General features: G+C 42.8%; 1 protein-coding gene across 2 annotated transcripts; it reads right to left on the bottom strand.

The window, feature by feature from the left end:
- Positions 1-36,182: 36,182 nt before the first annotated feature.
- SINHCAF (SIN3-HDAC complex associated factor) lies at positions 36,183-68,504 on the bottom strand. 2 transcript variants are annotated; one of them, XM_016199088.2, is made up of 6 exons: positions 68,357-68,504; positions 54,131-54,278; positions 52,562-52,661; positions 50,274-50,400; positions 42,084-42,234; positions 36,183-38,268 (listed from the first exon to the last, which is right to left on the bottom strand). In XM_016199088.2, exons 2-6 carry the CDS (start codon positions 54,256-54,258, stop codon positions 38,109-38,111), a joined length of 666 nt encoding a protein of 221 aa, XP_016054574.1. In that variant the 5' UTR covers positions 54,259-54,278; positions 68,357-68,504; the 3' UTR covers positions 36,183-38,108. The 2 variants fall into 2 exon arrangements, with proteins under 2 accessions (XP_016054574.1, XP_016054575.1); XM_016199089.2 differs by lacking the exon at positions 68,357-68,504 and adding an exon at positions 66,047-66,067.
- Between the last annotated feature and the right edge of the window lie 426 nt (positions 68,505-68,930).

Below are 68,930 nucleotides of genomic sequence, written 5' to 3'. Positions count from 1 at the left end.
GGAACTCCTATGGTTTAGATGTTGTATCTCCGGGGCTGATTTTGTAATTGTCTTATATTTGTTTTTCTATTTTCCTTCTCTTTGTCTTTTAGTTCTACTTTCTAAGAGATTTATTCACCTGTAATTTATAATTCTACCTTTTTAAAAATATATGTCTTTATTGATTTAAGAGAGAGGAAGGGAGAGGGAGAGACAGAAACATCAATGATGAGAGAGTCGTTGATCGGCTGCCTCCTGCACGCCCCCTACTGGGGATGAGCCTGCAACCTGGGCATGTGCCCTGATGAGGAATCGAACCTTGAGCTCCTGGATCCTAGGTCGATGTGCAACCACTGAGCAACGCTGGCCAGGCGCCTATTGATTTTTTTTTAAATGTCCAGCTATTGGTTTTCCATTTCTATCATGATTTTTATTTTCAACACACCTTTTTATCCTGTAAGCATGGCTTTTTAAAAACATCTCATTCTTTCTTTGTGACTGCAAGAGCTTTTTATCACTTTGAGGCCACGAATTACAGGTCTCCATTTTTCTGATTTCTCTGTTGCCTCAACTCCCTTCAAATTCTTTTTATCTCTCTTTTTGCATGCTGGAGACTTTCCTCAAGTGCCTGGCAATTCTTACTTATCCATTTATGTTTGAGTGAGGCACTAAAACCTACCTAGTAAGAAGCTCTATGTGTAGACCTCCCTGCATGGTGACTGGGCAGGGGCCCGGCCATTCCCTAGGAGATACCTCCCCACACACGTGTCAGCTTCTCTAGGTCTGTTTTCCTGGGGTGGTCATTTTCCCCAGGGAGAAATTCTGCTTCCAGTTCCTTGCCTTGGTGGGTGGAACCTGGTTGCCAGCATCCTGGGAGCCAAGTGAGGGAAAGAGGCTCAGAATCTCACTCCCCGAGACACCACTTTCCACTTAAGCCCCTGCTCTCTGCAGAGCTCCCTGCCCCCACGACGCCTGTACTCGGAGTCCCGCAGTCCAATACCCTCCCATTTTTTTCTGGAGCGGACTCTTGGTGGCAGTTGTGCAGAAAGGGACATAGGGCCTAACTTCTTCCTTTACAGAATTTCAACCCATCCTCCTGTTCTCAGCCCTGCCCGTCAGTCCCCCCTTTAGAGAAAACTGGCACCACAAGTCCTGAGATTTTCCAGCGCTCTGGAGCAAGGTTCTACCTCTTGGCTTCCTTCTCTGAAAGCAGCATGGTTTCGGCTTTCTCTCGTCCGCTAGATCAGTTAGCAAGCGCCCATCTGCTATTTGGCTTCCAAAATTTGATTGACATCTCCCAGCTGGCCTTCTGCTCCCTACTGGTGCCCCCGCCACGATCTCTCCCTCCTCAGAGGTGTACCATCTGGGCGGAGACTCCAGGCGCAGCCGAGGCAAGTGCAACGATGCAGCCTCCCGGGCTGAGCTTGGACGCCTCTGTGCATACGCCTGCACGTCTGTCCTCCATGCAGATCATGCTTTTCATGAAGTTCCCACACTCCTGGGAAAATAAAATTAAATTTAAAAGTTCCCACACTCCTAGGAAAAGATTAGACATTCTGTAGTTATGGCAACAAGTAACCACCAGAACCAGTTCTAAACTGGTTTAATGGATCCATGACAGCTTGCCTTGGTTTAATGAATCAGTGGCAACTCGCCTAAGTGAGCGCGCTTCTGAATATCAGCCAGAGACAGCCCCATGCTTTCGGAAGCCAGCCGGTCCCCACGCCGATCCCCATCATTCTCATCTGAACAACCAGGTTTCCACGGCTGGGCACCAACCCACTGCAGTCTCTGCTAGTCCACCAACCACTCCCTCAACTCCACACTCCTCACCCCTATAGAAAATCAGCTCCTTGCTTTTCGGGAGGAGACTGTGCCCCAGTAAGTATTAAATTCAGCTTTTTGTTAAATATTGAGCATCATTTCCTTTGACAGACCTCAGTGACTACCACCTGTCTGGCACATGGGAGAGACTCAGTGGGCAGATCGGGAAAGGTGCCAGGGCAACTGTGTTTGAAATAAAAGGCCCCGAGCTGTTTGCCCTAGTGAGCCCGGTGCCAAGGTGTAAAGCAGGTTCATCCAGCATTCACTCATCAATCCAAATTTACAGCTGCCCGAGATATGAGGGATATAAGCATCCACATGCAGAAACAAGTATGTTTCTCTGCCACTTTTGATTCAATATGGTTAACCATATGTAACCTAAACAATTAGTAGGTTTTGTTTGTTTTGTTTCACTTTATTACACTGTATTTTCAACCATGATTTCTTTTCTTCTTTTTTTTTTAATTTTCACCCGAGGATATTTTTTCCACTGCTTTTCAGAGAGAGAGCGGAAGGGAGAGAGAGAGACAAACACATGCATCGATTGGTTGCCTCCCACACTCACCCCGCCCAGGGCTGGGATCCGGCCTGCAACCGAGGTACATGCCCTTGACCGAAATCGAACCTGGGACCCTTCAGTCTGCAGGCTGATGCTCTAACCACTGAGCCAAACTGGCTTAACTATGTTTTCTTTATCCGAGATTTAAAAAGGAAGAGAGAACCTTCCCTCAACAGAGATCACATTTTCAGTAGCCAAACTGATTCTAACAGATATTATACAAAGAATACCCTGCATGGAACTGAATTTACTGCAGGTGTAAGCAATCCAAATGCCCATCAATGAAAACACACTTGGACATATTGTAGTATATACATATAGTGGAATATAATGTAGTCATATAAAGTAAGGGAGTCCTGACCCATACTGCAACTTGGATGAAACGTGAAAACATAATGCTAAGGAAAAAGCAGACACAGCCCGGCCGGGTGTGGCTCAGCGGTTGAGCGTCAGCCCAGGATCCAGGCGATCGGGGTTCGATTCCCTGTCAGGGCACATGCCTGGGTTGCGGGCGATCAATGACTCTCTCATCATTGATGTTTCTATTTCTCCCTCTCCTTTCCTCTCTCTGAAATCAATCAAATTTAAAAAAAAAAAAAAGCAGACACAAAAGGCCACATATTGAGTGAGTGATTCCTTTTACGTGATATACCCGGAACAGGCAAATCCACAGCTTTATTTTTCCCCAGGTGACTTTAGACACAGAGACAAAAGGCACAGAAGTGGTTGTCAGGGGATGAGAGGCGGGGGCAGTGATTACTTAATGGTGGGCGATTCTCTGAGGTATGAGTATTGAAGCTAGAGAGGAAGTGGTAGTTATACGACGCTGTGAATACACTAAATGCCACTGAACTGTATACTTTACAATGATTAATTCTGTTCTGTGTGAATTTCACCTCAATAAAAAAATAAATACATAAAACAATGCTAGATGTTGCCTTCTGCTTGGGAGATGAATTACTTTTTGCAAACTTATGAGCAGTTCTGATCTCATTTACTTATCTTAGCAACGAAACGGGTCCGGGTGCAATTTACAGCCACCCTTGTGGCATGATCGAGCATCTGCTTCAAATGGGGAAAGTGTTCTCTTTTAATGACCTCTCTTGGGGCAAACGTGATGGGCTGTGGTAACATTCGGTTGTAATTCTGGTACTTGAGTTACACAGAGGAATAGGCCCGATGGGCAGGCTTTTCTTTGGCAGTAATACTAAATAACAAAAAAGAATAATTTCCGCATAAAGAGAGATTTCTCTTACATTTTTGGCAAAATTTACTTTGTTCACATCTCATTTTGCATATCTCAACATGCATGATTTTGTCTTCTAGAAGACTAGACCACATGCATCTTGTTGAGTAAGATACGTCAGGGCTGATTTTTCCGGGCTCAGTGAGCTTTATTTTTCCCCAGGTGACTTTAGACACACAGCCACTGCCCTTCTGTCCCAAGCATAGCTCCTGTCTGGCACAGACACCCCCGAAGAAACACTGCCTAGACCTTTGAGGAGTGGAAGTTGGAGGTACTTGCAAGGGTTCCCTGGTGTGTCGGGCAGTTTTTGCTACATCCCAAGCCACCCCAAAGCTCAGTGGCTTAAAATAACACCCAGTTATCCAGCTCACCATCTGGGGACCAGCAATTTGGACTCAGTGGTCAGTTCATCTGTGGCCCTGTTCACGCATTGGTGGCCAGCTCCTGGATATGCGGTCAGTGAGCTGGAGTGCGGGGGTTTGGCTGGTCCTAAGTGGCCTCACTTGCACGTCTGGTAGGTAGCTGGCTCTTGGCTAGGGCACCTCGATTCTTCTCCAGATGGTCTCTCATCTTCCCCCAGGCAGCCCAGGCTTGTTCAGAACTCACACGGCAGCACTTCCATCACATCATTTTCATCAGAGACACTCGTAAGACCAGCCCGGATCCAAGGGGCAGGGCAATAGATACCCCTGCGGGAGATGCATGGTGACATTTTTGCATTCTGTTACACCTGAAGTCTCCATTCTGGCGACAGTCACTCACTGCTCCCCATTGTGTGACCCCATCCCTCCCACCCCCCACCACCCCCACCCCCCGTCCCCTCCCCCCCACCCCGGCTTTGCCAGCCTCCCAGCTTGAGGCCCCCTCGGTTCCTGGTTCTTTGTGGTTACACGCGTCCTTACGTCAGCCCATCGGTCATGTTCTGGGTCACTAGTCCCTCTCCCACCTCACTCCACGTGTGTTCAGTCCCAGAAAATCCTGTCTCTGATCCACTCAGAATTTTGGCTTTTTTCTTTTTCTTTCTTTCTTTTTGTTTTTTTGAGCACGGCTGTGTTCGCCTAGAGCTGGTGTAACCATATGATGTCTCATCTAAACGGGGGCCCCTGGGAATGAAACGGGGACCATGAACAGTTATGTTGTTAGAGCAGCATACACTGAGATGTCGCTGGTTAAAGCCCGGTGGTTAGAAGCACCGGCTCTTGGCTGCACCTTGCTTAGACTGGAATCCCAGCACTGACAGTTATTTGCATTACTAAGTAACAGCTTCCTCGCCTATTAAATGAAGATTATAATAGTACTTACTTTATTGGGGTTTTGTGAGTTAGAAGTTAGTTAATTTATATAAAATACTTAACTTTTATTATATTGTTTGTAACCTCTGCTGTGGGTGGAGGGACTGTCTTCTTCATTTAATGCATATTTTATGCACGTATAATAAAGTTATTTCAAAATCTTTGTATCAGTTTTAATGGCTATAATTTCACTGGTAAGGTTCTACAAATTACCTAAAAAGTCTTTTATTATTAAATATTTAGTTTTCAGTTTTCTCCTAATATAACTGATAAAACAACAAACTTTATTGTAGATAATTTTTTATAATAAATTATTTCCTTATATTAGTTCTAGAAGAAAAGAAGTTATACTAAAGAGTATGAGTATTTCAAAGATCTTGGCATATATTGCCAAATTGCTTTCCCGAAGAATTACATTAATTAACACATGCATGAGAAATATCAGGAAGTATTAACTTTAACACAACCTCACTTACATTGAGATTATCAGTAAAAAATAAAATCTGTAAATTTGTTGTATGTGTTCTAAACATACTCTAACAAACTTGTTTTCTGGATTCATAGGCTTCCCAATTTAAATGCAAAAAAAATAGAAGCAAGGTAAAGAATATTTTAAAAGATACTTGGATATGTTTGCTGATGGCTTGAGGGTGAGATGAAAGACAAAAATAAACAAATACCAAAAAAAATCTTAGACACCCTGGATTATTTAATGAACAAACATGTATGAAAACTTCAGTAGCCCTGGCCAGTTTGGCTCAGTGGTTAGAGCATGGGCCGAGGACTGAAGGGTCTGGGTTCGTTTCCAGCCAAGGGCACCTACCTTGGTTGTAGGCTGGATCTCAGCCCAGTTGGGGCATGTGCTGGAGGCAACCAGCTGATGTGTCCCTGTCACATCCTTGTTTCTCTCTCCCTTCAACTCTCTTTGAAAAGCAATGGAAAAAATATCCTCGGGAAAGGATTATAGAAAACAACCTCAATTGTCCATGATATCATTGTTTGTTATATAACAGTTAATGTTCATTATAATAACATTCACTGACCAAGAAAAATCCAGACTGTGATGAACAAAATTTGTGTTTGGGTTATGCCCATTAAAAAGTGAAGAGAGCCTGGCCGGGTGTGGCTCAGCGGTTGAGCATCGACCTAGGATCCAGGAGACGGGGATTCGATTCCCGGTCAGGGCACATGCCGGGGTTGCGGGCTGCAGCCGATCAATGACTCATCATTGATGTTTCTCTCTCTCTCCCTCTCCCCTCCTCTCTCTGAAATCAATAAAGACATATTAAAAAAGAAAAAATGAAGAGAGCCCTGGCCTGTTTGGCTCAGTGGTTAGAGCGTCAGCCTGGGATGGAAGGGTCACAGGTTTGATTCCTGGTCAAGGGTAGGTCAAGGGCATGTATCTGGGTTGCAGGTTTGATCCCCACCTGGATCAGGGAGCATGTGGGAGGCAACCAATCCATGTGTCTCTCTCACATGGATGCTTTTCTCTCCCTCTCTCTCTCTCTCTCTCTCTCTCTCTCCCTGGAGAAAATATCCTCAGATGAGAGTTAAGTAAATAAATTAGTGAAAAGAAAACCTTATCCTGAAAGGAGACATCTACTTCTGGGCTATATTTTATTTTAGGCCTGGAGTTGCTGGGAAGACCAGGTGGCTTTGCTGGGGAGCAGGTGAGCTCCTTACTGAGGAATGAAACGGACGACAGAAGCCCAGGGCCCCGGACAGGAGGGGACCGTGAAAGCCCAGAGCAGCTGCCGCTTCCCCACCCTGGTTATTGGTTGTTACCTTCTTGTTTTTCCGGAAAACAAAGGGGCCTCTCTCCACATTTCGTCTTCAGGGCGCGAGGCCGTGGGGGGCTGCGGAAGTCGGGGCTCCCAGAGGAAAGAGGTCCCAGCTCCGCAGCAGGGAGAGAACAGACGGGGCACCTGTGGGTCTGAAGGAAAGGTCAGGCTTCTCTCAACTTATCAGGCATCAAATCACCTGCAGAGCTTTTAAAAGGCAGATTATCTCCGGGATATAATGAGTAGGGCTGGGGGCTGGGGGCGTGGAGACTGAGAATCTGCATTTCTAACTAGCTGCCAGGTTGTGCTGAAGATGCGGACCAGGGACTGGGCTCGGACAGCCACTGCAGGACTGGTTCCTAGGCCCAACGACGGGCCAGAATCACCCGGGAAGTTAAACAAACAAACAAACAAACAAACCAGGTTCCTAGGCGCCTCCAGCCAGAACCTACCAATGAGACTCTTCAGAAGGGGAACCAAAGGTCTCTGTTGGTTGATTTGATAAACCCCCCCGAGATCTTGGCGTTCAGCGGGTGTGCTATCCACCGCCCCAGAGCACCCAGAAATGTGCTCAGCACTAGTCAGTGTTTTCGGCCTTAGCTGAGAGACTGACTTAGGCCCAGAGAGCGGTCATCAGCTAAAAGTGAATTCTTTGGTATGCTGATTTAATTGGCTAGGTGGCGATGATGCTCTTTGGAGAATATTTGTATTGGCCTCTTAGTCACATAAAAATGAGCACTTTTGTAAAAGAAGTTCTTACAATTCTAACAGACACATTTTTTAAAAGAGCTCAAGCACAGCCATGTCATCACCAGAATATTTCCATAGCAACAACATGATGACATTTTTTAATGGCCAAATGGAGCTATTGTGAGATTCTCTCAGATTTAGAAATAGTTGAGTTTTTTTAATCACAACATCCTAGCATTTGTGGACGAAAAGGGGCCACATACTCAAACCTGATAAGCTCAGGGGAGGCCTGCATGGCGGCCTTACAAACTCAGAGACCTAAAATAACCACAAAGGATGGTCTGAAATGAAAACTTTTAACTAAAAGCAGTTTAGGGCTATTGGTCATGTTCTGGGCCATTGGTCATCTTCCCTGACAAAGGTCAATTTTCACCTTAACTGAGCCTGTCTGTTTTCTCTTTGCATCTACAATAGCATACCTTTGCAATGTCAAAGTGATCTCCTTTCTCCGGGCCCCTGAAAGCTCAGGTACCACCAAAGCAGAGACCACAAATCCCCTCACTGTTACTCAGTTAATTGTTGACTGTTAACTATCCTGCACCCACCTATGTAAAAGACGTATATGTCTATCATTTTTCTTTTTAACCCAATCCCAGAGGCTTTCTCACTTTGCTTTCTCCCACCTCCCTAATCTGTCACCAGTGGATTCCATGTAACCCACTTACGTCTTCTCTTTTGATTGTAATGCATAAAATAAGGTGCACAACTGCCATTCTCTGGAGCATTTTCTCAATCCGTTTAGATTTTGCTTCCCAGCAATTGTCCACAGTTTGGCTCAGATAAACTCACAAAAATTCTCTACAGGTTTGAATGTTTCTTATTTTGACACAGTGTAACAAAACTGGTAGCTCAGATGCTAATCAAAATTGGTACTTGCCATAGGCTGGTTTTTACAACATATTTTTCTTGGTAATAGTCTAAATATTCAGCGGTATAATCATTATTCCTGTTGTTTATAAGTCTTTCATTAAATAAAAAGCAGGGCTGCCACTTCAATGATCTTCCCCAACCATAAACTGGAGATTGGATAATGTTGGTCTAAACTGTATTTTCATCTCTCCTTCATCCCTGTGATGGCCTCTCTTGGTTCTGGGTCAAACTTCTTGCTAATGAACTTCTAAATTCTGTCCAACCTATTTGGTTGATGAAGATCATCAAGTTTTGGCTTGTTTCAGATGGACACAATGTAGAAAAATTGGCTTTGAGTTTAACTCTGCATTGTGGTTGATTTGGAGAAGTCGGTGACTTTATAATTTGTAGGCTGAGTATTGAACTCATTTCTGAAATTAGATAATAGTGAGCTATTAGTGACCCAAATGGAAAAACACACCCCGTGTTCATTAATGATATGTAAAACGGAATTTTATCATTCTACGGGTGATGACAAAGAACACAAAAGCCATGTGAAAATTAACCTAATTGGAAATATTGTAAAATTATTTTCCACACCATACGTTACATTAAGGAGTCGCTTGGATTGCTAAGCAGATAATAGAAAAAGCCGAAGGAGCAGGCCCAGCTGGAATCTGTGTAAATGCTTTATAGATCGCTGATTTTCTAGTTCTGTCACAACACCTAATAGTGCTGCATTTAACAGGAAGGCAGTTCAAGTTGGAACAGATGACAGTTCAGTAGATGATTTCAGGGAAAACTACAGTTGTTTAAAAACATCTCAAAATGATACATCTTTTGTATTCAATGAGCTAAAAATACATTCCCCAGGGTCTAGTACTTTCCTCAGCACACAGTTGGCAGCCAGCATGTATTGGAGAAAGGGAGGGAGGGAAGAGAAGGGAGGAAGGACAGGAGGGAGGGAGGGAGGGAGGGAGGGAGGGAGGGAGGGAGGGAGGGAGGGAGGGAGGGAGGGAGGGAGGGAGGGAAATCTGGAGAAAAGCTTTAAATCTATTTCCTCTCATTTCCTTGGCACTGGAGGAGTCTGAGTGCTAGAGAGAAACAAACTGGAAATCAGATGTGATTCTTATTTTAGGATGAGCTCATTCACCCTTCCATCTCTTGGGTCAGTCCAACCCTCTCCCAAGAAGTCTCTACTGCAGCTCAGACACCTCCACTTTGGGCAGTGCCGCCGACTAGTCACTGCAGATGCTGGAATCGGACAGCCTGGGGTCAAATCTCTGTCCCACACTGACTTCAGCTGTGTGACCTCAGGCAACTCCCTTTACTTATAGGCACCTCATCTGTGAAACGGTGACAATAATGGCATATCTGTGTTAAGGTGTGTTGTAAGGGCTCAATTAATTAAAATGTGTAAAGCAGGTAGCAGGCAGCTTCTGACATAGCTCCCAATGATGCCCAACTCTTGCTGTTCAGCTCTCGTGGTCATTCCTTCCCCTTTGAATGTGGGCTGGACCTAAAGACTTGTTTCTGGAAACAAAGGAAATAGGGCCAAAGTGGTTGACTACAACCCCTGTGATTAGGTTACAAAAGATTGGCTTCTCTCTGGCCAGCACGCTCTCTGATAAAGTCGGCTCCTGTGGTTGTGAGGTTCTCCATGGGGAGGCCCAGTGGCAGGGAACTGAGACACCTCTGGCTAAGAGTTTGTGAGGAAATAAAGCCCCAGTCAATCAACCTGCAAGAAAATGAATTTTTCCAGCCCCAGAGTCGGCTGGGAGGGGGATCCCTCCCAACTGAGTCCTGAGACACCTGTCGCCCTGCAGGAGACCCAGAGCTAGAGGATCCCGCTAACCCACAACCAGATTCCTGATCTCAGACACTGTGAGAAAAGAAACATTGTTTTAAGCACCAAGGCGGAGGATAATTTGTTATGCAGCAGTGGCTAACTAATACAACCCTCAAGCACTCTACAAGTGTAAGCTAGTAACAGACATCTCAAATGTCCTGTCTCCCCCCAGCACTCCCATCTCAGCAAGCGGGGCTACCGTCCCTTCAAGCCGATCAAACCAAAAACCTACCCGCCAAAACCATCTTCATTCTAATCTTTTTCCTAACTCCCTCTCCCCTAAAGAAACCAACTTTTTAAATACCAGAGTCAGAGTATTTTAGGAATAGAAAGTTCAAGGGTCTTAAGACAAAAAATAAGCTTCTATTATTTCAAACAAGGGAGTAGGGAGATGAGGAAACCTGTGTGGCCAGAGCTACCAGCAAGGGAGAAGATGAAATAAAAGACAACTCAGAGGAAAGCAAGGGGCCCGGTCGCTGAGGGAACCAGAGGTGGAAGGAGCTCGGGTTCTTCTTCCGAGTGTCCCTGGAAGCAAATAGAGGGTCACAGGCAGAGCTGTGGCGTCGTCGCACCATGTGGTCCTGTTCTCAGGCCTAGTAAAGCCCTTTGGCGTCTGCGTGGAACAGCAATTATGAGAAGGCCGGAGAGAGGCGCAAAGAGAAACCCGGGAAATACTGCAGTGTCCCAGGTGAGGGCCGAGAAGACTCTAGGCAGGGCTGTGAAAGCGCTGGTGCAGCAAACAAACGGGCATAGCTTAGAGGGAGGGCCTGTGGAGCTCACGGGATAACCGAAGGAAGCAAGCAGAGCTGCGGAGGATGGCTCACAGGGGGTTAGCGTGTCCCACAGAGGAAGACCGGGGGGGGGGTCCCAAGGTTAGAAATCAAGATTCCTCTTTGGACTATGTAAGCCTGAGATGAAATTAGACATCCAGGCGGAAATGTCAAGATACACCCAAGTCCCGGGAAGAAGTTTTCCCTGGAGGTCGGGGGAAATCAACATAAAGAAAATACTTAGCACCTTAGAGGAGAAAAGCTCGTTTCCTTCTTCCCAGGTTCTCAGTGGCAGCCTCTGTAACAGAGGACGGGGGAACAGGAGTTTATGAGCAGGTGTGTTTCATACGAACGCGACACAGGAGAGTAACTAAGGGGGGTGGCCTGCAACTCTGACTCCCAGAGCATCCTCCCAGAGAACAAGGCATTTGTAGGCAAACGGCAGGACTAGGGAAAGTGGCTTTAGGCTGCCAAGAGCGTCAAACTGTGGAAAAGTAAAAATATAGGAGGAAACGGGTGGAGCGAGGTGTGTTTGCAGGTCCCTCTGCTGCTTCTCTGGGCTGGTAAGTCTAGGCCAATCGTCTCCAGTAAAGGGAGACATGCGCTGCCTTTAGGCAGAGAGAGGGGGTAGAGAGGGCTTTTCCTGCCTTTGCCAATTTTTAATTGCCTTTAATTCAAAATAATTCTTATGTCAAGGAGGCATGTTTTAGGGGGACATATTCTGGTTTCCTTCAGCATCCAAGAATTTTAAGAGATTATCTAGGGAGAGGCTGTACATGGGAAGGGAGCCCATCTCTGAACCCTGGGCTACCCCCAAAATGTAGGGGTCTAGCAGAAGGGCAGGGAGGGGCCCGCAAAGGAGGCCGAGAAGCAATGTCCAGAGAAACCAGATGAGTAACCCCCACCCCTGGAAATGAACTTGACAAAAACCTCCATGGGGGTAGGAGCAGCAGAGAACCCTGGAAATGACTGAAATTTAGCTTCACACTTGAGCCGAATGAGGGCTTAGAGCCAGGAATTTCCCCATTATAGAAAATGTTTTAAACTTTTACTTCTTCTATACATGTACCTTGAGTTTGGGAGTGAGATTCTGTAAGGCCGAGGACTGTGGCCAAGTGTAATGCAGGAGGACTGCGCCAGCTGTGGTGGCCACTCGGGGCCGGGGGGCTCACTCCAGATCCAGACTATCCGAAGAAGACCCTGGAGCCGGGGAGGGTGAGACATTTACTTTATCCAGCTGACAGCCAGGCTGACATACAGAGAAACAAACCGTCTCCGCCGTGGCAACCAGCCGGGCATACACACACGGGGGCACACTACATCCTGGGGGGGAAACCCACCTGAGGGAGGAACCAACTGCAAGAAGGGAAGCAACCCGCAAACCCGCAAAACCCACCTACTCCGGGTGGCGGCCAGCTGGGCATTCAAACCACAGACCCGCACGCTCGCACCTCTGAAGGTCCTGGGCCAGACTTACAGGAGCCAGGACAATAGTGGCTCTCAGCCAGCATGGGTGAGACGCCAGTCAGCTAACGGGGCATCTGCCACTCTGCTCTGTCACGTTTACATAACTGCGGCCTTCTGCCCTGAGAAGGTGGCGGGAGAGCCTGAGTGTTTTCACTTTCCCTACAAACGATTGATACTCACTAATAATAATAATTACATACAGGTTTATATTTACATAATTAACTAGATTATTTATGTGGGTTTATATAAATGCTACAAAATAATTAGTGCTCTGCAGGCAAAGACTAGGAAAGGGAACCGCAGGCTCCGCGGAGGTGCCTGCAGGCAGCCTCCACAAAGGGAAGGCAACTCGGAGTGGGCTCTGGTGGTCCTGAGGGCAGGGGAAATGGGCTGAAGGGTGAGAAGACAAGAGAGGGAGGCTGCTGAAGGACCACAGCCCGATCCGAAGCTTGAGAAACAGAAGGTACAGGAGCATGGCCCAAGCCCGCCTTGTGAGTTAATCATCATTTGAAAAGGTGAGGAAGCCCTGGTTCCGGAGCCCAGTCGGTTAGCGCGTCACCCAGATACGCCAAGGCCGCGGGTTTGATCCCTGGTCAGGGCGCGTGCAAGAATCAACCAGTGAATGCGTAAGTGGAACAGCGAGTCGATGTACCTCCCTCTCTCTCTCCACCTTTCTCTCTCTAAAATCAATAAATCTTAAAAAGAAAGAAAAAGTCAAAGATATGGGTAGACAGCAGCTTTTCTCACCTGAACCGCAGAACGCGTCCCCTGTGGGAGCGGCTGTGCCTGGGTTCCCACCAGGACAGTAAATCTGGAATCCAGAGAGGGTGGCGCTGCTCCGGACGCATGGGGGGGGCCTCGTTGACGAGCTGCAGAGGGCGCGGCCTTAATGGCTCTTGGAATCCTGGTTGAGAAAGGCCTCCGCAGGTGAAGGCATGTATCCGAAGGAAACGCAGTGACACTTGCAGAAACCAAGCGTGAGAGCCTGACAGAACAAAAGTGGAGATCTCACCCCGGGGACTCCCAGGCCCCACTGAGCCCACGGAGGGTGATTCTGCAGGTGGGGGGTTGGGGGGAGGCATTCCTCACCCTGTCTCCTGTCGGTCTGTGTGTCCGGCCAATGGGCTCTCAGCTGCTCGTTACAATAATTGCACGCACCTTGCTTATGGCAGTGAGGCAGCCACCCAGCCTCTATTCTGTCAGAGCCCCCCGTCCCCAGGACTCTCAGGGAGCCCCGTCTGGAACAGCATCTCCCACCAGCACCCTGGGCTTCAGCGCTCTGGACAGAAGCCAGCAGAGCATCTCTGTGTCACTGCCGCCTTCTCACCACGCCACAGCGATCACCAGGGTAAATGGAGCATCCTTTTGGGGGCCTCGCCCACTATTCCGTCTGGCACGCCCACTTCTCTGGACATTTCCATCCCTTCTTTCATCCTTGGCTAGGGCAGCGTTTCCAGTCCTACCTCATTCTAAGGTGAGCGGACGCCCCTTTCAAGCGTCTAAGAGGCAACCTACCAGCGTGTTGGCGTCATCTCCTGGGCTCCTTGCCACGGTGTAAATCCTGCACCATGAGAGAATGCTCTCACATAAACAGACTCTCCCTCTCCCAAGGTTATATTCTGTGCCCCCGATTCAGCACCCCCAGCATCCAGTCCCGTACATACACTCACAGTTCCTGATGGTACATGCCCACTGGATCCTACGACTTCTTCTTGGCCTCGTCTCTTTCTCCCTCAGCTGGCCCAGCACTTCTCTGGCTGGGTGATGTCGTGACTTGACCTAAGTTGTGGGTCTGATGGCCCAGAGAGGAGGGAGGAACGCATCTGAGCAGGACATGGGTTCACGTGCAAGACAGGCCCCTCTGCGCAGCTGCAGATAAACGAGAGGCACTGACCTTTACCAGGGAGCCGCGGGTCTCTTCCGCAGGCCCACGGGCCAAGGGAATCTGAGCATCCCAGACCTTTTAGTGCACGGACCCAGAGGTCCCCATCCAGAGTGTCAGAGTCTCACTTCTTTCAAATTACAGTCCTGACCTGGATGGATACAGAGGACCGGCTAGAGCTGATAGTCAACATTCTCTGGGACTCTGCTACTCTTATCATTTATAAATCTTCAGCTTTACTGTTCCCAGGCTCCAGGAGATGAATCTATTTATACACAGCCCAGGAAGCACTCCCGCTTCACATTTCCCATCATATTGGTGAGTAATCATCCTCAGCATTTTATTGCCTCTCTCCAAAGCATCCATGACCCCAAGCAGCAGCCAGCTAATTCCAAAATTCTTACATTTATTAATTTCTCCCCAAACTCTCAAGCCCTGAGATGCCGCACCTGCCGATGCAGCGCCTTCCATCAGTGTCCCATCTCAGTTTACCTCCTGCGGAAGTTTTGACAACAGGCACTGGAACAGCCCACTTGGGGCTATTAGTGTTCCCCCGTCACCCTGGCTGAACAGTCAGCCAGGATCAGCCACAAAATCCCATTTTAGAGATGGTTCCTGGGGCCACATCCAGGACCAGCTGGCATCAGCTGGGGTCGCCGGGAAACTCTGAGACGCTGAGGTTTCTTGCAGAGGTTACTGGAGAATCCTTGCAGAAACAGAACCTGTGAGTGGTGGAGGCAGAAAGACCCGGCAGAGAAAACAGCTGACCTGAAGTGCAGGCGCAGGAGGGCTCAGGGGACCCCATGGGGTGCTCTGGAGCTGGGATGGCCCTTTGGAGATACCCCAAATTGTGTCTTTGTCCCCCAAATGAAGCAGTGATCGCCTATACTGTCCCTGGGGTGGGAACATAGCCTTGCCCAAAGTGTCTTCCTTTGGTGGAGCAGCCCAGCTGAGAGGCAACAGATGACAACTGCTCTGGAAATAAGGGGCATCTCAGTCCCGAGGGGGCCTGGGTGGCTCCCCACAGCACCCACAATGCTCTGCAGCTCTGGGCACATCACTTAGCTTGCTGACACTGCTTCCTGACTTGCAAAATAAGGGAATAGCACCTATGTCACAGGATATCCAAAAGAGCAAGTGAGGAAAACAAGTGCAAACAGTTCGCGAACTGTCAACACGGCTGTTCTTCCAGCCTGAATCCCGGGGCAGTTCATCACCACTCTCTGTCATGCCCCACACCCACTTCTCATCGCAAGAACAGTCAGAATTTTACTTTTCCACCCAAATTTATCTTTAATTCCATTTTATTGTTTCTCAAAAAATTTGCCATCATAGTGTTGAGATATGGCTAATTTGTGTCTTTGGATTGTTTTTAATCATAAATTAATTTCTAAAATAGGTCCAATAACCAAAAAAAACATTAGTCTCTAATCTGGGACTCTAGAAAGAATAAAATTCAGAGATTTGTGATTTTAAAACTTGATAATTGCTCTCAAAAAATTTTACCAGTTCAAAGGAGATTGAGAAATGAATCATGTAATTTTAAATAATTATCACTAGAGGGAGCTAGCTACAAATAAATACTTGCACACACACACAGTCCAATTTCTGAGCTTAAATATATTTCAGATGCTGCGTATACTAATTGTGTATCTAAATCTGTCTGGTCAATATGAGCATATTTTTTAAACTCAGAGATACTTTCAATACAAGATAAGACAAGCAAAATCCTAAAGTGAGATTAAGAATCACTTTCTTACCTCTTTTCAAACATTTTGGACCACTTGAAATATTTATGGAGTTGTGCTAGAGCATTCACAGATATGATGTCACTTTTCCTATTTAGGAAGAGAAAATTGACTCCGTGATCTGTAATTTCCCCTCCAACTTCAATCTTCTGTGACCTATAAAATGATCGAGTTTGGTATATGAAATGCAAGAGTATAATTTACATAAAAATAATTAGAAATACATTAGTTTAGACTTACTTTAAAATGCTTTTGTAATGAATAGAGCCACGATATGATGAACTGTAAGAAATTTAACATACCTTGATTTCATTTCATTTTTTAAAACAAGGCAACAACGTGAGTCCAAAGGCAGGCAATCAACATCATGTTTAGATATTTCTCCTATTGATTTAGTGCCCTCTATCATTAGCTACAGAAAGCCCTTGCTTTTAGAAAGAAACTGGGGTGAGGGGCTAGGGTGGGGAAGGGAACTAGTTCCCAAATTTTGCCATGTGTGAATTTGTCTTATTGCTGTTTTTCTGACCTATCCCTAACAAAATTGCATCTGTTGCTCCTTTGTTTTTTAGTTTGTTTGTTTTTTCTTTAACTTCATTGATGTCTAAAAACCTGAATATTTTCTACTTTCTCACTTTAATTTCTTGACTTGGTAAAAACTGAGACAAAATAATCCAGAAACAAGCAGGAAATAGGAAGAGTTCGTTGCAACGAGGTACAACGTAGAAGCCCTTGGCTGTAGTCAGGTCAACCGAAGTGTGAACTGAGCTACGCTGGGCATTAGCTGTGTGATCTGGGCAAATCCCACAGGCTCTGGAAGCTTCCTGCCCTCATCTCGGAAACAGAGACAGCATAAGATTCTTGCTGGTGTCCGATGCGTGTAAGCGTGTAAAGCACTCAACACAGTGCTCGACAAGTAAAAAGCCTCCAGCACGTGTAAGGTTATAAAATCAACTCGCCATATGGTGATACAAAAAAAAGAAAGGAAAACGATAAATCCTAGATTAATTAAAGATCTGAATATAAAACCAGACCAAAAACTGTAACATGAACATTTACCTTCTCTTTGAATAGGAAAGACTTCCTAAGCTCACACACACAAGAAGATATCCCAGTCCACTTGACTTCATAAAAATATAAGACATCTATATGTCATTAAACATAAAACCAAAAAGCAATAACTAGTTGAAAAATAAAACATAACAAATGGTTAGTATCCTTTATATATAAAGAATTCCTACAAAGTGCTAAGAAAAACACTAAGATCCCAGTAGGAGACTGAGCAAATTATATATAAAGACGTTTCCCAAAACAGCAAATAAAAATGGAAACTTGAAAAGAAGTATCCTCGCGCAACACAAAGCGTGAACCCTGATGTAAGCTGTGGACTCTGAGCGATAACGATGTATCAACCAGGTTCATCAACTGCAACAAATGTATCACGCGGTGGGGTGTTCACAATGAGGAGGCCATGCCAGTGTGGGGGCGGCGGGCACATGGGACAGCTCTGGGCCTTCTCTCACTTTGCTATGAATCTAAAACTGCTCAAATAAGTAAAGTCTTTTTATAAAAGACCATTTAAAAAAATTAACTTCACTAGAGATTAAGGAAAAGCAAAACATTTTAATGGCAAAATGCCCACTTTTCCTACGAAATTACAAAGATAACAAAAATGAATACTCAGTGATGACGGTGTAATAACGTAAGTTCATCAACATAACATTTCTAGGAAGCCATTTAACACTGTCAAGCATGTTTAAATACTTCACCTTTTAATCCAGTTTTTCTATATATTACTAATCAATTGCTGCATAAAAAGGATCACAAAATTTAGAAGCTTGTAGGATAATAATATTTTTATTGAAATATATTTAACATATAACATTGTGTAAATGTAGGGTGTACAATGTGTTAGTTTGATACACTTATATATTGTAATATAATTGCCATTGTAGCATAATTAATACCTCTATCACATTACATAATTATTTCGTTTTAGAGGTTAGAATAATTAAGTTCTAGTCTCTTAGCAAGTTTGATGATTATAATATAACATATTCACTATAGACAGTAACATTTATTATCTCACATAGTTTCTGCAGGTCAGGAGCATGGGAGCAGCTTGGACTAGATGGTGCTGGCTCAGGGTTTTTTAGGTTGTTGGCCAGGGAGGGCTTCAGTTAGCTGAAGGCTCGCCTGGGGCTAGATCTGCCCCCAGGACAACGCATTCACATATCAGCTGGCAGGAGGCCTGGGTTCCTCAGCACATGGACCTCTCCACAGAGACAGCAAAGTGTCTACAATGTGTCAGCTGTCTGCTGCCAGAGCAAGTGATCCAAAGAGAGAGAAGAAAGAAGCCACACTTTTGTGACAGCCTCAGAAGTCACACTCCATTATGTCTGCCATATCCTACTGGTTACAAAATAAAGCTCTGTGCAGTGAGGAGCAGGGGCAGGGACGACTTAGGCCAGGACACGAATACCTGGTCTAAGAAGAGGGGGACCGCTGGGGCCACAGCGGAGGCTGGTCACTAGAGGCTACTCGTAGGAATCTCATTTAATCAAATAATTTTTTTTTTAATATATCTTTATTGATTTCAGAGAGAGGAGAGGAGAGGGAGAGAGAGAGATAGAAACATCAATGATGAGAGTGTCATTGATCGGCTGCAGCCCGCAACCCGGGCATGTGCCCTGACCGGGAATCGAACCCTGATCGCCTGGATCCTAGGTGGACGCTTAACTGCTGAGCCACGCCCGGCTGGGCTCAAATAATCTTAAATGCAAACAAAACTTGATGCATGAAGATATTCATGGAGGTAATATTTAAAACAGTAACAATTTGGAAACAAAATATTCAACAATGAGCTGGTAAAAAACACACAAAAAATACAATGAGCTGGTAAAGTAAGTGATGGCATATCCATCCAATGGAATATGATATTTAATCATATGTTCATTGAGTGTTTTAAATTATTTTGGAAAATGCTTATACCCTGTTATTATGTGATAAATAAAAATTGTTTATAATATTGAACATTTATGATGCACTAGGAACTGTTCTAAGTGCTTTACATATATTGACTAACTTAATCCTCACAGTAGCCCTATAAAGTAGATCACTAACATGATTCCATATTACAGCTAAGGGAACCGAGTTACAGAGATAGTAAGTAAATTAAACAGATTACCACAGTCAGGGAGTGGGGGAGCCAGGATTGAAACCTAAATTATCTGGCAATGTTAACCACTATGCTATATTGCCTTTTATAATTTTCATATTTCTATATATTTATATGTACAGAAAAAAAGATAAAAATAAAACACACTAATGACTGTTGCCTCTGGATGATGGGATTATGAGTAATTATTTACCTTTTTTTTTCATACTTTTCTCTATTTTTGAAAATTTCTAAAATGGGTATAGATATATGTAGCACATTAGAAATAATCCTCTCAAGGAACTATAAATACTATTGGGACAGTCTTAGATTCTAGTGGGTAGAAAGCAAAACATAAGAACACATTGATCTTGGAAGAACATTACCAAAATTACTCATTTTCAGTCTAAACACACTGCAAATCGTTTTGTAGAAGGTGGAATCTCTTAGGCTGGTGCCTGTATTATGTACACAGTATAAAAGGAACAGCAACAAATATTTTTAGTGTTTTGTTGAGTTTACAAAGCTCATTCACATAGTCATTCATTTAATAAGCCATCGTATTTCTGCAATGAACACCCTTCCCGGCTATTTATATCACTCTTGAGATTTTTGAAAAATGCCCTTTGTTAACTGGAACTGAGCACAGACAAGTTCTCCCAGGCATGTGACTGTACAACATTCACCGAGGACAGCAACCGATCGCATGTGGGTGCACCCCAGGCAGAGTGTGCTTCACACAACTGAAATGTTTGGGGTGAATCTCTTCTCTGGCTGGTAGTTATCATTTGAACTGTGCTCTTTTCCAGCTTTGTTACACAGCCATGCAAATACTGAGCTTAAGTCTGCTGGTGGGAAGCAAGTAATCTGCTCATTCTGCACAGGTGCAGCCACCCTCCCAGGTCAGCAGGGCCACATTGCAAGGCCATGACGGTTTGTGCACAGAATTAGAAAGTTTAAGGTTGAATTTGCCCAGCCAAGTATCTTAGCTACTCAGCTGATCTCAGCAGACCTTTGTTGAAGAGTATATTTTCATTATTTCTTGCCAAAATTTAAAGCATGGCATGTTGTATTGCAAAAAAGTATCCTTGAGAATCTGGGTGGGCCTTGTCCAATCATTCGAAAGGCTTTAAGAGGAAAACTAAGAGAAACAGAGAAATGTCAACAATTGGTGAATCAATAGGAAAGGTAGATAGAAGCTTATGGCACTATTACTGCAACTTTTTGAAGGTGTAAAAAAAATTTTTTTTTTAAAAATTTGTTTTAAGTCAGGAGTAAGGTAAATAGAGTAAAAGTGTTCAAAGTCCTCACAATATCCAGGAAGTGGGAAAAGTACTTATTTATATTAAAATTTTAATTAACCAAAGATTCATGTTATAAGTCTTGGGTGACCTCTAAAAGAGTAGTAAAAAGAAAAAACAACTAAAAAGCTAAGGAGTCAGGGGAGCAATAGAATAATAAAAAATAATCCAAAAGAAAGGAAAAAAAGCTAGGAAAAAAGAACACAGGACATGAGATAAAATAGGAGACAAGTAGTAAGAAAATAGATTTAAATCCAAATATATTAGTGATTACATTAATTGTAAACAGACTAATTAAAAGAGAGTGACTGTCAGAATGATTCCGTTTGGCCTGGCTCGTTTGGCTCAGTGGTTAGGGCGTCGGCCCACAGGCTGAAGGGTCCCGGGTTCGATTCTGGCCAAGGGCACGTACCTCAGTTGCAGGCTCCATCCCGGACCCCCACTGGGGCGTGCAGGAGGCAACCAACCAATGTGTCTCTCTCACATTGACCTTTCTCTCTCTCTCTCCCCCCCGACTCTCTCTGAAAAGCAATGGATATAAAATAAAATAAAAAGATTGTTTTCATAATAAAAGACATTATTTGCCTTTTTCTCTGTGTTGCCATTTGCACCGATGGTGGGAGGCCAGCCGACACCTCAGCCCAAGTGCAGGTGGGGACTCCTCAGCGCACTAGCAGCCACTGTGCCCTTCACTGCCTGGCACCTGCCAAAAAAAGTCAGTTTCACTGACGAATGTCCTTGATGAAGCGCTAAACATTATTAATTTCATGACTCTAACTCTCAAGTACAGTTCTCTTTTAATACAAAAGGAATTGTAACAGTCTTCTCCTCCTGTCCTATCTTCCTATACAAATCATCGTTTCAGGATTCTAATAAATGGTCAATCAGTTTTGGCGTATTAAATGCTTCAAGGATTAGGGAGTGTGTTGCTCAGAATAGAGTTTAATGAGAGATCGTCTATTCTATGTCATACCCATAGCGAACCTCTCAGCACCCACAGAGAACAGGTGCCACGTCTCTGCAAAGCAGACGGGGCCCTCGTTGGCCATGCCTGTTGCTGAAGGTGTTTCAGCAGCATCCTAACACCCTAGAAAGTGTTTAGCAAAGCTGCAGATTTCAAAGAAACTGTAAGCCAGATAACACGGAAAGAGCCAGGAGTTTACCATGTTTAAGATAACCAAGTCCACATTTTGTGGATGTACACGTTTTGTTTAACCTGATAATAAACACATAAAGCCGGCCGGTGCGGCTCAGTTGGTTGAGCATGGTCCCACGCACCCAAAGGTCACCGGCTCAGTCCCCAGGAGGGGGGTGCAGCAGGCAGTCCATCTGTGTTTCTCTCTCCCTCTTCCTTTCTCTCTCTCTAAAATCAATAAGTCATAGTTTAACAAAAAAATAAACACATAAAAATTAATAACTACTATGGCTCACTCCACAGTTCACACACACACACACACACACAAATACACACATATATTTTAACACATCCCCTAAATTTATTTTCAGAAACTATAATGTGCACATCCCTAATGCTAAGTATTGTGGAAAATAAAATTAGATATACAGTGACCACCCTCAAGTAACTTAGAGTGCTGTGCCTTTCCTCTAGACTCATGGTGACTTTTACTCTGCCCATCACTAAGAAATAAACTGACTCTCCTTTCCTGCCCTGTAACCACTGTGGCAAAGAGAAGCTAGCATCCTACAGAAAAAAACAAACCAAAACCAGCCAATAATAGAACAACTGATACTCTGTTTAGATAGACATGATGTGAAAATGCCAGCCGTATTCAATATGTCACAGACTCAAGGAGCCAAAATTGCATCTGATGATTTTTTTTAAATATGTTCTTATTGATTTCAGAGAGAGGAAGGGCGAGGGAGAGAGAGAGAGAGAGAAACACCAAAGATGAGAGTCATTGATCGGCTGCCTCCTGCACGCCCCCTGCTGGGGATCGAGCCCACAACCCGGGCATGGGCCCTGACCGGGAATCGAACCGCAGCCTCCTGGTTCATAGGTCGATGCTCAGCCGCTGAGCCAGGCCGGCCGGGTGGAAGAGTTCTAACGAGGGAGGCAGGGAGGAGGCGAGTGGTTAAGAGAATATGACGTGTATTATTTACATATTAAATAAAATTTTCTGTCCTCTCAGAATCGATCTTCACTTCATGTAGGCTTTACTCTCTTTATTTTCTTTAACTTCTTTTCCAAATGCTAGTCAATAGTCACTTAAATTTTTCCCTTCATAGGACACTAACGATAGAACTTTTATTTTAAATAACTTTAGTCAATGTTCGTGCATTGATATTTACGTGCCAGTAGAACAGGATGGTGGAAACCAAATCAGGAATAAGTGAGAAAATAGTGGTGACCAAATATTAAAAACTCATGTTAAAAATCAACCATATGTGAAAGGAAGAAGGCGGAAAAGGCAGGCTTGGGCAGGGAGCCTTCGGAACAGGCTGCAGGTCTGACAGGAAGGGCGAGGGGAAAGCAGCGGGCGGGGGGCTCCGGCCACGCTGCGGGCACCCTGGCGAGGGCCTGGCCCGCAGCAACCCTGCGGCTCCACGTGCCCCTAGGAGGCCTCACAGGACAGTGCCCGTGCCCGAGCCCAGCGATGGGCCGGGGGCCGCTCCCAGGGAGCACGACCTCACCCCAAACCCGAGGTGGATGCTGAAGGTGCTCACGGGCACGCACTCCCAGAGCCGGCACGGCAAGCAGGGCTTCTGGGAGGGAGGCCTGCGAGGTGAACCTCGCGGCTGCCACGACATGCTCCCCATGTTCCATAAGGAAAACCAAAGCACGGGGCTCACGCAAATCTTCCAAAGCTATACAGCTAGTCAAGAGCTAAGAAATCTCTCCTCTATTCCTTGGGGCTGAGAGCAAACCTTATTTTATAATTTATTAGAGTTTTCAGACGTGTTCAACTTCCATCCGTAATATTTAAATGCTTTTCAAAATACTGTTTCATATTGTTTTTTAAGCCTGTTCACTATACAAAAAGTTTTCATTTAAAAGCAAAGTGTGAGAAGATATATTCCCAAGTTCCAGAAATGTTTGGCCTTATTTTGCTTTTCTCCCCAATCAAAGGCACCGTTGTTAACAATTAAATCTCTGGGCTGCAGTCAGAGGTGCTAAGTTTTAATGTGGATGAAGAGTTTACAACATAGTTTTAAACATCTGAAAACTGGAATTGCAAGGAAGTGCTCCGAGACCCATAATTACAGTAGCACTCCCAGGTGCGGCCATAACAATTTTATTGTCAACCCCCCGTCTTTTTTACTCCTTTCACTGGGGAGGTACGAAGGGCCGGAGGAAATACTCTAGCAGCAGGCAGCCTATCAGTTATAGGTACCGTTTGCCTAATGACATTTTTTAAATCGATTTCCTTATTACCTAGAGACCCTTCTCCTTCCCCTTCAATTCTCATGTTTTCCTAACTCTGAGGAAAATCGAGCTTTGGCAAGCCAGTCAAAGTGGCACAGGCCTTCAAAATTCCCAGGCCCATCCGTTTTAGCCAGTTCTTGCACCGTAACTCAGTTATGGGAAAGAGAAAGGGGAAAGGAGACCTAGGGAGGCAAATTTTGGAGCTAGATTTGGAATGACCTTTGCCATGAAAAACAATCCTTCTGGCTCTTGAGCTTTGTTTTTAATGTAACTTTAAAAAATTACAACATAAGTTTATTGTGGAAAAATCAGAGAAGACTAGTCGGGAAAAAGAAACTGAAAAACTGCTACCCAGGGCTATCTCAATTTTAGCGTATGCCCTTCCAGTCTCTCACTCTCTAGTGCATTTTGGGTTTGTTTTTGTTATTTTTTTCAAAATATAGGATCATTCCTTAAATATTATTTTGTAATTGGTTTTTCTTTACTCAATATCATGAGCATCATTTTAGATCAATAAATTAATTTCTACAAATTTGCACATATGGCTCTAGCACAATTCAAAGAATACCCATCATTGAACACTTACATTTTTTTCTTTTTCTTTTTTAATATATTAAAAATAGCAATTGAGCCCAGCCAGGCATGCTCAGCAGTTGAGCATTGACCTGGGATCTCCCGGTCAGGGCACATGCCCAGGAATCGTGGGCTCGATCAATGACTCTTTCATCATTGATGTTTCTATCTCTCTCTCTCCCTCTCCTTTCCTCTCTCTGAAATCAATAAAGATATATTTTAAAAAAAAAAGCAATTGAGCCCTGCTGGTGTGGCTCAGTGGTTGAGCCTTGACCTAGGAATCAAGAGGTCATGGTTCAACTACGGTCAGGGCACAGGCCTGCGTTTCAGGCTTGATCTCCAGTAGGGGGCATGCAGGAGGCAGCCGATTGATGATGTTTCTCTCTCATCCATGTTTCTCTCTCTCTATCCCTCTCTCTTCCTCTCCCTAAAAGTCAATAAACATAAAAAAAAGAAAGGGACAAGAATGCAAGCACATATTTAAAAAAATAGCAATTGAGTGAATAAACTCTGTAGCCAGTTTTTCTGTCAATTTTTGTCTAAGTTTACACAAAAAAATTGACTATTTTTACCATGTTAGAGTGTACAATTCAGAAGTTTTTAGTATTTTCACAAGGTTGTGCAACCATCACCAGTACCTAATTTCAGAATATTCCATCACCCCAAAAAGAAACCCCATACTATTAGCAATTACTCCCAGTTTCTCCCTACTGCCACCCCCTGTCAACCACTAATTGACTTTCTTTCTCTGTGAATTTACCTAACCTGGACATTCTATATAAATGAAATTATAGTACATGTGTTCTTTTGTGCCTGGCTCCTTTCACTTAGCAAAGTGTTTTCAAGATTCATCCATGTTGTGGCATGCATCAGTACTTCATTCCTTTTTTATGGCTAAATAATATTCCATTGTATGGATATACCACATTTTGTCTATCCATTCATCAGTTGAGGACACTTGGGTTATTTCTCCTTTCTACTGTTGTGAATAGTGATACTATGAACATTTTTGTATACTTTTTGTGTGGGAATATGTTTTTAATTCTCTTGGGTACAGTGTACACCTAGAAGTGGAATTGCTGGGTTATGTGGTTACTATATAACTTTTTTTTTTTAATATATCTTTATTGATTTCAGAGAGAGGAAAGGAGAGGGAAAGAGAAAGATAGAAACATCAGTGATGAGAGAGTCATTGATCAGCTACAGCCCACAACCCGGGCATGTGCCCTGACCGGGAATCGAACCCCGATCGCCTGGATCCTAGGTCAAAACTTAACCACTGAGCCACGCCCGGCCAGGCTCTATAACTTTTTGAGGCACCACCAAACTGTTCTCACAGGGGTTGTGCCATTTTACATTCCCACCAGCAATGCGTAAGGGTTCTAATTTCTCCATCCTCACCAACACTTGTTATTTTCCTTTTTAAAAATTATTGCTATAGCTATCTTACTAGGTGCCAAGTGGTATCTCACTGTGATATTGATTTACAATTTCCTAGTGACTAATAAAGTTGAACATCTTTTCGTGTGCTTACTGGTCATTTGTGTGTGTGTCTCCCTCAAAGAAATATCTGTTTAAATCCTTCGCCCATCTTTTATTTGGGCTGTTTGTCTTTTTATTGTTGGTTATAAGAGTTCTTTATATATTCTGGACAATATGCCCTTATCAGATATATTACTTGCAAATATTTCTCCCATCCTATAGGTTGTCTTTTCACTTTCTTGATGGTGTCCTTTAATACATAAGTTTTTCATTTTGATGAAGTCCAATTTATCTATTATTTTCTTTCATTGCTTGTGCTTTTGGTGTCATATTTAAGAAACTGTTGCCCGACCGGCGTGGCTCAGCAGTTGAGCATTAACCTATGATCCAGGAGATTGTGGTTCGATTCCTGGTCAGGGCACATGCCCGGGTTGCGGGCTCGCTCCCCAGCAGGGGGCGTGCAGGAGGCAGCCGATCAATGACTCTCATCATTGATGTTTCTCTCTCTCTCTCTCTCTCTCTCCCCCTCTCCCTTCCTGTCTCTGAAATCAATAAAGATATGTTTAAAATAAATAAATAAATAAAATATTAAGGTTAGCTTTAAAAAAGAAAAAAAGAAAAGAAACTGTTGCTAATCCAAGGCCAAGATGTACACCCAGGTTTCCTTCTAAGAGTTTTAGCTCTTCCATTTAGGTCTTTGATCTACTTTGAGATAATTTTTGTATATGGTATGAGGTAAGGGCCCAAATTTATATTTTTGTGTGTAGCTATATCTTCTATGCAATCTTAAGTATCTACTCTGGACAGATTCCAAGAAAAAGAACATGCAATACTTCAGTTTTAAACATAGAAGTTGCATTTCTAATTCCAGTCACAGTTCCATCAACGATGAAGACAGACGAGGCAAGAGCACACTCTTGAACAAAACATCATGTTTTCTTTGCAAGCAAAAGACTAAAATCAACAACAGGAAATTATTGGCCTGCTGCCTAACTCGCCATCTAGCTCTGTCTGCTAGCTCTACTGCCTTAGGTATCTCTGTCTGGAGCTTTTCAGAATCATCGCTGTGAGAATTCATTTGGGATTTGAGCAGTCGGGTCACCGCGGCCAAGTTTCATCTCTTTCTAAAGCGTCTGCAGGAAGAGACCGCGCGGAGGGGAGGGCGAGCCGCAGGCTCGTCACGGCCACGAGAAGCTGCAGAAACCGTGCATGGCCACCAGCCCTCGTTCCTCTAAGAAAACAGGCTTTCCTCTGCTCTCTCTGTTTCCAAACGTGCATCGACTCCTCTCTCCCTGAACTCTTTTTCCTTTGAGCTACAAAACAGAAACCACTGAAGTTCTCGCCTGCTCTCCCAGCAGCATTTCATCACTGCTGACAAAGCTGTAGGGAAAACCCTGCTCGACGCTTGTCCTGTCTAGTGACTTGGAAAACTGCTTGTGTAGCCGTGGACGTAAGCCACTGCTGGGAAAGAGCCAGCACAGGATACAGGCTCTGGAGTAAAGGACAGAAGACCAAGGCTATTCTTGGGTTGAGGGTTGGGGGTGGAGAGTTAGATTTACAAGTGATTTTTGGTTGTTTGTTTCGTCATTTGTTTTAAGGCCAAATCTTCATATTTTTTAAAGCCAGACAGGTTGGCTTCTTAACTATGGTTATTTGTTCTGGTGCAAAGAAGGCCACGTTTAATGTACCCACTGCTCCAAACATTATCCCATGGAGATAATATCCTGTAAAGAAAAATTGTGTGAACGTATTCATATAATACACATAGATATTTAAATCAATACAAGAAGAAACCTGTATCTAACCAAGTAGTAACTGACTTCTCTCACAATGTGAAAAAAACAAAGAACTAAAATGTGAGCTTTAAATATAGTTGAGGCCTAAAAGCTCTGTCTCTGAGATGAGTGAAAAAAAAATCACGCTTCTTGGTTCTCCGAGCTGACTGGTACAGACGGTGCTGGGAGCAACAGGGCCAGGTTGGCAGTGTTTTCTGTAGGGCACACTTTGCAGTTTCGCTTTATACGCTACAAATCCGAAGCAAGGCTGATTTTCTTACCTCTGATTGGAAAGAGACGGTTCCACTTGACACTATTTTTTCCCTCTACTTTCTATCAACGGCAAGTCTCCTTTTCCATTACATATAAAGTTCATTTAACAGTGTACCTTATAAGAAAGATTTCTCAAACAGAACATAAAAACACTAGCCATAAATTTAAAAGGTGATAAATTAGTCTGATTAAAATCAAGAACATCTGTGTTAATTCACTTGCTTGAGGAATCCTTTCGCAATACATATAAAGTACGTTTATCAAATCGTCACACCGTACACTTTAAATATTTTACAATTCTATTTGCCTACTCTACCTCAAGAAGGCTGGGAAAAACAACAATTCCCACCCCAGCCATGTATTTGAAAATGTTTGGAACTACTATGAAAACTCAGCAGCTCTCAGGTCTCAGTTCCTCAGAACCTAGAGTTGACCACGCCAGACACACCTCCCTACACACCAGCCAAAAATAAAATTAAGAACATATGTTCAGAAGATACTCTTAAGAGATCTAAAAGGCAACCCACAGAGTGGGAAAAAATATTTGCAATTTATATATGTACACACACACACACACATATCCCTCAAGGACTCATAGCCAGAATATATACAAAACGCTTACTAATCAACGAGAAAAGACAACCCAATAAAAAGACACAGCCAACTTTTCGTAAACGGATGTGCAAATGGCCAATAAACATATGAATATTACTCAACCAATCAGTCATCAGGGACATTTGGATTAAAACTAAAATGTGACCGGAATGCCTAAAATGAAAAGATGCAAAATACCAAAGGCTAGCAAGGGTGCGGAAGGCGGGCTCTCGCACACTGCGGGGGCGCTGAACGGCATGAACCTCAGGAAGACCATTTCCCAGCGCCTCCTGCGGCAGAGTGAGCGCGGAGCCTGGGGCACAGCAACTCCACTCCTAGGACACAGCCAACAGAAAGAAGTGGCACCTCGGTTTTCTAATGCGATCCGCTCCGGGAGCCCGTTCGGGCTCTGAAACATTGGAAAACCGAGGGATCCCAGCCGGCAGCTGGGCCTCAGGAGCCTGCCTCCAGCGGGAGCCCGGGGCACGGTCCACCTCCAAGGCGGGTTCGAAAACCGAAGCTTTTCCTTCTGGGTTTACGGGGCTCAGAAACTGAAATGTTCGCCAACGGAGGCGTTCGAAAACCGAGGTACCCCTGTACATCCCTATGGTCACCAAAAGATGTGCTAGAATGTTCATCAAAGCTATCCAAATATCTATGAAACAGGTACGGTACATCCACACGATAAATCACACACAGTAAGGAGAATGACCTAAAAGTACCTGCTGGTTGGTTGAGCGTCCCCCCTGCACCAAGAGGTGGCTGGTTGGTTCCCACTCAGGGCACCGGCGGGCCTTGCAGGCCGGGTCGCCAGTAAGGGGCGTGCAGGAGGCAGCCAATCGATGATGCTCTCTCATCGATGTTTCTCTCTCTCTCCCTCTCCCTTCCTCTTGCTATAAAATCAATAAAAACATATTTAAAATCATATCCCACAATATAGATGAATCTCACAGACAAGGTTTAGCAAAAAAAAAAAAAAGCCAGACAGAAAAGAGGACTTGTGGTGCAATTCCATATACATAAAGTACAAATAGAGGCAAAATTAATCTATATTTTAATAGGTTTTTAATTTTATTGATTGATTTTAGAGAGGAAGGGAGAGAGAGAGAGAGACAGAGAGAGAGAGAGAGAGAGAGAAACATTGATTTGTTGTTCACTTATTCATGAATTGATTGATTGATCCTTGCGTGTGTCCTGACGGGGGATGGAACCCACAACCTTGGCTTATGAGGACAATGCTTTAACCAGCTGAGCTACCCGGCCAGGGCTAATCTATATTTTTAAAAGTCAGGGGAAGGAACAGAGGGAGCCTTCGGGCAAACTAGTGATGTTCAGTTTCTTAAAACAGAGGTAAGTTAAATGAGTGCGCTCAGTTATTAATATTCACTAAGCTATACAGTTATTTATTATTATTTTTTTTTTAATCTTCACCTGAGGATATTTTTTCCATTGCTTTTCAGAGACAGTGGAAAAGGGAGAGAGAGAGAGAAACATTGATGTAAGAGAGACACATCAATTGGCTGCCTCCAGGACTGGGGATCGAGCCTGCAACAGAGGTACACGCCCTTGGCTGGAACCGTACTCGGGACCCCTCAGTCCGCGGGCCGACGCTCTGACCACTGAGCCAGACCAGCCAGGGCTGAGCTGTACATTTATGATACTGCCTTTCTTTTTATGTATTACACTCTGATAAAAAGTTTGAAAATAAATGTACCCAGGGAAACTTACATTTTTCAGTAGCTAAGTTGTTTCTTTTTTCTATAAATGCTTTTAAAATTATTTTTTAGTTTCTCAGGTTCCTACTTACAGAAATTTTTAGTATTGGGATCAAAGTTGTTTCTTACTAGTTGGCCTCTCTGGGCCTCTGTTTTCTCCTCTGAAAAGTGAGGACAACAGCAGAGTTTATTAAAAACTTTCGTTTTAAAGGAGAGTAGTTTTTAAAAGCCAATGTGATTTTTAAAGTGCGTAGCACAGAGCCTAGAACAGAATGGTAACCTGACATCTCCCCCCACACCAGTGGGACTTGTTGGAAACCCTGCCCATCGCTAACACAGTGCCCCGTACTTACCCCACTGTGCACTTCTTACTGTGCATTTTCCAAGGCTGTAAGGCACCTGAGAGCAGGGATGGTGTGTAGTCCACCTGGTGTGGAATGAAAATTCAATATTTATTAAATGAATGATTGAATAAATAAACACACCTCTGACGCTGTGCAACGTATCGCTAAATTATGGAATCACATTTTCCCCTGAAACATGTTTTCTTGGTTTCAACCACCGACTAATAACTTTCCCCATAATGTTCTGACTTGGTTCTGCTCAAGAGAACCTCTTTCTGCTGTTCCCCCATCTTCTTCATCACCTGCCCGTGAGGGCAGGCCTGTAGCTTCGTTTTTCCCACCGCCCAACCTGAGGCTGATTTTCTGTCCTGTACCCCTCACCCTCCTTACAAAGCCTGGCAGGCCGGCTCACCCGTCCCTGCCCCTTCCAGCACCCTCAGTGGTCTGGCCAGTTTGGGGGTTCCTACAATTTTTCTATGGAGTTTCAGCATGATTAAGAAAATGTAATTTGGGGCTGAGAATCGTGGGGATCCAGCTGAGCGGGGGGGCGAAGGAAGAAAGCAGAGGTCCCCAGGTAAAGCCAGGGCTTCTTTTTTCCCCTTGAATGACAAGGCAGCTCAATCACTCGACTCCCGAGGGAGGAGGCCCGGCCTGAAAGGCGGACAGGGAACACGACACTGTGGGAGAGGAAGCGGCCGCTCGATAAGCACGTAATAGAAGACGGCTCTGGCAACTGGCATCCGCTGTCCCCTCACGTCTAGGAGAGGTCCGTAGGTGCACTTTCTCTAATATTTCACCAAAATTATCTCTTGCAAACAAAGAGACCCCGCTGCCAGCCCCCCATCATCTATGGCCTCCAGTGATCTTCAGATATTTTTTAAGTGAACTTCTTATTGTCACGCAATACCCAGAGCGGTGCAAAACTCCAATCAGTAAAAAATGAGTGTCTACACCGAATTTTTAAAATATATCATGCACGTGTAGCGCTGTGCTAGTATTCTAAAACATGAAAAAGAAAAGAAAAATAGATCTCAAAAGTTCTCATTGCCAGAAAAAAATATCTTTTGTAACTATGTACGGTGACGAATGTTAACTAGACTTATTGTGATCATTTCGCAACATATGCTGATATCGAATTATTGTTACACACCTAAAACTAATACAACATTATACGATGATTATACCTGATTTTTTTTTTCTGATTTTTTTTTTTAATAGAAAAAATAATGAGAAAAAATAAACAGATGTAGTTCTGGTTTCTACTTTGTATTCCTCAGTGGACCAGCCTCGCTCACTGCTTGGGAAACCGCAGCTGTACCAACAGCAGCAACAGGCCACGGTCACAACCAGGTCAATCAGGGGCTCTCCTGAGGGCTTGGCGACCTCTGGCCTTGATTGTATGGCATCAACTTGATCTCCACAAATACAGCCGACAGACATCCAGGCTGTCCCCAACCTTCAGGACTATGGCCACAGCATCTGTGATACCCGAGAACTGAGCCCCACAATAGTGTTTATCCAAATGGCGGTCTTCTGGGATGAGGGCATTTGGAGGAGCACACAAGCACTCTCTTTCTGTTTTGTGATCATTTAAAATTAACTGGGGAAAGCGGTTAAGGGTTGGCTTTTAGCTCTCATGAAAGATTAAAATTATCTTGGTGAAAAGGAAATAGAAACAGGTTCTCCAAACAGTTTAAATGTTTCTCAGGCTTATATTTAAGCAAAAACAGCTATGCAGCTGACTGTGGATAAAGCAATGGATTAGCTTCAGTTTTAGCTCCACAACTAGGCAGGTAAAACGAGGGTGCTAAGCTGGATGCTCCTAACTTCCGCGGAGTATCATGTGCGAGAAGCTCCCCCTCGTGGACGTTCATGTAGGAATGTGTGTATCAAGGGGAGCTACGTACCCAGGATCGAAAAGTTGATAGTTAAATAGAAGCAAAGAGATTATTAGTTCTTCTGACACTTCTATACGGCAGCCTCCTCAGTAATTCAGTTTACTGGGAATATATGAAATGGTTTTAGTTCTTCAGAAAAAAATGAAAATTATGTTTAACTGTAACAGATTTCTTCCTTTTAACAATTGGCATCCCCAGGAGGCTGTCTAAACAGCCAGATATTCCTGCTGCATCCCTCATCACTGGCTTATTGGGAAAAGAAAATGTTACAGAGACCTGAAATCTGTCTCTCGGAGAGTTTAAGAAGCAGAGTTTCAGCTACTAGAGCCAACACCCCCGAGATTGTGCGCCCCAGGGGCACTGTCTGTGGAGCCAGCCTAACAGGCGGAAGAAGGGGCAGCATTCCTGCCACAGTGTGAATGGTGCCCCCTCAGAGTTGACCCAGGTGTAACTCACCGCGGTTTTGGGCCTTGAAGCTAAGAGGTACGTTGTGCTATTTCAGCAGGTTTTATGAATTGGCTTCATGGTACCGTTACAGCACAGCCAGACTCGCCCTTCAGAGGTCGTCCTGACAGCCTGCGCTGGCCACTCCCTGGATCTCAGCACCCTTCTGTGTGGCTGAATTATACCTGGCGCAGCTTCATGCCCTCTCTCCAAGTTCCCGCTCCTGGGATTCACGGGCTGCCAAAGGCCGATAATTTTATAGTGAACAGTTTCTCCTTTAAACACTGAGACTTAAAGGTTTGGGGGCCCGGCCGGGCGTGGCTCAGCAGTTGAGCATCGACCTGGGATCCAGGCAATCGGGGTTCGATTCCCGGTCAGGGCACATGCCCAGGTTGTGGGCTCGATCAATGACTCTCATCATTGATGTTTCTGTCTCTCTCTCCCTCTCCTTTCCTCTCTCTGAAATCAATAAAGATACATTTAAAAAAAAATTTTTTTAAAGAAAAAAAAAAGTTCAGGTTCCTATTTTAACTCCACCAGTAACTTGCTACAGAATCTTTGGATTTTTTAACCTTTATTTTTTTTTAATTCTCTCCTCAGGGGATCCAGCCCACAACTCTGGCTTATGCCCTGACTGGGAATCGAACCAGCAACCCTTTGATGTGCAGGACAATGCACAACTGAGCCACACTGGCCAGGGCTTGAGCCCCTAATTTTTAAAAGTATAAACATAAAACAACCACTCTTCCTTGCAGTTACAAAAATCCAATACTTGGGCAGGTTAAAGCTAATGTAAGTTACAAAAGTGTGGAATATGTAAATTCTAAAACAGTACATTACACCCTCTCCCCCACCTTTCAGACACTGAAACAAAGGGCAGGCTTTGCCAAAATCTTTTGTCTCTAAGCGGAAAGATTAAGCTCTTTCACACTGAAGCCCGCAACTAAGTATGTCCAAGAACCCCCTACACTACACACAATAAGCAGTTTCCAACCAGGGTGCAAGATATTTGAAACCTAAAGCATTCTCATGATCACAATGAGTAACCAAACTCCACCACTGGAGAAATTGTTAGAACCCTCAGATCCTTTCCTTTCTTTGAGAACATGAGCCTGTGAAATTATCTTTGATTCAGTTTGGCTTTCTCCTGCCTTCCCAGTTCATTGAACATCACGCAGGAATGATTGCCAGGGCACAAAGCTAAATCTGAGGCATTAGGAGGCTATTCTAGGGACACTGAATCCAGAGGCTCTAGGGCATCTTCCATTTCTCACTACAGAGAAAGCAGTTGGTTCTGGCTACCTCCATTTATTTTTAGACTGCCCAGTTGTCTCACTAAACCTCCTGGGGACTATTTCCTCCAGAAACAGACAGTACAGAATATGTACTTTCAACATCAAAACTAAGAAACAAGCTTTGATTAAGTGATTTAGACAGAGTAAAGGTCAACTTCCCTGCCAGGGTAAAATAAAACTTGCCCCACTTTCTCAGTTTTCAGAAGAGACCCAAGTAACCGACTCCAAGTGCAGAGTAAGACAGCACCCACCACTGCTATAGCTGGGACAGTTTGGAGAGCAAAGGCCTTGGAATCAGGAAAGCTGATTTTATTTAAGTCACATGACACCACCACCCCCTTGCACTTCCACTGGCCTGGGAACAGTTTTGTTTTTACTTTGCAAGTTGTTTAAACAATGCTTAAACTTGCCTGGCCCATGGTAGGTGTTTGACAATGGGGATGCTCTTTTTACAAAGCGTTTATATTATAGGGCAAGCGGCCCAATTTCAAGTGATTTGGTTAGGAAAAAAAGGAGGTGCTGTGGCTGACAAAACCCTAAGGAGTCCCTTGATACCTACACCCACCTCTGTGTTCACTGTGTAATTCTCTCCACTCGCATGTGGTCTGTACCTGAGATGACAGTCTCCCTAGCAGACTAGCTCTGGAGACCAGCTAGCTGGATGCAGAAGATGGCCATGTTGGGAGATGGCAGGTGGCAAGGAACAGAGGGGGCCTCCAACCACTAAGAAGTCTGGACTCTCCACCTTGAAGCCACAGAAAATGAATTGTTGTGGAAGCGGATGATTCCCAAGTCACCTGATGAGAATGCTACCCAGCTCGCACCATGTTGCAGCCTTGTGAGACCCTAAGAAAAGGACCCAGCTGCACTGTGCCTAGGCAGAAACTGAGATCAATTTCCTTCAATCCACTAAATTTGTGGTAATTTATTACACAGCAATAGATAATATAGGTAGTCATCTTTCCACTATCCTAGGTTAACCTGGTAACTTCATAGTAACTAAATCAAGAGCTGGCAAAATCACCTGACTATCCTAAAGCAAATTTAAACCCTAACAGTAGTATAAAAAGTTTGGCCCACAGGATCTACTTTTCCCAGGTAATAATCCGTTTTCAAAACTGATATGGGTCGCACCTACCTGAATTCCTCTAATTCTGTGATTCAAATGGCTAATAAGGGACAGAGCCAGGACCTAGAAAACCCAGGTCTGACCCCAATGCCCAAATCCACCTTTCCCTATGACCAATTTTATAGTTTCTTTAGTCTCAATGATGCTTCCCGTGATGCCCAAAGACAATACAGTCACATCAAAAACATTAAAACAATGGGTGGATGAAGGTGAGGCATATCACGCAGCAATAAAAAAGGGTGAAATCTTGCCATTTGCAACCACGTGGGTGGATCTAGAGGGTATTATGCTAAGTGAGGTTAAGTCAGAGAAAGATAAATACCATATGGTTTTACTTATATGTGGAATCTAAATAAATAAACAAAACAAAAATTGACTCAGAAATAGACCAAAGGGATGGTAACCAAAGGGGAGAGGGTGGGGAGATGGGTGAAAAAGGTGAAGGGTAATAGAGTCAACACAGTGGCAAGTTTGCACGGTGATCAATGATTACTAGAATTAGTGGGGTGATCACATGGTAAGGTAAAAAAATGCCAGGTCACTATGCCATACACATGGAACTAATGTAATATTATACACCAACTAGACTTTAACAAAAGCAAAACACCACTGGAAACATTTTCTTCTTCATTGTTAAAATAATTTTATCCACTAGGTTAATAATTGTGTACATCAGTTAACATGTGTTTTAAAGTCTTTATTTCTCAGTAAAGCAGATTTTTTTCCCTTCATGGTTTGTTATACTAAGGGCTTAGACTGAGATCTGTAAAGGCCACAAACGTGACTTAACTAAGAACACCTTTTGAACAAAGCCACAAAACAGCTTCTTTTATTTTCTAATAAGACTAAATTTATTCAATAACCTAGTAAAAGTTTTGATTATAAGTATCCAACAGTATAAAAAGTACAAAACAGATTTGTAGATTTCTAATATATTAATACAAAGTGCATGACTACATACAGTACATCCTACAGGCAGAGAGAGGTGGAAGGGGAAAAGAAGACTGTGGTTGAGGGCTAGTAATAAATAAATAAATACAGAAGTAGAGATGATCCATATTATAGTATATTCTACCACCAATACTGTAGCCAAAATGTACAAAAAAAAAGGGAACCATTTCAAAATAACTCAGGAGGCAGATGAGAATGGCCGAGATTTGCGATACACCTTAAAGGCGGTGGGAGAGCCGCCCCAACCCACTGTGTAGCCTGTACATTTGGTGGCTTGTAGTTTCTTCCAAAAGAATATAAAACTTTAACTTTAGATTAAGAACTATAAAACTACAGGGTGCCCATAAAAAGTGGCTCACTCCTTACTGTTATTCATACTATCCAATTTTTAAAATCCGGCTTTAAAAATAAGCACTGTCATTTCATTATAAGGTAGGCAAATGATCCTCCCTCGTTATGAAAAGTGTGAACTGGCAACATTCTTCCTGAACTTGTAGAAAAGAGGCAATGAGAGTACTTCGGTTCCGGTTCAAGTAACAGGCTTTTCATAAAGATTTTAGAACTGAAGGGTCCCGCGTTCAGAATTTATCATCTAACATCTCAATGTTCAGAAAGCCTGACTAAATGATGCCAAACCAAAACCAGCCCACTCTGCGTTAACACACCTCTTTTATTAGAATTTTACTTTAATATAGTGAAGAAAAAAATACCCAAAACCCTAAAAGGTTAAAACAAGTTGAACAACCACTCTACACAGATAAAACCTTCACAAAGGTCAACTGAAGTAATCCAGAGCTAAAACTGAATTGTGTAGATTTTCAATGAAGTCACCAGTCGTGGAACACAAACAAAAGTCAATTATTTACACACTCGGCAAGCCCTCTGAGAAACGTGCCCCAAGAAGCACTAACCTTTGCTATTTTTACGCCATCCTGAGGGCTTGCGCACTTTATTTTTCAGATAATTTAACATTTTTAATAGAGTGTGTTCTCTACCATTTGATAAAGCTTTGGTACTATTCATAGAAGACTGCTTATCCTGAAGACTTGCCGTTTCCCCACGAGGAGCTTTGATTCTGCTTTAGAAGTTTTACACAAATTAAAATCTTCATCAAATATCAATGTGAGGGAGGTGACACGGGATACAACATATACAGCCCAGTTCCCTCTCTGCATATTTAGAGTGCTCCTTTCAAGGTATTTGCACCCGAGGGCCTATTCTGTCCTGCTTAATATTCAGTAGTACAGGTTTGAATCATCAGAACCTTGGCAAGACCTTACTATTTCAAAAGTATTAACAACTACCTCGAGGGGCAAGTCCAGGTTGCTGATTTATGACAGATTTATCACCATGAAGGAAACGAGTGTAGTCAGCCATCTTTAAAAATGCCCCAACCACTGCTTCTCAATATAGAAAGACTAAGAACTACTTACGTTTATCATACAACAAATCCCATCTCTGTCCCCTGAAATTCCCCTAGTTTCATTCATCAGAAGGGGATGTAAAAGAAAAAGACTTAAAGAGCACTTTACAGCAGCATTCAGCTTTCCTATGAAATACTCAGCCTCTTAAATAGTATGTACACGTCTTTTTTTCTCTTAGTACGCTAGACACTGGCTTCAGAGCTTGTGTGGAAGCGAAGGGAAAATAACCCATTCAGAACTATTCTAGAAATTGTCTTTTGGCAGAATAGCAGGTATCCAGGTTAAAAATAGGAGGGTCATTTTGTTGCTGTGGTGTGGTGTGTTTTTTTCTAAACTTTAAATTGTTTTTTTGTTCCCCTTCTACATAAACCTCAGTCACCACTCCTGAGTGGAGATGGGCAGAGGCTCCGGCCCCTGCTCCTCCGGCTTCTCAGCGGCCGCTTTCTTGTTGCTGCAGCAAGGCTTGAATAGATGCGTGTCAATGAGGACTTCCCCAAAACGGCCTTTATAGATAATCCCACAACATATTTTCTGTCTAGAAGAAAAAAATGGAGAGAACAAAACATATTAATAAGGCAGGGAATCAGGAATACAAAAAGAAATCTACTCATCATAGTAGCTAGCACAACATGATCAAAGATCTACTTCCACATTCCAAATGAAGGGGCTCCTGGAGTGGCCCAGCTGGCTGGGTAATGGGAGCGACCCAGGTCCCTTAAATCCCACTGGAGTCCTAGCCAAGGTTAAGGGGAAAGGCGGCATTCTGAGAGACAGCAGGCAGTTTCAGGGGCTGCTCCCAAAGTTGTGACGGTTGCCTCCAAAAATCACCAACTCTTGAAAAATAGCCACCATAAATAGGCTGACACAGCTGGTAGTTTTATTGTAATTAAATACTTAATAGATATAAAAAATATATATATAACAGCACCAAAAAAAAAAAAAAAAAAATGACAACACAAAACACCCATAAATCACATACTCTAAAGAAAAAACAACTATCGCTTCCTGTGAAGTCCCCTCTATGTCTGTTTCTCCAATCCCTCCCCATCCCATCTCAATCTTTCCTCCTTAATTTTAGGTTTAGCACTCCTTTTCCTTTTAGACTTCATGGTTTTACCTCACTTGTATCTCTAGACATATTGCTTAGTTATCTCATTCACATATATATATATATAATGTGCACATATATATATATATAATGTGCACATATATATATATAATTCTCATATATACAAGGTGGGGCAAAAGTAGGTTTACAGTTGTTCATATGGAAAATACTACAATAATTAATAAATGATGTAAGAATAAACTGTTTTGAATTCTCACAACCATAAACCTACTTCTGCCACACCCTTATATAAAATCAGATCACACTGGTTTTATGCATAGTATTTACGGAATATAGAAATATGGAATCGCACTGTATGCTGCAATTTTTTTGCTCAGCATTAACTGAGGTTCATACATACGGCTGAATAAAGCTTTATTTTAACTTATGTACAGTATTCCACCATGTGAATATACCACAATGTATCCATTCTCCTTTTGATGGGACAATTTTTGTTATTACAGACCTACTGTACACATCAGTGCATATGTCTAAAGGCTTCTTCTAGGTTAAGTTGCTGGGGTATAGGAATGGGAACATGTTCAGCTTTACTCAAAAATGCCAATGAGGTTCCCTTCTATTTCTATTTATCAAACACCTTCAATGTACCACTAAGATAGGTATTTTCCCCCTCATTAAGAACCTGTTGGCAAATTATATTAGTTGGTTTTCTAATGTTTAAACCAATCCTACATCCCTAGAAAAATCTAATCTGGTTACGATATACTGTTTTGATTTCCAAGTTATTTTAGCCCCATAGAATGCTTGGGGCCTATGTCTAATCTGGAAAAGCCAGTGCAAGACTGGAATCATTTGTTTCTGAAGTGTTTGGTAGAACTTGCCTATCTGGATCTGGGATTTTTTTGAGGGAAAACTTTCAACCACTGAATCAAATTCTTTGTTATGTAACTAGTCGGATTTTCTATTTTTTCTTGAGACAGTTTTGGTAAACTGTCTTTCTACTAATGTATACAGTTCACATAAATGTTCAAATGTATTGGCATGCAATTGTTTAAAATATCCTATTGTCTTTTAAATTTCTGCTTCAGCTAAATCTCCCTTTTCTTACCTAAAATGCTTATGTGTGCCATCTCTTTTTCTTGATCTGCTTTATCTCCAGCAATTTTTTTGGTCAAGTATTTTTCAAGAACCAATTCTTAGCTTTACTGATCCTACCCACTGCATACTGGTTTTCTTCTCTATTTACTTAACTTGTTATCGTTAGGATTTCCTTGCTTTTATTTTTTTCTTATATTGGGCTCCATTAACCTTTAAATTGGGTATCTATCACACTTAATTTACTTTTATTCTTTCCTTTATAAACAGCATTAGGGTGATAACTTTTCCTCTTTCTACCTTTTTTTTTTTTTTTAATATATCTTTATTGATTTCAGAGAGAGGAAAGGAGAGGGAGAGAGAGAGATGGAAACATCAATGATGAGAGAGTCACCGACTGGCTGCCTCCTGCACGCTCCCGACTGGATATCGAGCCTGCAACGCGGGCATGTGCCCTGATCAGGAATCAAACCCCGATCACCTGGATCCTAGGTCGATGCTCAACCACTGAGCCACTGGGCTCTTTCTACCTCTTTATTGTCATACCACATGTTTTGATTTTTAGTATTTTCAGTTATTTTTCAGTTATGAAGATTTTCTAACTTACACTTTCTTCTTGGAACCATGGTTTTTTGACAACCATATGTAGGTTTTCTATTTTTCTGTTTTGCAATTATTAAACTCTCTGCCCTTCCCCCCCCTTTCTGCTCTGAAGGTTTTGTACTTACTTTTACTGATTTTTTAGTGGTTACATGGTTAATGCAAAGGACATTTATACACTTTAACTTCCATCACTTCCGTTACTTATGTTATTGCTGTCATGTATTTTTTTAATCCCACAACTACTGTCTTTTTAAGCAATCAGATTTTGTTTAAATTTACCTAAATATTTGCTACTTTCTTAAAAAAATTGATTTGAGAGAGAGAGAGGAGGGGAGAGAGAGAAACACTGATTTGGTGTTCCACTTATTTATGCATTCACTGGTTGCTTCCTGTATGTGCCCTACCAGGAACTGAACCCACAACCTTGGCATATCAGGACCACACATGCACCAACTAGCTGACTCACATGGCCAGGGCTATTTGCTACTTTTTTTTCCTTCTCAGGATTTCAAGCTGGGGTCTCTTTTTTCTGACTACTCTGCTGCAGAATGTTCATTATTGAGGGTCAACTTGGCAGCCATTCTCATTTTTTCCCCCCTAGTCAGAGTCTTATGCCCTCATTTACAAAAGATATTTTTTGATACATACATATAATTCTAGCTTGAGAGTTATTATCTCTTGTCCCACTGAAGAAAACAATCTCGTTTTCTGGTTTCCCTCATTCATGCAGAGAACTCAGCTTTGTGTTTGTTGTTGCTTTGAAAGTAGTGTCTGTTTTCTCACCACTTACAGGTCTACTTTGACTTTCATGTTCTATAGTTTCACTATGACGTGTCTACGGGTAAATTTTCTTTACTCATAAGACAATTGGTGATTTGCTTTTAATTTGTGAGTCTTCCTGAATCTGCAAACTAGAAAATCCTTAACCATTTTCTCTTTGAATATTTTTCTTTTCTATTATCTTTTTTACTTAGGGGTCCCACATTTACTTCGTATTGACTGCTGTGTATTCCTTATTAACGTGCCCACTTATCAATGCCAGTCTTAAAGAATTAAAAATATGTACTTGTAGCCCAGCCGGAGCGGCTCAGTGGTTGAGCATCGACTTAGGATCCAGGAGACCGAGGTCTGATTCTTGGTCAGGGCACATGCCCAGGTTGCAGGATCGATCCCCAGTAGGGGGCGTTCAGGACGCAGCCCATTAATGACTCTCATCATTGACGTTTTTATCTCTCTTCCCCCCTTCTCCCTTCCTCTCTCTGAGATCAATAAAGACATATTTTTTTAAAAGAAGAAAAATATGTACTTCTAGCCCTCTTACTATTTTCAGTGAGTGAGTTGGTCAGAACAAATACCTAAGTCAACTCCACTATAGGAAAGTCAGGTTCCCTAACATGATTTTCATTTTAAATAGGAAAAACACAAAATCCCAACCCTCAGCTCAATTCCTGCTCAATCCACCTCCAACCATGTATGCTAACAGTCATTTACCAAATGCCATTTAATTGCTAAGGAAGTGGGAAACCACTGCCTGTAATTAAGAAGGCTTGTTGGTTAGAGAGGTATTTTTCTAGTGCTTTTACCTTTTCCAGTATGTGAGATCTAAAAAGGAAAAAACTGGCGTTCTGTTAGAGCCCGAAGCCATCTCCATGTCTGAGCCGTCATCTGACTGGTTACTGTAACAAGGAGATTGAGCTGGGGAGGCACTTGAGGTGGTACTGTGAGCATCAGAATCTGCAGTAAAGAGAAAAAAATTATAATTTCATTATATGCAATTGCAACTAAGCCTCAGCATAAAACACTGTGAATAAGTTAGTAAAAGAGAAAAATAGAATTTATTTTCTATTCACTACTGATACTTGAAGGTATTTCTACTAAAGTGTTTCTAAAAGAAAATGAGGACTTAAGCTTCCAAGAAGTAAGAGTAGACATACTTTCCCTATTCCTCCTGTTTTAACAAGTACAACTAAAAGCCCTGAATGTTCTGTATAAAACAAATCTGGAGACTCTGGAAGCTGGCAACAGCTAGAAAGCTTAAGACCCAAGAAAGGTCATGGTAGTGGGTTCCTTAGTTTTTATGGGCTTTCTTTTTGCTTCATAAATAGCCAACCCAGAAATATCTATGGATGCAGACATTAAAAAAAAAAAAGCCAATGAAAGGCTGCTCTCTCTGGCCAAAACACCAGGAAAGGAGCAGCCTAGCATGGTAGGAAACTTTTATTAGACAATAACCGCTCTACTCCTGGCACACCACAGAAAAAACTGGGCCCCAGCATCACCCACCTCAGCAAAGGCCAGGGGGGAGTCTAGGTTTCCATCTTCATGAGACTTTTATGAAGCACCCCAATGTCTCCATCAGGGTAGTGTCAGAGGAAGTCTACTGAAGAGTTAGGACTTTCACTATGGCCACCAGAAATATGGTCACCCTACCATGTGGAAGCCTCAGCTCCTGCCCCCACCTAGAAGCAACGGGGAGCCCCTCCCACCTCAGATGTCAATGGAGGTGAAGTAGAGAACTTGTAACATCATCTGGCAGTAATAAGGTGGTGCCCCTCCCCACATCCCCTGCTGGAGGAGTGTCAAAAAAACACACACAAAAAGCCAGTTAAAACAGAAGGTTTCAAATAAGATCCAGAGTCTCAAAATATAATTTTAAAATGTCCAGGTTGCAATAAAAAAATCATATCATACATATCCAGTACCTGGGAGATCTCAAACTGAATGAAAAGGCAAGTAGATGTTAACACCAAAATGAAAGAGATGGCAAAATCATCTGATGTAAATTTTAAAGTAACCCTGACAGAAGTGTTTCAACAAGCCATTAGGAATATGCTTGAAACAAATGAAAACAGAGCCTCCACAAATACAAGGTCTCAGTTAAAAAAACAGCAGCTATAAAGAAAAGCCAAGTGAAACTGAAATTTGAACTGAAAAAATACAATAAATGAAAAAAAAGCTCAGTGGATGAGCTCAACAGCAGACTGGAAAGGACAGAGGAAACAATCAGTGAACTGGAAGAACAAACAACAGAAATTGCCCAACCTGAACAACACACACAGAGAAAACAAACTAATAGAGCCTTAGAGACCTGTGGGACTCTAACAAAAAAAAATCTATATTCATGTCAGTGCGGACCTGGAAGGAAAGGGGAAAAAGGGCGGAGGTGAAAAAAGTCCTCAAAGAAATATAATGGCTGAAAACTTGCCAAACTTGGCAACAGACATAAACCTATAGCTTCAAGAAGTTGAGCACGCCCTAAACAGGATATACCCAAAGAAAGCCAAGCCAAGACACATAATTAACCTCTGAAAACCAAAGACGAAGAAAAATGACGTTACAATAGATCCCTATTTAATAAGTAATAAAGGCAATTCATCAGATATAAGCTAAAAATTTTAGTTGAGAGTCACTGTGCTATAAGGTGTTACACTGCTATTCCACAGCAAGAGCAGTGTCACAAACAGGAGTTGAGCCTACCACACAGCTTACCTTTAGCTAAAAACTATGCCCCTCCCACAGGTGGGTAGAGCAACCCTTCAGTTCAGAGAATCAATCAAATATTTATTAAGTATCTACTAGACGTCAAACCCTGTGTGATGCCCCGCATGGAAAGAAACAGACTAAAGGGAGCGTTTTTTAATAGACCTCACAAGTGTTTTATGTTAACCAAAGTTTACATAAAGTGAGATATCTAAAACAAAGAAAGCACCATTAGTGTTTTAATATGTTCATTCATTTCTAATATATGAACAGTTTAACTTCATTTTAAAAATCCTCAAGAATAAATAGGCTTTAAAGAAATAAGTGTACTGGAATGTTCTCAAATAACAGCAGCAGTCAGCCCTATGCTGTTGAAGAAAACTCACTATCCTAGGAAGTGCTTAATATCTACGAACCATTTGAAATTGCAGTTATTTGACTGTTTTCTACCTATAAAAATGTCAATTTCATATGGTTTAATCTAATACCTGGGATACTAGGATACAACTTAATTATATACAAATGCAGTTAGTAAGAAAACCTCTCTTCTAGAATGTAGGTCTGGAAATTCTTCAAAGATCTTAAATTTTAAACTTCTTTAAAATAGGATTTGGAAAGGCACAAAGGAGTAATTGGATAGCATGGCATGGAGTAAGTAGGTGCAATGAGCAAAACTGTGGAAGCAGACAGAACACCCTACGCACACAAAGGCAACTGACTCAGCCCAAACGGTCTAAAATAGGACATTCAAAGACTTGCTAGGGATTTTCAACTTTATTCTATAGTGACCAGAAGTCATGGCAGGTTTTAGGAAGAAGGATGGCAAAAAATAGCTAACATTTATACAGGAAGTTCTTTCTTTTTTTGTCTGTTTAAAAAACAACAACAACAAACCTTTTTATTGACACATGGAACAGAGTAACAGATCTCAGTGGGGGTTGGAGGGACAAGAAGAGATTAACCAAAGAGCACATATGCATAACCCATGGACACAGATAATATGGGGAAGACCTAGGGTAGGGTGGGAGTTGGGTGGAGGGTTGGCAAAAAGGGAGAAAAGGGGAGACATCTAAAATACTGTCAACAATTAAAACACACACAGTCAGAAATCATAAAAACAAAAAACAAAAAGAACCTTTTTCACTTGATTACCCCCATTTCTCTAATTAGGAAATTGTGCTTAAATCAATGTTAAGTGACACCAGGGTGACATATTTGTAGGTGTCAAGAACTGTAACTCAAATCCAGAGTTTCAAGCTCTGGGTCCAATGCCTTTGGAAAGAATGTCTCAGGAAGAGGAATGCAGGTCAGGTACGGGCAGAATGCACGGAAGCAAATGTATAACCAGAGGCAAGGAAACCATCTGGAGGGTGATGTATAAAACTTCAAATATCTCAGAGCTGTTTGGTACACTGCATACAGGTGCTAGCAATTCACAATGCACCTGGGAAACCCCTGTTTCAGTCTGAACCTCCAAACCCCAACACCGTACCTTTTTCAAAGGGAATTATTTTTCAGTCTCCAAACCCTCCACAACACAGCTTTACCATAAAAATCTAAAATTACACTGGACATATTCTCTAAGTAAGGCAAAAGTTAGTCACATATCACTTTCCCTATAATTAAACGGAGGAGCTAGGAATATATGTATGAATAATCAATTCCTTTAACCACTTTCCAGCAGTGTAAGAAAATTACTATTTCCCAAATGTTTATTAAAAATGTTTATTTCCCAAATGTTTAGTAAGAATGGAGGGTAGAGTTCAGGTTAGTGGTTTTTCCCCCTTGGAGATGGCTGGTGAAGAAAGGAACATGTATAATTAAAATACACATACTTAATTAATGTTACCAAAATATTTTACTATAAAAGTATTAAAATATTTTAGCCGAAGATTAAATACAGGGTGGGGCAAAAGGAGGTTTACAGTTGTTCTTATGGAAATAATATAATATTAAACTGTAAAAGTACCCAAGGTCTCAAAAAGCAATTATTTGCGTGATAATTTGGTATGCCCAAAGTGCTCCTCATCAATGAAAATCTCATATACAGTAACCTAATTCAGTAACATGAATCTTGAGTATCTGGACCATTGCTTACATGTTAATGTTTTCTTGCCTCTTTTTTTTTAATCCTTACCCAAGGATATTTTTTCCATTGCTTTTTCAGAGAGAGTGGAAGGGAGAGAGAGAAAAAACATCGATGAGAGAGACACACTGATTGGTTGCCTCCCACACGCGCCCCGACCAGGACCAGGGATGGAGCCTGCAATCCAGGTACGTGCCCCCTTGGCTGGAATTGAACCCGGGACCCTTCAGTCTGCGGGCCAACGCTCTAACCACTGAGCAAAATCGGCCAGGGCCTTCTTGCATTTTTAACCCCATATGTCCTTGAGCTCAACTGTTTTACTCTCTGGTTTTCAAGTGAGATGTTTGGGAAATCATACTGGCAGAGGTGGTGGGACGAAGAAAGTTGAGCTTTTTCCCACTGAGAAACTTGTGCATTCAGCTTGCGTCTTTCCAGGCAAAACAAATGGGTATTCTTTTCAGACCATTTTCAACTGTACCTTAGAAAAGTCTTGTCGTTTAACAAATTTAACACTTGTCATACACTTGGATTGATAGGAAAGGACTCATGAAACATTGTGAGTAAAGGAAACGACGGTACTAAACCCAGTATATTGTTGAAAATGTTAAGTGTCAGCGTGTTCTAATTGGGACTCTAAATGTAACTCCTATTTCCTATTGGCTTAGAGCTTTTGACGTAAAGAATGGAGTGTAATGATAATGACATATCCCCACTGGGTCATACAGGACCAGCTTCATACTCAACATATTCACTAATGACTCAAGCATCTGGCTATTAAAATACCCTAGAGTTGCCTTTTTTTTCAGTTGCCATGAGCGAAATGTCTCATCTGTACAACTGATTCCTTTATTTTAATGGCTGCCTTTTCATTTTTGTCTTCTCTTGATGCCATCCATCTATATATGGATGTAGTCAGGAGAAAATGAAATGTGACCCCACTTTTTGGTGGAAAAGACTTCATCTTAAAAGTGAAGATTTTGAAAGTCTGTTGAAAGAAACTGGTTTGGAATAATGCCATCAGAGACTGAATGGAAATTGCCCCTTTCAAAGGTGCCATTTTTACGAGCCAAGAACTTAGTGTTTAACAGTTCATCTGGAAAGAATAACCTGTAGTATAGTTTGAAATAAAGGTGTGTAGTAACCTTATGAAGAAGGGCATTATTACCGATACCATTGTAAATGGGGTGAAATTGTTAAATGAGTAACGTTTATAAAATTTTCATGCACAGGCAAATGTATTCGCTAGGCCTCTACATAGTGATCTGCTTTTACTTTGTAATCTGCAGTCCTCAAGACTTTAAAAATAAATAAATGAAGTCCGCTTTGGCTGGTGTTGCTCAGTGGTTAGAGCCTCAGCCTGCCCACCCAAGGGTCTTGGGGTACAACTGCCGGTCAAGGGCAGGGCCTCCGTTGCAGGTTCATCCCTGGCCCCAATACGAGCCTGTAGGAGGCAACCAATCAACATGCTTAAGCACGCGGGCTCTCTTTCTTTCGATCCCCAGTAGGGGGCGCACAAGAGGCAGCAGATCAATGACTCATCACTGATGTGTCTGTCTCTTCTCCTGTTCCTTCCTCCCTGAAATCAATAAAAACATTTAAAAAAAAAGTTTTCCTACATTTAAAAAATATAATAAAAGGAAAAATACCCTCGGGTGAGGATTTGAAATTATAATAAAGTCCAAAAAGAAAAATAAAATCCATTCTTACACTTAGGTTAAATAGGTCAGTCTTCTTTATTCATTTTTTATTTTTTTGTAAATTCTGTGTTAATGTCCAGCGATAACTGTATGTTATACATTCAGACGTCTCTACTCTGTAAGCATTAAATAATTGCTCTTTTCATCATTATAGCTCCCAAACTGTAAACACATAGACACAGAATTCTGATGTAGCAAAAACCACAAAAACATTTCTACAACCAAATCACTGCACATTACTGCCAAAGTGTACCCTGTTCTATTATATACTGTGTATGTGTAAGAGTGTGTAGTCTTCCAGAACTACATTATGATCTTTCTCTGATCATAGTTTTTTATTCATAATGAGAAAGTACTGTTTACTTACTACAATATAGTAAATAGGTAAGTCACCTGTGAAAGTATAAAGAAAGGGAATGCTTTCTGAAAAGACTGAAGATTTTTCATTTTGAATCTCAAGTGGTAATTTTGGAACCCATCTCAATGGTAACCTATAGCCTCAAATATGTAATTACTTTTTTAAAAAATTTGATTTTTAGACAGAGGAAGGGAGAGGAAGAGAGAGAGAGAGAGAGAGAAACACTGATCAGCTGCCTCCTACATGTCCCCCACTGGAGATCAAGCCCATGTGCCCTGACCGGGAATCTAACCGGGGACCTCTTGGTTCATGGGTTGACGCTCAACCACTAAACCACACCGGCCAGAGCTATGTAATTCTTAATATAGATGTTAAAATTGTACCTGTATGATTCGATAAATGGTGATTTTCCTAACTTGGTATCAGTTTCAAAGGATAAGTCCCTTATATGCCATAATTAAATGTATGTCTAGAGCTGATCATAAGTTTCTTAATCTTAATTATTCTGAAGTATTGTCCTAGAAACATTATGCTCTTCTTATGAAAACTCCAAATACCAAAAACACCACAGTACATTTTGACATAGCATAATGATAGTGGTGACAGGAAATGCAAGTGACCAAAAAAGATTTACTTGTAATTTCAGTGTTTCTCAAAGCTCATTGTCACTCTTCCCTAAGAAGCCTTTTCTAATAGCACCCCAATAATTTTTTTTTAAAGAATACAATAATTACTAAATGATAATACAAGAATAAACTCTGTTTCACATACAACTGTAAACCTAATTTTGCCCAACCCTGTACATCATCTAAATAATAACTAAGGGCTAGTAACACCTATTTACCCAAAAGCACAAAGTTAGTAGCAGATCTGGAAAGACTTTGGAGTTCTGAGATATTGGTTACACTGCCCCATACAGCAGGATGATACAGAAAGACCACAAGGCCTTGAAATTAGATAAACAGAAGGTTAAATTTATCTCTACCACTTACTATGTGACCTGGGTCAAGGTTAAATTACCACTCAGCACTTCCAATGCTAATCTCTAAAACAGAAATCATTGAGATAACTATGTATGTAAAGTGCAGGGTAGATATGACATAGTTCTCATGAGATGACAATTATCCTTCCTTTCTCAGTGTACCTGATCGGTAACTGTAACTGTCTTTTTCCATTGTTCCAAAACAAGCATTGATTGATAATATTTTGTCTAACAGAGTCCTACAGATTTTTACTTTTTTTTAATCCTAAAAACTCCAATACAGTTCCACAACCCATACTTACAAAAGCTCTGAAAACAGAAAAGTTTATTCCTAACCCATGCAGCCACAATATCTGGCTTGACCTGAACTATAATTAAGGAGCCAAACCTGCCTAGCCTAGTTACAGTTTATTTATTCCACCCATGTGAATATTTATTTCACCTATGTGAATAGTTTCACTGCAGAAATATTAATGTATTTGATTCAATAGCACTGCCTCAGACCTTCCCACCCCAGGGTCTGTGATACAAATGTTATATAACATTATATGCACTGCATTTGCTTTTCAAAATCTTAAATCTAAATCCCTAAATACAGAAGTACCACTACAGGTGCCCCGCCCGCAATAGCGACTTCCTGTAAGAGTTTATGAACCAGGTATTAATTCGTCATTTCTTTGCCATTCTATCGCTCCACACAACACACACTCCCCCCTAAGCTTCGAAGTTCCGAGGCTGGCTTCACTGCAGTATGTGAGTTATGATTTCTAAAATTACTTTCCTGGGCTTTGGTCTCAGATTGTCCACTAATTATTCATAAACCTTTCCGCACATCGCCAGGCCTCATTTTACGCATAAAATATCAAGTAAACAAGCTTGAAAAATTATATTCTAGAAAATTAAGACATCGAAAAGAGATCAAAATGGTCTCGGCACAATTTGAAGAAGTGGCTAGCTAGTGAAAGAACTTTCATGACATTAAAATCAAGGACAATGTTCCAAGATTTCACAGAAATGATATCTCTATCAAGCCAACCATCCCTTCCAACACTCTTTTTTTAAAAAAGCAATGAAAGAAAAAATGATCCATATACAGCATGTGCCACCGCCAGGCAAAAATAAAAACCGAACATCTATTCTTAAGTACTTATGTTTCAGTACCAAACTTACTGTGACGTTTAAATTCCTTCTGCAGTTTGCTGATCTGGTTGCTTTTTATCCTGTTTCCAGATAGAGTTTTCACTTTCTTTGGTTTCAATGTAGTCTTTAGACTGGGTCCTGCCCGTGCATCTACCACCTGGAAGAAAATACTGAATATTTAATACCAGTTTTAAAATGACACCTCTGTACTCCTTTGGTTCAGACAAATGCCTATTTGGAGGAGCCCAATTTGAGCACAGTTTTCTACCAGAGTGTCTGAGAGCCGTGTGCTTTTTTTTTTTAATCATTACATGGAATTAAAGAATAGTTTATCTCCAACCACTATGCCTATACACTTGAGAATAATACAAAATAATATTGAATGAAAACTGTAATTAAAAAATAAATTTTAAAAATAAACCAAAAAGTGCAGCATGTCGCCCGGCCAGGTGTGGCTCAGCAGTTGAGCATCCACCTAGGATCCAGGAGATCGAGGTTCGATTCCCGGTCAGGGCTCATGCCAGGGTTGCGGCTCGATCCCCAGTCAGGAGTGTACAGGGGAGAGCCGATCAGTGACTCTCTCATCATTGATGTTTCTCAACTCTCTCCTCTCCCTCTCCCTTCCTCTCTCTGAAATCAATAAAGACATTTTGTTTTTTTTAAATGCAGCATATCAGGAATGAATGAATGAAAAATCGTTTCTATTATGGGGTTTTATTGGTTTGAAGCAGGTAACAGTAGGAGTCTGCTGGACAAAAACTTTAAATAGATTTATATGTGGTGAGAATGAACAAAGTAGGTTAAGAAAAATAAAATCTAACAACTAATATTTGCCCAGGATGTTTTGCAGTATACGAAAGCTTTCATATACACTGATACCTCGGTTTTCGAATGTAATCTGTTCCAGAAGAGACCGTTTGAGTTCTGGAACGTTCGAAAACGGAGGGCTCCACAGCCAACAGCTGGGCCTCAGGATCCCGCCCGCAGCAGAAGCAGCGTGGCATGTTCGTCTTCCAAGGCGTGTTGGAAAACAGGAATGTTCGCCAACGGGGCCGTTCAAAAACCGAGGTACCGCTGTACTTTTGATTTTTACCTTCACCACAAAGCAGTAAAGGGACTATATTTGTTGCTCCAATTTTTGAGTGAAGGAAAACTAGAGAAATTATTTACTTTGCCTTATTTCACTAAGCTAGTAAAAAAGGGCAAGGATGAGTGGGGAGGGGGACAAGGCTTGAATCAAGGTGTCCAACTTATGCTTTAAGCTCTTTCCACCGCGCACCCTTAATCCCTGAGGTCAATGCTGTTCCCTGAGGTCAATGAGCAACGGCATGTTCTCCCCCCGTCTAGCATGGACATTGGTTCAGCCACATGGTCCCATTCGCATGCACTCATTCATATCTACTAGTTGCAGATGTCTACCCTTATGTAGAAAGGTTGTCATCACCTTAGAAATCACAATTTGTATCTTCTCCAGATGAGGTATTAAAAAAACAACAAACTCACTTTTTTATAAATTAAAAGACCCACAGAAACCTATCATAATAATGTAAGTCACCAAAAGGTAGGGAAAAAAGGTATAGAATAAATGACTGCCTACTTAAAACAAATATATTGTATAAATGTCACAAATCTTCTGAAAGCTGGCAAACAAAATAAGACTTAGTGTTGTTCTGGTAATCAAAAATATTTTATGAAGAATTCTATTGACATTACAAAGTGCAAGGTCAGAAGAACACACATTTATATACCAATTTGATCTCAACTAGATTTAAATGTAGAGAATAACAATAGCTTTCCTCTAATTGAGTGGTTACTATGTTATACTTTGTCTCATTCAGTTCTCACAACAGCTCTGAGACGGCTATTATCTGTACACTCTGTAAATAAATGTAACTTGCTCAAGGTTCACAACTAGCAGGTGATAAAGGCAGGATTCAAATCCAGTACTGATCAAAAAACCTATACCTCATTAGTACCAACATGAGGTAGGATAAATATCATCCTAAAAGATGAAAAAAGGATCCATGTCTAATTAGCTCTAAGAATTTCTGGGTTAAACCTAAAAATATGTGAAATGTACATTGTGAATCTCTGAAATGGAGATACTGGATACAGCCTTAGGGAAACGCCACACCAAGCTATTATGCCTCCGCACAGGACAAAATGTAAAGTGATTATATCTGAATAGTAACTGTTTTTCTTTATTCTTTTCATACTTTTCCATCCTAGGCACACATTATTTCTTAAGTTAGGGGGGAAACTAATGTTACTTTAAACGTAACAGAGGTATAATTGAGAAAGATGACAGATGCACTAACATGATTCCAGTTTTTTTTTGATCCTGCTGGCAATTTCTTCCATCGCTTCACAAGCAGGACACAGGCATTACAGATGTCTCCTGAACGAGTCTCATGCAACCTGATTAAAAAAACAATCAAACCTTTATTGGTCTCCTTTACATTGAAGAATTGAAGCAAGCACATTCCTTTTAGAAAAAAAGTTTGTTATAGACATTCTAATCATCCCGATTGACCCAGGCCCATTGTTTAGGGTACCATATTTCAGAAATACAACTAACTACTAGATCCAATGAACCAAAATTTTACGTACTGCATTGGTCATCTGAAAGTAACATTTTAAACATTTAACAATAGTAAAATTTAGACCTAGAGGAGATCCTGGTCACCATGGTTTTAAACAATACTGTCCAATTAATCTTTCTTGAAATATGTATAGACAACCTCGTAAGCAACAAAATGCCGCCCTTTAAAATAATGTGTGTTGGCCCTGGCCAGGTGGCTCCGTTGGTCGCAGAGTCATCCCCGTGCACCAGGAGGTTGCGGGTTTGATTCCGGTCAGGGCATGTGCCTAGGTTGCTGTTTACACCCCGGTTGGGCCACGTCAGGAGGCAACCGATTGATGTTTCTCTCTCTCTCCCTTCCTCTCGCTCTAAACCAATAAAAAACATATCCTTGGGTGAGGATTAAAGGAAGAAAAAACAATAATAGTAAAGGGGAAAAAATAATGTGCAATGGTATTCTAGTTTCACAACAAACAAAACCAGAGGCACTGTAATTTTTAAAGTGATTATATCTGCATAAGGGGGGAAAACTCTGTAAGACCAGTTACCACGTTGTTTTTTAATATCTCTGAGGAACTTCCACACTTACTACATTTGTCCTGTATTAAATACATCAGAAAAATACTGATAGTACAGTGGATCCTTTTTGACAACCTTGAAAATAAATACAAAATACAAAGTCCAGGATTAACAATAACTAATCAACAAATGTTTTGATAAGAAAAACAAAGTGATGAAAGTAATTTCTAACATGGGAATTAGTTCAACATTACGTATTTTATTTCATCCAAGGGTTTGTTGGAAAGTAAATACCAGTTCATTAAGCAGTGGATCACTGTCAAAAGATAATGAAGTACAAACTGTAAAATAAATGCTAACATACCCTGACAGGTAGGTCCTAGGGCAGAAGATTAAATCTCATTACCATTCTCAATAGGCTGGGTTAAAATATATTTCTGTAATTTAGAAAAACAATACAAAAGACAGAACACTACTGGAGGATATCTATTATAAGGGAAATTTTTTTTTTAATCTCTTTATACATACTGAACTTAACAAAAGGGCTTCTTCTGGTTACAACTTCGAAGGCCTTAACAATTAATTTGGTAGTTCCTCATAATCTTAAAAAAGGTAGGCTGTCAGTATGTCAGATTAGTTTTAAGAGCAAGGGCGTTAAAACAGCCTCGGTTAGAATATAAGTGATTTTAAATATTAGCACATTACTCCAATTGCCCTGTTGGGAAATATTTCCGTATGCTATGACCTATTTAGCTCTAAGAATGATACAAATATCGGATGATCTTACCCAAAACAGCTCTGGAAGTCCTTCTCATAGCGTTTGCTGTCAGTGAATCGAGAACTGGAGGACTTGGCTCTGCAAATACAGCAGCCTTCTATACTTCGGTACATCTTTGGCTTGTGAAAACCAAACATCTTTTCTTCTGGGCAATAGTCTGTAAAGCCAAGGGAATTGACACAGCTTTGTTGAGGGCTATTAACAAGAAACCACTAAAGGAGAGAGAGCTCTCTGCTCTTCCACCCCCAGCAACTTGGTATATGACATGTCCAAGGCAGAAAGGAGGGCTCTGGGAGACCACCTCCAGGCTCGTGCTCCATTCTTGGCACTAACATGACAAGTGTAGAAAACACACAGAACAGCTCAGTTATTTAACAAGGTTTCTACTATCTCCTTTTACCTTCCTGGAAAACACTCATTCTAAAAAGAGGGGATGGGAGGTGGTTTTTTTTAAAAAACCAAGTTTTAAGTAGAAAACACAACCCTCTCTTCACAATCCTGTAAAACAAGGGAATCACACCCAGTGAAGGACAGACCTGAACATTTAAGGGAAGGCACCACCCTTTACACTGCACCTTGGCTTTGGTGTGATTCCCCTCCGGGGAAGTTCTGAGCATTTACCATGACCGCTAACTATCTGATATGATACTAAGCATAAAGTAATGCATCAGTGCACACTGCTCTTGCCCTGTGGGAAACAGGAGGGGATTTCTTCTGTGATAAATGGGAACTTCTAAAACAGACAAGTTGGTCCTGAATTGAAACAGCTGAAAGGACTATGTAAAATTCACAAAAATCCAGGGTTAGAATGTAAGAATAGTTTCGTAAACCACGAAGATGATTAAGAATAATGTTGCCTGACCATGGGTCTGCCTCTCAGTTGTTACAGAGGTTTCTGGAGCTATTTTATGAGGTTATATGCCCGAGACCAGGAGGAGGAGGAGGAGGCAGGTGGTTCAAGACATGTAGAGTGAGCTTGGCCGAGCGTGGCTCAGCAGTTGAGCATAGACCTAGGATCCAGGAGATCAGGGTTCGATTCTGGGTCGGGGCACATGCCTGGGTTGCAGGGCTTGATCCTCCAGCCAGGGGTGTGCAGGAGACAGCCGATCAATGACTCATCATTGATGTTTCTCTCTCTCCCTCTCCCTTGCTCTCTCTGAAATGGATAAAGACATATTAAAAAATAAAGAAAGAAATGTAATGAGACAACCTGTGACTCCAATGATCAAAAAATTTTAACATCAAGCAAGGAAGGAACAGTTCTAGGGCTAGAGACAGCAAAAATGTAGCTTAGAAATAATTTAAAATATCCAAACCAAGGGCCAACTTTACCAGAACCACTGGACTAAGAGAGGTGATGAATATAGAAACTAAACCCCAACAGACAAGTCCAGAGGATGTGGGTGTGGGTGTGTATAAGAGACCAATGACAAATTATCACAAAAGCATCACATAAAGCATCAGTAAGAGAGAATCACTGATACCAAATAGATTTGTGCCCATAGTTTTAGGACTTGACTTATAACCACAGAACACTATCGTCCTTTTAAAGTTCTTTTAGAAACACACCGAAATACATGCTTAAAACAAAAACTTCATTTCTTGTCTTTGAATAATCTCTTGTCTGCTCCCACTCCATTCCAACTCTGGTTAGTACACCAGAGCAAATATTTATGAAAGTGATTCAGAGAAATAACCAAATATCCAGTCTTTTTTGCTTGTGTGTGTGCGTGAAATTGAGTGATTTTGAAATACAGAGGCTATACAATTTGTTTTCAAGGTAATATTTTATTAGCAATTAATTAACTAAACATTGAAGCTTTCCTTTTAAGCAGAGACCACTGTTCATCAAATGTTCACTAATGTTTTTGTTGGTGAGGGACACAGGCAAAGGATCTGGGAGATGGAATGGGGCAGAAGGCCACTGAGTCATTTCAGTTAAGTCTGAACAGTTACCTCAATATAAGAATTGTTAAGGTAAGAAAACAAAATATTCTTAGTTGATTAAGTTAATTGTTGTTGTTAAAAGAAATGCTTGGGAAATTGTTTTAGTGAGAAAAAAAATAAGGAAGGTGCTCTATATACAGTAGGAGAAGGTGTAGTGAGGCCTGTGAAATAAGGCAGGTATTTTTCTTCAAACTAACAACAAAGCTTCATGATAAATGAAAAGGAAATGGCCTCCTGAAGAAAACCGTTGTTTTGTTAAAAACAGTGTCCAATGGCACAGGATTATAGAAACTTTTTAAAAAGAGCTACTAAGAAAGTGTAAGTTGTTGCTTTAATTTGTATATTCCTGTTTTGAAGCAAAAATGAAACAAAAAGGTTTCCAGTCCTCACGCCAACCCCTGGGCCCTCCAAAGTCCCCTAACACCTTCCATTACCCTCAAGAAGGTCAAAAGTCCACAGTTCCTCTTACAGTTGCCAGCTTCATCAGTAGCTCTAGGAAACTTCAGCCTCCCTTCTCAGCAAGGACAAAGGAAGTACAGCAGAAAGGCCAGTTCATTTCATTAACACACAGACCAAATTCTATTACAAAAGACAGATTCTTATCTCTACCCTCACAATCCCCTCTCCTCCCACAAACAAACATGACATCAAAACTGTACGGCATTCGGATCATGTCCGAGACAGGAACTGCCTTCACTGAGGCTGGGTCTGACCAAGAAGCCCTAGTCTGTGCCGGATACCAGGCCGGCAGGCAGGTAAGGAATTTGAGGGCTCTAGCACTCTACCCTGAGGAAACACTGAGGCTTTCCTTTCCCAGCTGCTACTGAGAATCAAGTGTTCATTTCCAATCTTTTTTTTTTTTTTTTTTGTGGTCAGTGGGGATCTCCACAAACTTACCCAGTGGTACCCCCTGCAAGATATTCCATCGTTCAGTTTGAGGAATCTTTTCCTTAAGACATCCAGGAACATAAAATAGCTTGATGTCTTGTGATAGACAATCCTTTACACAGCTCTGTGACCTTATGTTTGTCCTGACAAAATTCTTCTGCCTTGAACATCTGAGAAGGATCTAAATCAGGGTTCACCCTCTTCTAGGAAGTACCAAATACAGTAAAAATGTCAGACACGTGTCCTAATGCAACACACAAGTAGTGCATGAGCCTTTGAAAGGATGATTATTGAATAAACCTGTTAAACTTTTCTGAGCTCATTTCTGTACTTGAGGCACCTGGGAATCTGCAGCGAATACACAGGGGTTTCACTCTGAGCTTTGTTTACAGCAACCCCATTAAGAAGTGCTTGGTTTTTAACCACTTTGGGCTTTAGGGAGCCCAGAGATTAACTGAAAGAATTTTCACAAAATCTAAGATGCACTAATGCTTTTAAAAAACAAACCAAAAAAAAAACCCCTACTTGATCTGTGGAAGGAAACTAAGAACACAAAATGGCTCTGAAACCAAGTTACTTTGTGTGTGTAATACACACACACACTTATGGGGGGGAGAGGGGAAGGAGAGGGGGAAGGAGAGGGGGAAGGAGGGAGGGAGGAGGTGGGTATGGCACAACTTGATTATAAACTCCAGGTGTCTGTTATTTCTACAAACCTAGTGGTTGTTTAGAATACTTTCCTAGTCCTGCATTTGTGCAATGTTAAATGATTCCTCCAGAACAATCTATTTTATTTGTTCAAATGACACTGTCAGCTATTAAGCTATCTGTGACTTCTGCATCTTTCTCATAGCACCACATCACTCAGCACTATGTTTTAAAAGAAGGAAACTAACACTGTCTGCTTCCTAATTGATGAACAGTTACACGTGAGAGTGGACCCCATCCAATCTCACTTTTATGTGGGTGCTTGGGGAAAGCAGAAGAAAATTAAGCTTTGAGATAACCAAAAATAAGGAAAGACTTAAAATGCTGATTTAAAACTGTCATTTGTCTTCTAAAGTTAAGATAGTGGTGATGGTTGCAAAACTCTGTAAATATACTAAACACCACTGAGTTGTACTCTTTTAGAGTAAATTTTATGGTATGTAAATTATATCTCAATAAGCTTGTTTTTTAAAATAAAAATAGACTGGGCTAGAAATGCTTCTGTCTGTACTCATCTTTGTAACCTCAGCATCTAAAATAGTGCCAGTCAGTAGATACTCAATAAACTTTTTGGAAAGGCTGTCACTTGTATAACATTTCATATTTTCTGAAGAACTTTCATTGACATTGTTGTTTTGGCTACTGTCATCCAGCCACAAAATTTTGCAATATTGTAACAGTTAAAGACAAATCAGCTACACTAAAATCACTGTTCTGTCCAATTTAGTTCAATCTCCCAAAGTTAAAAAGATTAAAGTTAATAGCTAAATCAGCAAAAACCCTGAAACAACTGATTATATGAACAAAATATTATACACCAACAACAAAAAGTGAATTTTTTAAATGTAACAATTAACTTGAAACATTTGTTTTGACTGATTTGTTGAGGTTCTACTTTAAAGCTGCAATTTCATATAAATCGAATGATCAATTTAATGAAAAGAAAGGATGTGGTAATAACTGTATATTAAAGATACAAAAGAGCCATTTTAAAACTAATCTACGCCCAGCTGGGCATGGCTCAGCGGTTGAGCGTCAACCTGGGATCCAGGCGATCAGGGTTCAATTCCCGGTCAAGGCACATGCCCAGGGTGTGGGCTTGATCAATAACTCTCTCTCTCTCTCTCTCTCTCCCCCTCCTTTCCTCTCTCTGAAATCAATAAAGATATATTTTTATAAATAAAACTAATCTAGCCCAGCAGGCGTGGCTCAGCAGATGAGCATCGACCTAGGATCCAGGAGATCACGGTTCCATTTCCAGTCAGGACACATGCCCGGGCTTCTGGCTCCATCCAAAGTGGGGGGCCGGGGGGGGGGGCGTAAAGGAGGCAGCCGATCAGTGAGTCTCTCTCATCATTGATGTTTCTCTCTCTCTCTCCCTCGCCCTTCCTCTCTCTGAAATCAATAAAGACATATTTAAATCAATCAATCAATAAAACTAATCTAATGAAGCTATGAAGTCAAAGATTGGGGTCAACGTCATGTTTTACATTTAATTCAGCACCACATAAGGTAAGTTTACTGCATGCAATATAACATAAATGGGAAAGAAAAGGAATCTTCACAGCCATAGCCAATAATGAAAGGATATTATTCAAGAAAAGTCTTATGATAAATAACTCTAAGCTTAAAGATGATCTCCTATAAATTTTCAGCCTTTAAAAAGAATGCAGTACATCTACTACATGTGCAGGGAGGGGCCTAGCCAAGATACTCTGTCCTGTGCAATAAGCAAGTTGAACAATAGCTATACAGTATAATCCCATAGCCTGTTTTTAAAATGAGATCTCAAATAAACTGACATTTTAAAACAGCTTTTTAAAAACTGGCAACTAGTGGTTGCCTTTGAGGGGTGCACGAATGAAGGAAGCTTACTTTCACTTTACTCCCTTCTAGACTTTTTTTTTTTAATTCAAGAGTACCATGCCCTCAAACCTTAAGTTACCATCACACCTTGACTTAACTGAAGAGGAATCTGAAAAAGCTTAAACTTCTTCAAAGACATAGAGGTGGAGAGATACACATTAGGAAACATATTCTGCAGGAGAAAGTACAGACTAGTAAGATCAGAACAGACATAGAGCAGAATGGGAAGGAAACTACTGAGAAGAGACAAGCAAAAGATTTCTCAAGTGGGAAGGAAGCAGCAGTGTACAGAAAGATAATAGGAACCAAGCAACCAAAGACAACTTTGAAGAAGTGAAGGAGATTCATTTCTCTAGAGCTAAATTTTAAATGACAGGATGATGGGAAAAAGAGAAATAAACGTGAAAAAAACACTCTGCTCAAAAGCTGAGCAACTCTGAGTTGCTGTAATTGACAATGCTACCCCCTCCACACCATTTTAGCCAATGGTGTGCTACCTTTAGTCACACAGAAGTACAAGATCCAGTAAACACTAACAGGGTAACTGGAGCAACACTTCACAAGGGGTCCAACAGGACCCAGTGTTCCGTGTTCCGGGGCTGCTAGGCCCGGTGGCTGCAGCACTTAGGCAAAGCCATGGAGCAATTAAATACTATTGCTCCCTCTTACCTGCTTCTGGATACCAACCCACATCCTAGCATCCATGGTTCTGAATTTACTTACCCCTTTTGAGGGACAAATTTAATCGTCTGGAGGAAAACTGAGACAGGGTGGTGAACCCCACTTGTTTTCCAACAGCTTCTCCAAACGTGTATCCACTCTTTGAGAAATTATATGCTAAAGTACTTCTACCTGTGGCTGCCTAGGGAACCCACACTTTGCACAAGAGCCCAGAACTCATCCTACAGGAAAGGGGTCAAACTGAGAAATAAGTCTTCCAGTTGAAATAGCATAGGTTTCAAAGCTTTTTTTTTTTTTTTTTTAAGAACAGTTTATTGGGTTTGGGGGGAGTTGTTTTTAAAGAGAGGAAGGGAGAAGAGAGAAATATTGATGTGAGAGCTAAACACAGAAACATGGATGGGCTGCATCCTGCAGGGCGCCCACCAGGGATCAAGCGGAAACGTGGGAAACGGGGGCATGTGCCCTGACAGGGAATCACATCAGCAGCCTCACAGTGCGCCGGAGGATGACGCCCAGCCAACCGAGGCGCACCAGCCAGGCTAGGTTTAAAAACTTTTTTAAAAAAAATCACAAATCCACCCTGTCTGGTGTGGCTCAGTTGGAGTGTCATCCTGTACACCAAAAGGTGGCAGGTTTGATCCCTGGTTGGGGCACATGTGAGAGGCAACCGATGGATGTTTCTCTCTCATTCATCAGTGTTTCTCACTCTATCTCCCTCCCTCTCTAAATTAAAAAAAAATTAAAAAATAAAAAATAAAAAAATCACAAATCCAAGTCTGTTAGTTTTGAAGTTTAAAAAAAAAAACAAAAAACTAGGTCCTCCCATTTTGGTAGCGTAAAAAAATACTGGGTATCCCAGTTCTAGACCAAGTGCGATTCCAGTGGATAATAAATAAAGGTTGGAGAGGTGGTATTTATTTTTGTTGTTTTTTTAATTCTCACCCAAGGATGTTTTTACTGACTGGTTGAGAGAGAGAAACATCAATGTGAAGGAGAAACATGGATTGGTTGCCTCCTATACCTGCCCCAACTGGGGCTTGAACCCGCAGCCTAGGTATGTGACCTGACTGGATCTAACCCGCAACCCTTTGGTGCATTGGAAGACTCTCCCATCACCCGAGTCACCCACCCAGAGCGTTATTTGTTTGCTTTCAAGGGATGATTATCACTTCGGAAATATAACTATCATGAATCTGCTGAAAAGGGCACTGTAACTAGTGAAGTTGGAGTCCATTTCTGCTTTTGTCTTTACTACTGAATAGAAAGTCACTTCTAACTTTATTTGCCCCTCTGTAATATTCGGGTGAAATCTCACTTCTACTTTCCAGGGATGCTCTGTAGCAAGGGTATGAAGAGATCAGTCTATGTATACCATTTATTTTCTTGGAGTCTTGCACATTATAGAAACATAAATTCTGTTCTGTCCCAGGACATGTACAACAAATTAAACAGAAGGTAGAACATGATTTCTGAAGGTTTTCGTTTAAGTCAAGGTCTATGAGAAAAGAGGAACTTAGCCTTTTCAGGGAGACTTAAGGTCATGAAACTCCTCCCTGTGCAGCTGTTCTCCCATTATTCAGATTGACAAAAATATTAAGAAAAGGGGGTATGGTAAGCACCCATCTGGTCTAACCTCAGGAAAGCTCCTTAGGCTCTCTGACCTTTCCATTTCCCTCTTTATGAAATATGGATAAATCCCTATCTGTGAAGCACCAACACAAGGACTGCAGTCCTAACCTTTAAATGCCCTAAACTGATTACCTAGTCTTGTCTTCCAGGCATACTCTTCCTGTGTTCACCTTACAGTCACACACAAAATACGACCTGAACTGGATCTCTCCCTTCTCATGCCAGGCATGGCCCCCGCCATACCCACCATGAAGCCCACAGAGATTCTGCTTCTTCCTTCACTTCCGTTTCCCGTCCCCTCCACCCCTGCCTGTTTGTCCCTCACCATGGTGCTTGAACTGTCAGGGCCTTATAACTGACTTCCCTGCATTCTTCAAACAGGTGGTACCGTCCTCAGGTTCAAATATTAATCATCTCTTCCAAGGTACTAACACTGGCTTCAAGATAATATCTAAAATCCTTGGCAAGAAATTCAAAGCTTTGCAGGATCTGGGTCCTGCCTTCCAGCTGCTCCCAACTTGGAATTCTGATATTCCAGGAGTGTCAAACCAACTTTAGTAACTAGCCACACATCTCAGGCTGTTATTTCTGTCTAAGATGGTTTCTCCACCTTCCCCTTAACCTGGGAAAGCCTTTAAGAATTATTTCTTTTTACAAAACCTTTCCATTCCTTTATTAGAATACCTGTAACACATAGGATTTCACACACTTATTCACTGTATTATCTCCTCTACTCAATGGTAAACTGCTGCAAGGCAGGAACTAAGTCTTGTATTACAACCAGGTGCTAACTGTATATAGCGCACAGAAACAGGTGAAGTTTACTAACTGCCCTTCGAGTGGTGTTAGCCAAAATGGATGTGACCAATATATTTAAGGGCAAGGAATAAGAAAATGTATCCATAATAAAGATGTGTATTAAGGGCACATGATACCATATGCAGATGATGTTCTATTGAGTTGTACACTTGAAACCTGTATGGTTTTGCGAACCAGTGTCACCCCAATAAATTCAATTTAAAAAAAAAGATGTCTATTTAAAAACTGCAGTTTTGAATGGAGTCATTTTTAACATTTAGTCTATAGACTTTTTGTAGGAAAAAATTGTTTTTGTCGCTTGGAGATTTCCAAGAAATGTAAACCGAATCAATTACTTTAATTACAGAGCATTAACAGTTAAACAATCCAATGCTTTCATAACAATTGGTAGAAAAAAATATTTCTTGCTGGGCCGGGCGTGGCTCAGCGGCTGAGCCTCGACCTAGGATCCAGGTGATCAGGGTTCAATTCCCAGTCAGGGCACATGCCCGGGTTTCGGGCTCGATCCCCAGTCAGGGGCATGCAGGAGGCAGTCGATCAATGACTATCTCATCATTATGTTTCCCCCCCCCTTCCTTTCCTCTCTCTGAAATAAAGATATATTTTAAAATATATATATATATATATTTCTTGCTTATTTCAAGTAAGCATATGGGGAGGAAGAGCGGTTAGGAGAATAGTGTGGGAGAAATTAATCTCAAAACGAGAGCTATTTAAACTCAGCATATATTAGCATCAACCAAATTAAAATAGCATTAAGCCAAATCAAACTTATATTAGGTGGAAACAACTAAATACAAATGAACGATAAATTGTTTCAGTTCAATTGCAACTTTTGTACTTGACTATGTAACAGTAAATGAGCCTGTGACTTCTGTCTTTTTAGTGCAAAAAGAAAAACTCCCTCCCTTGAAAACAAACTCCCTTCTTTTGGACTAGGTGCATTTCCAGATTATTTCCATAACACAGAAAACCTTAGCTGCTGATTCAATTAGAGGAGAAACTGGAGAACCAAAGAAAATATTTTCAATTTATAACCCTGAGTCAAAACTAAGTGTGGGAAATCCAGGACACTCTTGTGGACAAGGGAAATCAGGAGGAAATAAAATGGCATTTTCTAGAGTCCACAGGACTTTGTGATGCAAAATGGTTGAATCAGAACTGCAGAGGGAACCAGGACTGAAGGTTGTCTTCCCAGCACCAGTTCCTGAAGATGGGGGAGGGGGCCAGACACTTGTTCTTTCCACTCAACATTTACTATTTCCTCAGTTTTGTTTTCTGTAAAATGTCTACTTCCCAACAGCCAATATTTACCAAGCACATTAATTACTTACTTATAACCCTATGAACCAGGCATTATTGCTACTTTGCAGAGGAGATAACTAGACCACAAAGGGACTTATTTAGGACGATCAGGGCTTTGGAATTTAGGCATTTTAACCTCAGAGATTTCTGAACCAACCTAGCACCTCAACAAATGTGTTCCCTTCCTTCTCAGCCAATTCTATTCCTAGTTTCTCTTAAGGAAAAAAGAAAATGCCATATTTTTTAAGCAACCTACTATGTGCCTGGCATGGTAAATTAATATGTCCTCAAAATAGCTTAGAAAGTTGGTTTAGATTTCAAATAAGATTAAACTTTCCCCAGCGAAAAATGTATTTTACACAGAAAATCATTCCCTAATTGCTTTTCCAACATAAATCTGCCTGAGTTTGAGCCCCAGGAGCCTGATTCCACTTGGGGGGGAGGGGGGGGAATGACCATCCAGGTTCCAGATCTACAGAACTGAGAACATTGTGCCACAAGCAGTCTTGAGGTTCTAGTACCAATTCAACCTTTCATCTCCAACCTCCCACAAAAGTAATGCAAAAAAGGCAGGCAGCAGAGACCTCGTCTGTGGATATTTCTCACTCAACTCATTCACCTTGACTCACCAAATCTCTGTTGCTCATATCACTTCATATTTAAAACATCTGCTACTTAATCGTTTTATTAAGGTCTATGTATTGTATTTGGAATTTCCCAGGATATTAAAATTCTAGCCGGAACTTGACTGTAAAGTACTAATTAAAAAAAAAAATAAACAAAGAATCTCAGTGTATTTGCAAAGTACTTTGTATGCGTTCTCAACACATGACCTAGAGAAATAACTGCCCCAAGGAAGCCATTGAGTCATTAAACCCAAAGGTTTTCATTTTCTCATATGCTCTTTCTATGCACCTTCAGGAGTGCGCTGTTCCTGACACGGTTTGCCTTTAGGTATTTGTAATTTGGTTAACCAAAACTTGGGAGAAATGTGTTTATTTAATAACCAACCCATGAAAAAGCAGAAAATGGATTTCAATTTGTACAGGTTTGGGGGAGGGGTGGGGAGGCATCTGAGGATGACTTTCTGGTGATGATGACTTTTAGATTCTAACCCTTAAACATGGTCTAAATGCAGGGGAAATCAGGAAAGAATCCACAGTCCCGGTGCTGCTTATCGGGTGTCTAGACTGGAAGGCAAACCCCAAATACCAAAGAAGCATCCATGTGTCAAACCAGCATAATTCCTGAGCTATGCCCGGGGTCACATACCAAAAAGAAAGAAAGAAAAGAAAAGTTAGCTTGAAAAGAAAATCTAAGAGGGGTAACCAAAAGGTCAACCACAACTCGCAGGAACTGGGGAGAAGCCAGCAGGGACAGTGGGGCCAGCCTTCCCCCGCAGTCATCCCCCCCGCAGCTTCCTCCCCAGCCCCCGCGTGAAAAATCTCCAAGGCCCAGCTCCCCGGTTCGCACGCTTCTTCAAGGTCATCCTGAGATAACTCGGCGAACAATCGCCAGACGTCGAGCCGAGCGAACCTTCGGAGCCAAGAAATATCCCCCTTCCCCAAATCATTATGTAAATACTTTAAATGCCACCGGGCTTTCTCCAGCCTCACCAGAAACAAACTCCCAAACTTTAATTTAGATTGAGCAATTAATAAACGTGTTCGGCTTTGCAACATACACGATTAAAAGGCTTTTCAAGTCTGGCGAACTCCAGTTCAAAAACAGGTGCTCACTGACAAGGTCAAATGCATTATTATTATTATTATTCAAAAAAAAGGCGAGAAAAGTTTTATTAACCTTCCTGAAGACAAGGTGAGGGGCTGGGGGGAAGGATGGCGGGGGGCACCCTGTCTCACACTGGGTCCCATGCCCGGCGAAACGGTGATTCCTCGCCTCGCCCGCGGAGGTGGGAGGAAGGAGATAAAAACAAAGAAGCCTACGAGGGTCACAGTTACCAGAACAAACTCAGCGCCGCCCTGCCACCCAGAGCAACCACTCCACCAACCAAAACAAACCTCGCTCCTCCGGGCGTCCCCTCCCACATGTAAACACACAAAGAAAAAAAGCAGCACGCACCCGGAGCCCGAAGCTTCCCCGCGGTGGTTTTTCTGGCGCGTCGTCGAGGCTGGGTCCCCGGAACGTGCGGGCCAAGGCTCGGCCGCGGGGGGTGGGGGTGCTCGTCGCACTCGCCCGTTTCCCCGAAAGCAGCAAACTGCCTCCGCGGTCCTCGCACAGCAGCCAGGTCCTCCCCCTCCCCCTCCCCCACGGCCCTCGCGGGTGCCCCCCAACTGCGCCTCCCCGTGGGGCATGCGGTGACCGCCCCCCACACACACACACACGCCCCCCCCCAAAAAAGAGGCACCAAGGTAGCAAAACAGAAATGCTCCCGGGTAGACCTGTTAGTCAATAAAACAACTTGGGTCGGGAAGAAAGTTCCAGCAGGAGAGCGGCGGGCGAGGGCGGCGGGAGGCGAAGGGCGTCCCTCCTCCCTCACCTGCGCCGGAACAACGGGCCCCGCGCCCGCCCGCCCAGCCCGGCGCCTCCCGCAGGCCGCGCCTCCCGCACGCCGCGCTGCCGGGGCTTGTTCCTCCTCATGGCTTTGCCCTGACGTAATTCAAACATGGCAACAGTTCGACTTCAAAGGCGAATTCACAGACCTCCCAGACGCAGGCTGCGGGCCGCGGGTAACGGGCCGAGAACTCGGGGCCACGCTCTCCCGGCCCCTCGGCCGTGGCGGCACCGGGCGCTGGGGCTGAAGCGCGGGGACCCCGAGATGCCGCCCCCCCCGCCCGCCGGCCGGGAGCGCGGAAGCCCGCCGCCTCCCCGCGCACCAGCATGGCACCTCACAAGTAGCGCCGCCAAAGTTTCCCCGCGAGGGGCTGAGAGACAAAAGCCCCTCCCGAAAGTCGCCCGAACTTCAGGGGGCCCGGCCCGCGTGGCCCTCCGCCCGCAGCCGCCCCGAGCGCCGGCGGGGCCCGCACGGGCACATGCAGCTCTTTGTTTTCCGTCCAGCCGGGCGCTGCCTACGTGCAGCATCAGGATGTGGGGTCGTCTCCCTGGGGCGAGATACTTGACGACCACCCCGCGAAGGCTCCAGACCCCGCGCCCCGAGAGCCCGGAGCCCTGTCCTGCCGCCCTCCCCTCGGCTGCAGGCCCATCTCATCTAAGTTTTGCCCCGTCCTGGATGAGAAACGCCCGCGCACCGGCCGCGAGTTGGCGACTTTCACTCTGCTTTTTAAACTGGCAAGACGCCATCATCGGCAAATCACATTGTCCTGCCGGGCGGCGGGGCTCCACAGCGCCCGCACCTCGCCGCCGACCTGGAGCTGGGCGCTCCGGCGAAAACCAGGTCGCAGCCCCAAGCACGTGGTCTGTCACGTTCGGCACAAAAAGCAGTGTCCTCCGGAGTTCTCTCGCCCCCTTGGGCGCAGACGCCGCCGCCGCCTCCATCGCCCAGTCAGCGGGCTCCGACTGGCCATCTTAAGCCGCACACGGTCGCCCTAGAAAGCCCTTCGCCGTGGCGCCCACAGCTGCGCTACAGGTGAACGCGCTGCGAACTAAACTTGGGGCTCCACAGACAGATCGGACACCGGCGCGGCTTGGGCGCGGTCCGGAGGGGAAGAGGCGTGCGGGAGCCGGGGCTGCTTCCGAGCGGCCGCGTGTTGCTCTCATTGTCGCATCCGCATCCCCCCGGAGTTGGGCAGACAAACGCCACGCCGCGCGCACTCGGCAACCCGGGCGCCGACCCAGGGGCCGATTTAAACCCCCTCTCGCCCGCCGGCTCGCAAGGACACGGCAACTTAAGTTTCTGCGCGAACGGCGTTTACGGTCCACCTCTCTCAAAACACGCGCAAGGGGCTGCCATGAACGAAGCCACGAGGTTCAACCGCGGCGCCCGACCACTCCCGGGCGCGCGCCCACACGATGCGCCGACCCGGGGCCCCTCGGCGATGGCCAGCGAGTCGTTTTCCTCTCGGGCCTTTCACAGCCACCGGGCTCCCCTTCGCCCGAGAAGGCTGCGGCTGACAAAAAGTCATTGTCACCTTCAACGTGGATCCCTCAACTCCAGCGACTCCGCACTCATTTCCAGACTCCACTCACTTCCCCCACCCCCAAGACTTTCGGTTTGCCTTAAATCCCCTCCCCAGTGAAAAGAGACACGTTAAACGTGTGCATACAAAAGAATCTGGGGTCTGAAGATCGCGAAAACAGCGCTCCCCGCAATGCCATCTCCAAGACAAAACTTCCTGTGTGTGTGTCTGTGTGTGTGGAAGGGCTGGGGGAGGTGGAGGAGATGAAATGAGAGGAAAAGGAAAAAAAAAGCCACTCTGAAACCGAAGGCTAGTGAGCCAGTCCTGCACCAGAGTAATGGTTCGAGTCACTCACCTTCCAAAAACAGCCGATCCACGCGCAATAACGCTCCCGAGGTGCGGAGTGCACGCCAGGCCAACCCCCCCTCCAGTCGCTCCCTCCTCAACTGCCTTGTCTAGTAAGATTGTCTCCTGCAGTTCTGCAGTTGCTACCGCTGGCCGGGAAGGTGTAGATTCCGCTTTCCCTCTGCGCACGCGCGGCTCCCGGTACAAAATTCTCCTGAATCGAGCTCATTTGCATACGGGCGCGCGCGCGTCGAGGGCGGAGAGGAGAGAAGGCCCGGCGGCCGCGCGCGCTCCCGGGGCCTCTATTGTCCTTTTAAGGGGAGAAGCGCCGCGGCGCGGGAAACGCGGCGACCACAGGCTGGCGGGGGCGGGGACTGCTTACTATGGCTGACGTCACGTAAACAAACGCCTCCTGGGTGGCGGCGGCGGAGGGGGCGTGGCGGGGTGGGAAGGCGGAAAGGTTAGCGACGGGGGAGCCCTGGGCTGCGCGACCGGCTTTCCGCCGGGAAGTTCTCCGGGGGCCGCAGAAATACCGCGCGTTGAAAATTAGCTTGGAAAGCTGTTTTGCAAAGTTTTCACACCTG

This window comes from Miniopterus natalensis, chromosome 2, assembly GCF_054644295.1.
Source record: "Miniopterus natalensis isolate mMinNat1 chromosome 2, mMinNat1.hap1, whole genome shotgun sequence".
Taxonomy (NCBI): Eukaryota; Metazoa; Chordata; class Mammalia; order Chiroptera; family Miniopteridae; genus Miniopterus; species Miniopterus natalensis.
Note: the sequence above shows the minus strand (reverse complement) of the source record. Positions and strands in the feature narration are given on the sequence as shown.

Excerpts from the sequence above, each read along its gene's own strand:
- SINHCAF (XM_016199088.2), bottom strand. The coding sequence starts at position 54,258 with ATGTTTGGTTTTCACAAGCCAAAGATGTACCGAAGTATAGAAGGCTGC. Across the intron at positions 42,235-50,273 it reads GAAGGAATTTAAACGTCACA|ATTCTGATGCTCACAGTACC; the intron begins GTAAGTTTGGTA and ends TCTTTACTGCAG. Across the intron at positions 38,269-42,083 it reads GATCTCACATACTGGAAAAG|ACAGAAAATATGTTGTGGGA; the intron begins GTAAAAGCACTA and ends TTTTTCTTCTAG.